At 35.9% G+C, this 72,089-nt stretch overlaps 3 protein-coding genes and 9 non-coding genes across 12 annotated transcripts; 7 read left to right on the forward strand and 5 right to left on the reverse strand.

The window, feature by feature from the left end:
• Nucleotides 1-2,932: 2,932 nt before the first annotated feature.
• On the reverse strand, nucleotides 2,933-3,004 carry Trnap-ugg (transfer RNA proline (anticodon UGG)). The gene has a single exon. It is a non-coding gene; the product is annotated as a tRNA-Pro (tRNA).
• A 110-nt stretch (nucleotides 3,005-3,114) lies between these two features.
• Trnap-agg (transfer RNA proline (anticodon AGG)) lies at nucleotides 3,115-3,186 on the forward strand. Its single transcript has one exon. It is a non-coding gene; the product is annotated as a tRNA-Pro (tRNA).
• Nucleotides 3,187-7,600: 4,414 nt separating this feature from the next.
• Trnap-agg (transfer RNA proline (anticodon AGG)) lies at nucleotides 7,601-7,672 on the forward strand. The gene has a single exon. It is a non-coding gene; the product is annotated as a tRNA-Pro (tRNA).
• A 15,342-nt stretch (nucleotides 7,673-23,014) lies between these two features.
• Nucleotides 23,015-23,086, reverse strand: Trnap-ugg (transfer RNA proline (anticodon UGG)). The gene has a single exon. It is a non-coding gene; the product is annotated as a tRNA-Pro (tRNA).
• Nucleotides 23,087-23,196: 110 nt separating this feature from the next.
• Nucleotides 23,197-23,268, forward strand: Trnap-agg (transfer RNA proline (anticodon AGG)). Its single transcript has one exon. It is a non-coding gene; the product is annotated as a tRNA-Pro (tRNA).
• Nucleotides 23,269-33,892: 10,624 nt separating this feature from the next.
• Nucleotides 33,893-33,964, reverse strand: Trnap-ugg (transfer RNA proline (anticodon UGG)). The gene has a single exon. It is a non-coding gene; the product is annotated as a tRNA-Pro (tRNA).
• A 110-nt stretch (nucleotides 33,965-34,074) lies between these two features.
• On the forward strand, nucleotides 34,075-34,146 carry Trnap-agg (transfer RNA proline (anticodon AGG)). Its single transcript has one exon. It is a non-coding gene; the product is annotated as a tRNA-Pro (tRNA).
• A 10,988-nt stretch (nucleotides 34,147-45,134) lies between these two features.
• Trnap-ugg (transfer RNA proline (anticodon UGG)) lies at nucleotides 45,135-45,206 on the reverse strand. Its single transcript has one exon. It is a non-coding gene; the product is annotated as a tRNA-Pro (tRNA).
• Nucleotides 45,207-45,316: 110 nt separating this feature from the next.
• Nucleotides 45,317-45,388, forward strand: Trnap-agg (transfer RNA proline (anticodon AGG)). The gene has a single exon. It is a non-coding gene; the product is annotated as a tRNA-Pro (tRNA).
• A 9,620-nt stretch (nucleotides 45,389-55,008) lies between these two features.
• On the forward strand, nucleotides 55,009-56,932 carry LOC128545998 (uncharacterized). The gene is made up of 3 exons (XM_053527823.1): nucleotides 55,009-55,802; nucleotides 56,063-56,182; nucleotides 56,801-56,932. Exons 1-3 carry the CDS (start codon nucleotides 55,611-55,613, stop codon nucleotides 56,930-56,932), a joined length of 444 nt encoding a protein of 147 aa, XP_053383798.1. The 5' UTR covers nucleotides 55,009-55,610.
• LOC123548773 (uncharacterized) lies at nucleotides 56,140-58,267 on the forward strand. Its single transcript, XM_045336308.2, has 2 exons — nucleotides 56,140-56,424; nucleotides 56,801-58,267. The coding sequence occupies exon 2, from the start codon at nucleotides 57,016-57,018 to the stop codon at nucleotides 57,550-57,552; it is 537 nt and encodes a 178-aa protein (XP_045192243.2). The 5' UTR covers nucleotides 56,140-56,424; nucleotides 56,801-57,015; the 3' UTR covers nucleotides 57,553-58,267.
• A 754-nt stretch (nucleotides 58,268-59,021) lies between these two features.
• On the reverse strand, nucleotides 59,022-60,859 carry LOC123548772 (putative nuclease HARBI1). Its single transcript, XM_053527824.1, has 2 exons — nucleotides 59,319-60,859; nucleotides 59,022-59,226 (listed from the first exon to the last, which is right to left on the reverse strand). The coding sequence occupies exons 1-2, from the start codon at nucleotides 59,852-59,854 to the stop codon at nucleotides 59,022-59,024; spliced, it is 741 nt and encodes a 246-aa protein (XP_053383799.1). The 5' UTR covers nucleotides 59,855-60,859.
• Between the last annotated feature and the right edge of the window lie 11,230 nt (nucleotides 60,860-72,089).

Below are 72,089 nucleotides of genomic sequence, written 5' to 3' on the forward strand. Positions count from 1 at the left end.
AATTTTTGGAATCACTGTCGTGGTATATCAAACACGGCTGTCGTATTTTACACGGATGTGTCAAAACAGTTAAATAATTGAAGACAAACATCATTCATTTGACCAAAAAGGAGCTGACAACTACAAATACACTGAGGGATGTAATCTAATAAATATTTATGTGAGTTAGCGGATGTTTGTGTTTGTGTATTAATATTCATCTCCGTGGTGCAGAAACTTGTCGAACTATATCATGTTTCACATTTTTTCCTATAGATATGTCGTATAGTGAAAGCAATTAGTTATTTTCCCACCATGTTATTTTCATTCTGGAAGAAAATTATAAAAAAGAGAAATGTGGCAATACTAGGAAAATCACGCTTTTGAGGAGTAAAAAAGACTGCAAGTTGACGTTAATAAAGATTTGTATACGTACTGTTGTAGCTTGACCTATTTCTAACCATATGGCCAAATAAAAATGTATTCTGTTTACAGTTTGCATAATTCTTATCAGTAGGTGTCCATGCATTGATATTTATTTCATGTTAACATTTTAACCTTCAAAAATAATCCTACAAGACCTACCTATTGTCAAAATCAGACTTATTGCTGACTATTATTTATTATAGATTCTTTAGTTTTAGATGGATTGAGTGATAGCATTTTTCTAGATGGAAACAATGGAGAAATTGTCTTTTAGAAATATTTCGATACAAGGTACTGCGTTGTATTTTTCTTACAGACGCATATAGTAAGTCTGTTGGTCTTTTTTACTGCGTGTCGCCAGGTTCAGCATGTTCTTAGAAGTAGAAAATAAACATGAGAAATGTGGCTCTACTTTGTACAATCGAACATCACGCTTTTGATGACATATTCGTGTAAAGAAAATGTTCAATTAAGATTTTAATTAAAAGTGTATTCTGTTTAATTTTTCACGAATTGGTGTCCGTGCACTGCTATTTATTTCATGTTTACATTTTGAATTTCTTTACAAGACCTTCCTGTTGTCACTTTATCGATGACTGTTTTACACTCGTTTTACACTCGATACACTTGATACAATAGATTCCTGGCAACATTTATGCTTCCGGTATAACGGCAACCGGGCATTGTTCTCGGATTTCTGAATAATTGACATTATACTATCACTTTTGATTAATCAAAAACTGCCTTTAAGTAAATGCTCTAAAATGTTCGAAAAAGGACAATTGGAGTTTGAATTTTATTTAAGTATATCATATACTGTAGTTTATTTTTAGTGTTAGATGGAATAAGTGATAGCTTTTTTTCTAGTTGGAAACAATAGAGAAATTGTCTTTTAGAAATATTTTAATACTATGTACAATTTCAAACAAACTTAATACGTCATTTGGATTTATATTGTCTTTGAAACGAAATGGTTGTCTTATCAAATGCTGAAATATTTAGAATTGGAAATTTTGTCGTTGCCATGGGGATTTAGAGAAGACATAAAACAGAATCAAACTGAGAAATACGTTGTCTTTTCTTATGGATTAATCTTTTCAGACGCATATAGTAAGCCTACTGGTCTTTTTATTGCGAGTCGCTCCTAACAGCCCGGCCAGACGATTCGCAATAAATTGTACACAAGAAGCATTTGATATATACAGGGATGCAATTTAAAGACGGTGTATTTAAGCAAGTCAAAGTACTGCATATGTCACATCTGTTTTTCTACATTATACCGTATTTCATTAGTTTTTCTATTTTCTTTAAATATGCTACGCTTTTACGTCTAATGTCCAAGATCTCAACATCTTTGTAATAAATCCTCGTCTTTTGATTCCGCTGAGAAAATATCTGTTTCCACATGTGATTCATCATTGAATAAGAAATACGTACATACACAGGACGATACAATACTTCGATGCCATTGATGCACTAAATTGATTAAAACATTCCGTTGTGCAAAGAACTCCGAAAGGTTGTCCTCATTTCTTTCAAAATAATTAGGACTCCATCTTTCGCTATCTTGAAGGTCAAGCTAGATCGTTTTTACCATTAGACATATTTTATCTAATTTTATTCAAAGTTTGGCATTATTCCCATTGTGTAAAGTTTGACAAATGGTATTTTCGTTGTGAAAACATGTGCACTGGAGATGTAGCCGGTCACATTTCATGACGTGCCCTCACATCTAGAAATCCCATTTGATAGTGATCTCACACGACAGTCTACATACAAATGTACGTTAAAATATGGTTCACCATTTGCAAAATAGTGGTATTCTTAAATGAACACTACCCTATCTTCTATGACTCTGAAAGACTAACGAATGCACGCGATCATGACCTGGACCAGATTACAGTATAGTAGTTAGTATGCCGAAATGTCGAGTAAAAATGTCTAACTGTCTAGTAACGTATCTTAAAATATCGTTAATTGAAAGTTTGGGATAATCTTTCCAAACTGCTAGCTGATAAATAACACTGCTGGTGTTTGCTCTGTTTGCTTTAGAAAATTTGTAGATGTATTCAAAAAGTAGTCCTAAAGTTACTAATTAGTATGTGATTTATTTGTTTTATTGTTACAGTTATAAATAAGGTCGTATGTGCGATATCTGGTCCTTTGGTATCATTGAGTACATTCAATGTTTATGGATAATACAGTTCCACTTAGGCCGGTGCCAGGAGGGCATGAGGGGTGTTGCATATTTCACAAGTTTTCACAAACTGATCCAATAAAACCGAGTCTGATATTATTTTACTTGGTTGCGTTCTATACTTCCCAGGGATCTTTTGACAATTTTCAATAATTCGGTGGCTTCTTAAAGTGTTCAACTCCCTACATCTTTTTATGCGTCAGTTCTTTATATTAAATGCATATAATATGACACCGCAAAGTTAGCGGATATTTCCTTTCATTTGATAACACTTAAATTAATTACTTTAAAAGAACTAAATTATAAATCATTAGTGTTTTCAAAATGACTGGGCTCGTCCGGGATTTGAACCCGGGACCTCTCGCACCCAAAGCGAGAATCATACCCCTGGACCAACGAGCCGCTGTCTGAAATAATTTAAAGGCTAGATTTTTATCTGTTTAAACGTTTATTTTCGGTATTGTTAAGTTTCTTGTTCTTGTTCGCATTATTTTCTTATCTAACGTAATAAAGGCTCGTTGGTCTAGGGGTATGATTCTCGCTTAGGGTGCGAGAGGTCCCGGGTTCAAATCCCGGACGAGCCCTACTTTTACAATAAATATGAATTCGTCATTGTTGACCTTCTGTCGTCTTTTCTTGCGTCAGGTTAGGGAGAAAAATCAACATGCCCTGTAATAAAGTATCTTATATCAAAGTATGAAGTTGAAATTGAAAGCGAGTTTGTGAAGTCTTGACAAAATCAATAGAATTAGCGCAGATCCACGGATTGTGGGGGCTGTGAATTCGATCATCGGGGACGGCGTATGTTTTCCGCGACGATGTAATAAAATACAGTGTCTGAAATCATTCGTCCTCGCCCTCTGATTCATACATGTGGGGAAATGGTAGTTACATGCGGAGAATAGGTTTTTACTGGTACAGAATTTAGGAACACTTGTTATGTTAACTGGCCGCCGTCACATAACAGAAATACTGTTGAAAAATGAAATAACAAGATTGCCATGATGGCCCTATATCGCTCACCTGAGGCTTTAGTTGCCCCGTGGTGCAGTCAATTTTGACCCCAGGGTCATGATTTGGACTAACTTGGTAGTTGATCACTAGACAATACTGAACACCAAATATCTAAGGTCTGGGCCTTATTGTTCTGGACAAGAACATTTTAAAGATATTTTCCTATATAAGTCAATGTAAAACATAAGGGACCCTATGGACATGGCATATATTGACCTTAGGATCATGATTTGAACAATCTTGGTAGAGAACAACTAGAGCATGCCACATACTTAATATCTAAGTATCTCTAAGCCTTATGGTTTAAAACAATGATTTTAAAGGTCTTTCCCTAGACAAGTCTATATTAACCATATGCCCCCAGGGAGGGGCCAGTTTTAACCACAGGAATATAATGTGAACAATCTTGGTAAAGGACTACTGCAAGATGCTACATACTAAAAGTCAAAGCCCTAGGCCATGTGATTTTTGTACAAGAAGATTTTCCCTATATAAGTCTATATTAAACACTTTACCCCAGGACGTTGGCATATTTGACCCTAGGGGGATAATTTGAAGAGTCTTTGTAGAAGATCACAAGATGATACAACACACAAAATATCAAAGCTCTGGGCCCTCTGGTTTTGTATAAGCATATTTTCATAGTTTTTGCCTAGTATATAAGTCTATATGAACCATGTGACCCATTGGGCGGGGCAATACTTGACACTAGTGATATAATTTAAACTATCTTGGTAGAGGCCCACTCGTTGATGCTACAAACCAAATATCAAAGCCCTATGCCCTAAAGTTTTAGACAAAAAGATTTTCAAAGTTTTTCTTCCATATGAGACACCCCTAGGGCGGGGCCATATTTGAACCTAGGGAGATAATTTTAACAATCAGTCTGTAATCTTCTTGCACATTGTACGTAATCAATTAAATAAAAGCCTTACTGACTTGAATGTGTGTTTCCATTATAAACAAAGGGCATTTTTATATGATTCAATGGAATTAAACCAATTTATTATGCAATTGTTAATGTACACTGCTGTTCTTTCAGCAAATGTTGAGATACATTTTGTAATTATGTAATACGTACAATAAATATCTTCGGCCTAAAATCCTTATATTTTGTGACAGATGTTTGTGTCTCTTACTGGAACATAAGCAATATTATTTCAGATCGGCATTAATTTAAATAAAATGAAAACTTTTGCGTGCACAGAATAAAGAGTTGCTCGAATGTTAACAAAACACTATTATCTTTATATTTCTTTCTATTAACTCCACTCCATCCTATACAATATCCGAAATAATACCACATATAATAACTTCTGTACATATTTGCAACTACATTCAAGAAATGTGCAATGCCCATCACATCACTTTGCCTCATCTTACACGAAGAACTTTTCCCAGAGGTTCCCAGAAGACCAGAAAATCCCAACACTAGGATACTTTTTTACAATCGCCACACGAGACCTAATAACAATTTTGTTTTATGGTCGATGAATTAGTTTGTTTTCAGTTCTTTGACAACAAAAAGCTCTAGTAAGTAATCTGACTGACTGGCTTTAATCGCGTATCTTTAATATGATTTTCACGCGCATATGTACGCGGTTTGCGATTATAAAACTGCAACAGATTAAAATACTTCACAGTACCTCTTATGAGTGACAGATCCATGTAATGACAAATGTTTTGTTTCCAGAGGCCTTTGGATTATGAGCCTCTTGAAAGGAACAACTACTTACAATGTAATATCAATCAAGTTAGAGTTTGTCCACAGATTTAGTGCAACATTTAATGTTCTACTGCAATTTGTTGGCAAAGCGGAATGTATATTGACAAGATTATTACATTAAAATCTCAACAACGTTATTAATCTAGTCAATAAAGAGCATTGCAAATATTCTTGAAATCAATAATTCACGCGTTCATTTCTTTCTAACAATGAACCTTACCAGGAAGTCAGTTGACTTGTATCAAAACAGAATTGCAAATACGACAAATATTTACAAACGTTGATTCGCTTAACAAAGGCTTCTTCTGTATAAATTAATAATTCCTTTGTCTGTATTTACAAGGTATATGAATAGTTTCTATTTCAATAACTTGGAAATATTGAACTTAATGTGAAATAACAATGTTTCCTAAATCGCTCTACTGAACAGTCCTATTGCTTTCACTGTGTTAAGTTACATGAGTAATTTGATTTATTCACCAGATTTTATTGTTGCGAGATCTGTTTTAATATCAAAATCAGTTTAAATGTCATGTGTTTAAATGTCGTGGTCACATTTGAGAGAAAATGAATAAGTATAAACTAAACACAATTATTACCGCCGTGCGTGAAACAATTTTCTCAAAAAAAGTGTTGATTCAGCTTATAAAATAACCTTTGTATACAAACTGTTGATTGTGCATGTGCATCAGTGGCAAGAATAACTAAGGCCTTCTTAACATCAGCATTACTACTTTGGAATGATCTTCCATTCAGTACACGTGGCACATAATTTCTATTTCATATCAAAAGATGTTCAGCAGTTTATAAGACCCACATTAGAAATGAGTGCAGCAATCTTTATTCGGATGTAAATGATAATGATCTTGTTGCCCGTCTTGGGAATGTCGTGCTGAGTCTGAAATGTTTAGCATATTTTTTTGTCCTGCAAATTATTGCAACCTACAAAGGGGAATACTACATGTATTGCAAAATAGACCGTTACATTTTCCGTAACGTTGTAAAGATTGCTACCATTATCTATGTATTTTACATGGGGATACATGTATACCTGATTATCATACCTTAAATAATTCTGTAGGTCGAGAGACGTTATATGCTTACCACAGATATTCCATGTCGGGATTAGTGATTCCCATATAGGGTAAGTGGTCATCAAATCTGGATGTTTTATTTGCATTGATAATGTCTAAATTCAGAAAATACTAATGTAAAGGTCAGTCTGCAAGATAAAATCACTACAGGGTATACGGGGAAATCCGATCACCAACAAATCTTGTCACAAAGCAAACTTTCTTGTATTCAGAATATTTTTATTTTGCTAATATATATTAAGGGACAGATAAATCTTGCGAATGTAATAGAAGTTTATTCCAAAAGAGCAATTTAATCGAGAAATCAACAGTGCATTTTCTAATTTCCCCTTCTTTGTATTTCTTTTCTTGATTTTAATTGCATTTTCCCATGCGCTCAAATAACCTAACTTCTTTAATATTCTCTTGCCAGATTGCGTGTTTAATGATCCGGCAACCTTATCCTACAAAAATACAATTGTAAGAAACGATATCAATTTCAGACGGGAATAGAAATTGTCAACATTGACTTTATTTCTTAGATTTAAGATTATCTTCGAAAGGTCTCTGTCCTGAAAAATGTTTTGGTTGTGGATAAACTACTCATTTTAACAGTTGATCAGTTAATATCACCTTAGCAACAAAAACATTATATATAGTAGCTTAGAATTTAAAATTTTAAATGGCTTCATAAGTATTGGTTTACATAAAATAAGGCATTTGTTAGCATTATGATTGGTGTGAACAGTTTATAATCGTTCCAAAATTAAAACTCACAAGCTTTGTTTAACAGCACACCTCGTTTGTTCTTCTCACTGTCGCCTTAAGGTTGTGTGATTTTTTTCCCGCGTACATTGTTCATGCAAAATGTTTCTGAGCGTTCAGGCGCCAGTTCCTCTCTGAGAAAATGTTCTGTCAAGAGCTCGCAAAAAATGGCCCTTGATGTTGTTTGAGAAAAGAATTTTAAACTCTAACACCAAATCGCATAAAAATCATTGTAGAATAAATATGCTTCTCTGCGATTTGAAGCGATGACCTCTCGCACCCAAAACTAGAATCATACCCCTTGGACCAACGAGCCGCTTTGTATATAATCATAAAGGCTATATGCTTATCTATTTAAAGTTTTATTTTCTGGTCTTTCAAATTTCTTATTCCTGTTGGAATTATTTCTAATATAAAAACGGCTCGTTGGTCTAGGGGTATGATTCTCGCTTAGGGTGCGAGAGGTCCAGGGTTCAAATCCCGGACGAGCCCTACTTTTTACAATATGTACGAATTCATCATTGTTGGCCTTCTGTCGGTTTTTTTTTTGCGTCAGGTTTGGGAAAGAAAATCTACAGGCCCTTTAAGAAATTTTATTATATAAAAGGGTTAAGGTGAAATTGACGGTGATTTTATGAAGTTATAATTTAGGTACTGAAAAACTTGCATTAAGAGACAACAAGAGGAAAGTAGACTCTAAGTACAACATAATTTGTTCTTTAGCAACACAAAAATGAACTGAAGAAGTGGTATCTTAATGTACACAGTCTCTCAATTGGCGTGACCTCTCTAGCAAGCTGGATATAAGTATATGTATATCTGTACTGTTTGAAGTGATACTTTTGTCATTAAGAACTAAATACAAATGTTGCATAGAATGAAATGGGGAATTTTCGCCCCTCCGCTTGAATAGTACATTCATACATAAATATTTACATTCGTCCTATTCTTTTCCATTTAAAATTATGACGTCTATTTTGCTAGTGCGATTCATTTTACCGATGTTATTCTGCCGTTCATTTCGCAGAAACTCCGAAAATAATAATTCATTTCTTAAACATGACAAGAGTTATCAGCAGGCCATGAAACTCGCGGCAAAAGATGGAAAATTTAATAAAGCATGTATAGATTTTACACCATTTGAACTTTTTTGGGGGGCTAGAAATTTTCTTTGAGCAAGAAGTATTTTGCCTTTTATGAAATAGAAAAAGTGGAAACTCCACAGGTCGCTCAACACGTCTAAAACGAAAATGTTGCAGGCTAGGTTTAATTCCCCTCTAGTCCCGGGTTGAGCAGACCTCAAATTTACACATGCTACAAGTACAAAAAAAAAAGCAATTTAGAGACACCCGCAGATGTGTTCATGCGGCGGTGCTCATGGAACCTTCAATGATACACATGCATGTAATTCCATGAAAAGCTGCGTATGGTCCCCAGTTAAAATAATGGGTTTGCCGTAAATGAGAAAACAAAGGACAGGGATGAATAAACTAAAATGTAGAAATGGGCTCTGCGGTTATGGAGACTGCATATCACAGGAACTGCCAAAGGGCAAAATTAAAAAGCAGGCACCATATCCAAGAGGTGATTTTACAATACTCAAAGCTATGAAAGCTGGAGTTTTGGAACTCTCAGGACGAAATGTTCAAGCTGAGAAACAAAACAGTACCAATAACACGACAAGATAAAGTTCGAATATGTTCGGTACTGCGACACGTGTTTCAGCTGATAAAAATCACTTTTGCTTACAGTGTTAATAACGCATCGATTGCAAGAATAACCGAAGTTCTTAACATCAGCACCACGACGTTGGAATGATCTTCCGTTCAGTATACGTGTTACATACGTTCTATTTCATATTAAAAGATTTTCAACTGTTTATACATGTAAGTCTCGCATTAGAAATAACAGCAGCGATCTTTATTCGGATTTGTATGATTATCATCTTGTTGCCCGTCTTGTGTATGTCGTGCGGAGATTGAAATATTAAGCATATTTTTAGCTGCAAAAGAGTTCAGTCTCAGAGGGAAACACTATCTAAAAATAGACAGTAACATTACTTTTTCCGTAATATTGATACTTTTTTTACCATCATCTACGTATTTCACATGGGGATATACCTGATTATCACACTTTAACGATTTCCAATATTTCGTAGGTCGTGAGACGTCATATGCTTACCAAAAATTTTCGATCTCGGGGATAAGTGGTTCCCTTAAAGGGTAAGTGGTCATTCGGTCTGGACAGTTTAGTTGCATTGAAAATGTCTAAATTCAGAAAAATACTAACTTAAAGGCCAGTCTGCAAGCTAACTACAGGATATATGGAGAAATCCGATCACCAACAAACCTTGTCAAAAAGCTTTCTTTTACGCAGACTTTATTTTCCTAATATGTATTGAGACAGATAAAACTTGCGAATTTAATAGAAGTTTATTCCAAAAGAGCAATTTAATCCAGTAATCAACATAGGGCATTTTCTAATTTCCCCTTCACTGTTTTCTTTGCTTGGTTTTAATTACGTTTTTCCCATGAGGTCAAATGATCTAACTTCTTTACATAGTTCTCTTGTCAGCTTGCGTGCAGTTCTGTTTAATGAATCGGCTCCCTTATCCTACAAAAATACATTTCCAAGAAACGATATCAATTATAGGCGGAAATAAAAATTGTCAACATTAATTTGATGTCTTAGATTTAAGATTGTATTCGAAAAGTCTCTGTCTTGAAAGTTGTCTTGGTTGTGGATAAACTAATCATTTCAACACTTGATTAGAGTCAACACGTTCTCAGTGAATATCACGTAAACAAGAAGAACATAATGTATAGCTAGCTTAGAATTTAACATATTAAATGGCTTCATAAATATTGGTATACATAAAATAATGCATGTGTTAGCATTATGATTGGTGTGAACAGTTTATAATCGTTCCAATATCAAAACTCACAAGCTTTGTTTAACAGCACACCTCGTTATTTCCTCTCCGCGAAAATGTCCTGTCTAAAGCTCGCCAAAAGATGGCCTTTCACGCTGTTTGTTTTTGCGCGGGTCTACGAAATAAAAATAAATTGATATGCGAGAGCTATGGTGACTCGTTTCTGTCATTCTATCGTGTTAGCGCCCCCGACGTTACCGTCCAATACATTTTTCGTATTTTATCATGCATCATGGTCTTTTATTGATATATCATCATTACGCGTTAGACGCGATGTTTCTGCGTTTGAAATATGGATTTTTACTCAGTAAATTAAACATAGGTTGCCCTGTACAATGCAGGATGTGTATTTTGAGTAAGCAATGTTAAATTACCTAATATTATTTAGCCATATCGTCATGAATAAAGCATGATATTTCGTGTTTAAACAACTGCAGACTCCCGATGGATAGGTTGCTGATTAAGCCCGTTAGGTCGGCAGATATTTTAACAGGAAATAAACACTATTAAAGCCTTTTCTAGCATAAAACTTGGAAAAGCTAAATTAGATTAATATCACATGGGTATCGATAAACGTTCATTTCTTTTTTCCTCAATTATGCGTAATGTATAATTTGATGTATCGCCATTAAACGCCCTTATCCAAAAAGAGCGTTAACGGAACGTCCTTGTTAACAAACTTTTATTTTCCTGTTAATGCTAGTAAAGCACGTTTGATGTCCAAAAATTAAAAGTTTTGAAACCTCTGTACGCTCGAAGTAACTGTTGCGATTTTGTGCAAGAGTTAATGTTCTTGTGCTACCCGTTTTCCATCTTCATAATCAATATCTGAACATTTAACCTTACCTAAACCAAAAGTTAAGCATGAGCTATTGTGATAGGGTTGTGTCCGTCGTCTGGCTTGAACTTTTTACACTGAAACGATTTCCTCACACTAACCACATGGTGGATCATCACAAAAGTTGATCTTTAGCATCCTTGTGAGGTCCACTCACAAGATTTGGTTCCACTTGACTGATTTAAGGGGCACCAGAGCTAACAATAGAAAAACCTTTAAACGACTTCTCATGCACCACTCGATGAAACATCACCAGTCGTGAGATAAAACCCAATTTTTATGGGGGTGTGGTTTACAAACTTCGTAAGAATATGGGTCATGTTAATTTTCCAACTGTATTTGGTAAAATTATATAACGTTTTATTAAGACGTTACCCAACTGTTATGATACACACCGCATGTTTAGTGTTCAACACGTTTACAGTTGGCCTCAACGCTGCCCTCTTTAATTGTGTCTGACGGAAGAGAGAGAGAGGGGTGGGGGTGTTGGGGTCTGTGAGAAACAGTTTTTAAATCCCACCTGGACTGAACTGGTTTGATTTCTGTCTTCTGGCCTGTTTTGTTGGGCCCTTAAGGGTGTTTTTCTTAATGCACTGTCTTCTGCAAAGGCATTGAGTACATACGTCTTGGGTTTGCTTTTTATATAATTATACACGAGTATTTTTGTGTTTTACATGCCATGCATGCCTTTTTGTTTTCATTGCGTGTGTTAGAGATTCACCTGGCGGGGATTACTATTTATACTGTCCCGTGACATTGGAACATGGTGGGGGTAAGAGTGAGGTTAGGTGCGCACCATAAACCGGTTTAAGCTCTCCCAGTGCTATCTTTGCCTCTGCCCGTTCCAAGGCGATGCCCAACTGTGTTCCTTTATTTATTTGTTTTGTCCTCGTGGGTTTGCTTTGTGTGTGTGAGTGTTTGTTAGAAAAGTGCACTTCTTCGTGCTGTGGTTTTCGTTTTGGGGAGGCTGCGTTTTGGAGCGCGGCATTCCCTGTTTGATATGTATCCTTGTTTATTTGTCATTATTGTGATGACCCCTCAAAAATGGTTCAGCTTGTCCGACTTTAGGGAACGCCGCAGTTCAAAATAGAAAAAAACGTTAAACAAACGATCTTTTTACAAGAACCGTTTGATGGATCATTACCAAATTTGATCAATAGCATCCTTGTTAGGTCTTAAAGTAGTTCCGCAAGACTGAAATACTGTGTTCCAGAGATACAAATGGCAAAATCTTTGTTAAACGACTTCTTCTCATGAACCACTTGACGGAGTATCATCAATCTTGGTCTGTAGCATCCTGATAAGGTTCTCTCCTATATTTATTTAAATTATCCCGCTTGACTAATTTTAGGGTCACCAGAGCTAAAAATAGAGAAAAAAACTTTTAAACTTCTTTATGCACCGTTTGATGAAGCATCACCAAGCTTAGTCTGAAGCATCCGTATAAGGTATTTTTAATTTGTTCAAATGATTTTGTTTGACTGATTATACGGGACACCAATGGCTAAAATCCTCTTTTGATCTTGCTGATAGATCTTCACCAAACTTGGCCTATAGCATCTTTTTCTCTCAAGTTACTTCAAATGGTTCCGCTTGACTGATTTTAGGGGCTGCAAGAGCTAGAAATAGACAAAAAACGTTTAGAATTATAAAAGTTGTTACCATTCATGATTCGGTGTGTCATACATAACATGTGAGGTGAAATAGTTTCAGGTGAGCTATTTAGGGTCAATATGGCCCTCTTGTTTCAAATGGGATTAAACATTCATGTATTACTTCCGTATTTTTTGGAATCACTGTCGCGGTATATCGAACACAGCTGCCGTATTTTACGTATGTGTCAAAACTGTTAAATAAGGGAAGACAAAAATCATTCTCTTGGCCAAAATGGAGCGGACGACTGCCAATACACAGAAGGATGTAATCAAATAGATATCCATCTGAGTTAGCTGATGTTTGTGTTTACAATTATTAATAATAATATCAACGGTGCAGAAACTTGTCGAACTATATCATGTGTCACATTTGTTTTCTACAGATTATGTCGTATACTGAAAGCAATTCAGTTATTTTCCCAACATTTTATATTATTTTCATTCAAGAAGGAGAACACAAACATGCGAAGTGTGACTATTTTTTGTTAAATGGGAATTCATGCTTTTGATTTTCGCGTACAGTAAAAGTTCCGCAGTTAAGGTTTTAATAAAAACAATCATAGTTACTGTTGTAGATTGACCTCTATTAATGGCAAAAATAAAGGTGTTTTCTGTTTATTTTTTTCACAAGTCATATCAATAGGTGTCCATGTATTGCTGTTTATTTCACATTAACATTTTGAATCCTTTTACATCTAGACCAGCCTATTGTCAAAATCAGCCTTATTACTGACTGTTTCACACTTAATACACGTGATATTATAGATTCTCGGAAACATTTCTGCTACCGGTATGTTTTGTTCTCGGTTTTCTGGATAAACGATGTTACTCTATCGACTTCGATTAATCACAAACTGCAAGACTATCTTAATGCTCTAAGAGTTTTTAAAATTGGATCGTTGGAGTTTGAATCTTATCCAAGTATATGATATACTATAGTTAATTTAGTTTGATAGCTTTTTTTCTAGCTGGAAACAATAGAGAGAAATTGTCTCTTAAAACTTTTGATACAAGGTACAATTTTAAACAAACTAAATCACCCATTTGGTTTTATATTGTCTTTGTAACGAAATGGTTGCCTTATCAAATGCTGAAATGTTTAGAACTGAAAATTCGGTCATTGCCATGAGGATTTAGAGAAGTCATAAAACAGAAACAACCGGAGAACTCCGTTGTCTTTTTCTTTGGGAAGAATCATTTCAGACACATATAGTAAGAATGCTGGTATTGTTCTTGCGTGTAGGTCAGACGATTTGATATATACAGGGATGGGATGCAATGTAATGACCGTGTACATAAGTAAGCGCGTTCTTTGGGAGATTCTGATTCCTAGGAGTAATATATGATTAATATCAAGGCGAAAAAACATGTCGAACTACATGACTCATTTGTATTTCTATATATTAAGCCGTATTTCATCAGTAATTATGATACGCTTTTACGGCTTATGTCACCGATCTCCACATTTTTGAAATATTTCTCGTCTTATGATACCGCTGAGAGAAATTTCTGTATCCATAGATGATTCATAATTCAGTTATAAATACGCATAATAAACGAACGCGACGATACAATATTTCGATGCCATGGATGCACTAAATATCCAATTAAAATATGTGTTAACATTCCTTGGTGCAAGGAACACTGTCAGTTTGTCCATATTGCTTTTAAAACAATTAGGACGCCACCTTTTGCTATCTTAAAGGTCAAGTTCGGTGAAAATCAAAAGGGTCGCTGTTACATGTAAACCAACTGTGAGTAATGAAGCTCAGAAAAAATTATTGTTACCAATTAAGTTCTTCAATCAAATAAATTGTTTTAAAATAGCTAAGTTGCGGGAGTAAATGAGTGTTTCACCACCCACCAAAATATGTCTTAAGGTGTTAAGGCCAGAGAACATGCTGGTTAATTCAGAGAAAGAATCAGCCTGTGGCACAGGTTGGGTCTGACCAAAGCTTTTTAGATACTTCAATGTACAAATGTAAGGGTTAGCAAGGGTCTGTGCATCCCTGCACATAAAGTCAGTTGTCATAAATTAAGTTTTGTTCATTAAAACTAATTGTGAGTAACGACAAATTTTATCTAAAATCTTATTCAATTTATGGCATTAATCTCTGTGTGTAAAATTTTACGAAAATAACTTTAAAAAATTAAAACTCTAACACTTAATCGCATATAAATCATTTTAGAATGTATAGGCTTCTCTGGGATTTGAACCCATGACCTCTCGCACCCAAAGCAAGAATCATATCCCTAGACCAACGAGCCGCTTTGTATAGATAATCATAAAGGCTATATGTTTATCTATTTAAAGTTTTATTTTCCGGTCTTACAAATTTCTTGTTTCTGTTGGAATTATGTCCTTATTTAATATAAAAACGGCTCGTTGGTCTAGGGATATGATTCTCCCTTAGGGTGCGAGATGTCCCGGGTTCGAATCCTACTTTTTACAGTAAGTACGAATTCGTTATTGTTGACCTTCTGTCAGTCTTTTCTTTGCGTCAGGTTTGGGAAAGAAAATCTACAGGCCCTTTAAGAAAGTTTCTTATATCAAAGGGTTAAGGTGAAATTGACGGTGATTTTGTGAGGCATGATGCCTCACGACCTGGTTTCATGCAATTGTTTTGCATTGTTTTTACGGCCTATCAGTAGTCCATTATGTTTTGATGTTAAAATTTTCAGGCTATCTTTCAGCTACTTTTTAATCACAGTTCATTGTTCGGTAACATTTCAAGGCATTGACTGATAACCAGTCGCATTGTTAAATTGTTGTTTACTAAATTACATTTCAAAATGTTAGAACTCTACTTCTGTCATGCGGTTGTGTCAGTTAGTGAAACTGTAATTCTAGCTTTCACAGGGATTCTTTATAAAAGTACGCAATGTCAGCCTGAGGTATTCAACGGTTCAATCAACAATCACCTGCTGTATTAAATTAAATCTATGTTTTCATGTAATGTCCATTGTTGACTGTGTAAAGCTTGATAAAAGTTTATGTCAGTTGAAATTTTGACCGTTGTCAACCATCTTGGATTTTTGTACGTATGCACCGGGTGACTAAATCTCGTACAAGCGGACCGAAATCGCTTTATATTCTGCAGAAATAGTTAACTTTTTATTGTCAAGTATTTGATATTAATACTTGGCATGTAGTATTGATTCGTAGCGTTCTATATTGTTTTATTATTTATTTTTGTCCGACTTTGGTTGTTTACACGTGGTTAGAGGTTAAGCTCCACCTTATTTACATATAAGGGAATGTTCGTATCCCGAATGACGTCATGGTCGGGCGAAGTGAGTTCGTAGCCTCAACTCGGTTACGGATCTGTCCGGGTATTTCCGACTTTGGCCTTATTTAGATTTGGTAATCATCCTCATTTGCATACCAAAATATTAATTCTTGGAACGCTAGAATCCTCACTTTGCCTCCGTCTCTCGTATAGCCAGGCTGTTTGTCAGTTTGTTCATAGACATTTTTTTATTTACGCTTCTAAAACTTAAACGAATTATTCATACTTTGAAACTGCAAGGTACTTATTATCATTAAATTAAACAGTTATATTTATTAGCAGTATTTGGCTGTTTTTCTCATAGAAATCTTTGTAATTTTAGAGTTTGATTCTCGATCCGCCTGCTACACGACTTTTGCCATATATTTTATTACTGATTATTTTATTCAGTTTTAATTAATACTTATTGTTAAGGCTCCTCAGAAAATAAAAAAAAATGTTTGAAGCCGAAGGAACATTGTCAGTAGTTTATTTATCTTAGAAATAATTTCGAACTCGGGCGCTACCAGCCTTTTAACTTGGATGCTACCACCCTTGTCTTGGGCGCTACCAGCCTATAGGGTCGCGACCAGACCCTAGTTTATTCAACTTATTGATAACCCCAAATAAATAAAACGAGTAAACCCATATAGTATTAAATTGGAGGACTTAGTTCCCGGACAGTAGGCCCTTGCCCTTGGTCTGTTTAATTTAACATTTTTACCCTAACCAAAAGTAAAGTACAGTACCGGGGCCGGGGCACTACACTATAATTTATGTACAGAAAAACTTGCATTAAGAGACAACCAGAGAAAACTAGTCTCTTAGTACAACATAATTTGTTCTTAGCAACACAAAAATGAAGTGAAAAAGTGGTTTCTTAATGTACACAGTCTCTCAATTGGCGTGATCTCTCTAGCAAGTTGGATATAATTATAAGTATATCCGTACTGTTTGAAGCGATACTTTTGTTATTAAGAACTATATATAAATGTTGCATAGATTAAACGGGGAATTTTCGCTCCTCCGCTTGAATAGTACATTCATACATAAATATTTACATTTGTCCTATTATTTTCCATTTAAAATTATGACATTTATTTTGCTAGTGTGATTCATGGGTTTGCCGATGTTATTATGTCGATCATTTAGCATGAACTCCGAAAATAATATTTCTTAAATATAACAAAAGTTGTCATCAGGCCACGAAGCTCGCGACAAAAGATGGAAACTTTATTATAAGCGTAATTTTACATAGGGATCGGCCATTTGAACTTCTTGTTGGGCCTCGGAATTTTCTTAGAGCTAGATCTTTTTTTCGGCGACGCCGTCTAAATTCGTTTTCGCTACCTATGCCACGTGACTTCAGTTTGCAAATCAAACTACTTGATAACGCATTATAGATAATTTATCAGAATGGAAGATTTATGCAACACTCTGCCCGATTGGACGAGAGTGTCAATTTCTTTCACTCTGTTGATTGTGCTACGCTGAGTGAAATGTAGACAAAGCGTCTATCCTAAACGACGCTGTTCACAGTTTTAAAGCTAACTTTGGCTCAGTATATTTAGCAAGAATATTGATATATCTCAAAATGATAAGTAAGTTTAATAAATATGATAAAAACTGTTCAAATACTAACATATATCAAATTAAAGAAAGAGCTGAATACGGTCTGCGTATCACATGAATATGGGTGTGATAAGAGTCTTTAATGTAGAGAAGTGCTTTTTAAAAGATTTTCCTTGTTACAATTGTCGTCTGTATATGAAAAGTTTTCTTGCTTTTGTGACTTATTCAGATTGCATATTAAAATGAGTACTTGTTTGCTTTGATATATTTGTTATAAATTATTTAACTGATTTATTATATATGAATATTTTTCTTTAGTATGGTATGCAAATATTGAACTCAGTTGAAATCTGTTTCATTATATATATGCTATATAATGACTGAATCTCATTACACTAAAATGAAGGTACGCTGCATACAGTTTATCTATGTGATATGACTACCGTCAAACCTTGCTTATAAAACAGAAATATTGAAATAATTACAATTGTATGTATTGCTTGACCTTCACTTTCTATAGGTGTGACGTCATTGTCCAAAGACTCATGAATAGCGAATATGCATTTGTTAAAGCGGGATCAGTTGGCCTATTTTAGAAATAAATAAAAATAATAATAAATTAAAAAATTTTCTCATGTATTCTAATCAAACTTGATTTGTAGCATCTTTATTAGGCCCACAGCCAACTTTGTTCAGCTGGGACATTTGACCCCTTTTAGGGGCTGCTAGAGCTAAAACTAGAAATGCCTTTATACAGTGTCTCATGAACAGCTTGGCGGATCTTTGTCATACTTGGTCTGGAGCATCATTATAAGGTCCTCTTCCAAATTTATTTACACAGGGACTTGGGTCCTATTTGGGACCCCTAAAGCTAAAAGTAGATATGCCTTTCTTCGCATTAACCACTAAAATGTAATGGATTTTTATCAAACTCGATGTGTAACAATATCGTAAGGTCTCCTGCTATTTTGTTACAAATGGGGATAGGGACCAATTTAGCTACAAATATAAACACGTTTAATGACCTCTTCCCATGAACCGCTTCATGAATCTTCATCAAACTACTGCTGTAATTATTCGTCTAAGGATATACGAAACAAAATTGCAACCCTACGAAACTTTTGTGGAAAAATTAAAAGAGAACCATTTAAATTGTTAAAGTGCGGTGTTTAGTTTTGCAATTAGAAAAATGTTAGATGAAAGATGAATGTTAGATGAAAAATTCATAAACTTCTTTCCTTATTACAATTCGCCGACCATCATTTTTAAAGATATTTCTTGTTTGCCTTAAAAAAATCATGAAATAAAACTGTGTTACAGTAGAAACTGCATAGGTCGCTCAACACGGGTTAATTGAGCCTGTTCATGGACGGTAGTGGAAATGCATGCTATCGTCTACGCCCTCTAGCCCCAGGGTTAGCAGAACTCAACATTTCCACATGCTACAAATACAAAAACCAATTAGAGACACACAGATGTGTTCATACGGTGGTGCACATGAAAACTTCAATGATACACTTGCATGTAATTTCGTGAAAAGCGGCGTACTATGTCCCCAGTTAAAATAATGGGTTTGCTCTAAACGAGAAAACAATGGGCAGAACTGCACAAACTGGAATTTAGAAATGGGATCTGAGGTTATGGAGCCTGCATGTCACAGGAACTGCCAAAAGACAAAATTAAAAAGCAGGCACCATATCCAAGGGGTTATTATACAATACCCAAAACTATGAAAGCGGGGGTATTGGAACCACTCAGGCCGAAAAGTTCGGATATGCACGTGTTTTAACTAATAAAAATCACTTTACTTACAAACAGTGTTGATTACGGATCGGTTGCAAGAATAACCAAAGTTCTTATTAACATCGGCATCAAGACCCGCATTAGAAAAAAAAGCAGCAATCTTTATTCCGATTTGTATGGTTATCATCTTGATGCCCGTCTTGTGTATGTCATGCTGAGACTGAAATGTTAAGCATATTTTAGCTGCAAAAGATTGCAGCCTGCAGAGGGGAATACTGATTTTAAAATAGACAGTAACATTACTTTTTTCCGTAACGTTGATACTTTTTCTACCAACGTCTACGCACTTTTTTTTACCTGATTATCACACCTTTAACAATAACCAACATTTCTGTAGGTCGAGAGATGTCATATGCTTACCAAAAATATTCCATCTCGGGATTAGTGATTCCCATATAGGGTAAGTGGTAATCCAATCTGGACGTTTTATTTGCATTGATATTGTCTAAATTCAGAAAAATACTAACTTAAAGGTCAGTCTGCAAGATAAAATCACTACAGGGTATACGGAGAAATCCGATCACCAACAAACCTTGTCACAAAGCTAACTTTCTGGTACGCAGATTTTATTTTGCTAATATGTATTAAGAGACAGATAATAAACTTGCGAATTTAATAGAACTTTATTCCAAAAGAGAAATTTAATCGGGTAATCAACATAGTGCATTTTCTAATTTCCCCCTTCGTTGTCTTTTTTTGCTTGATTTTAATTGCATTTTCCCCATGAGGTCAAATGATCTAACTTCTTGTAAGATTGCGTGCAGTTCTGTTTAATGAACTGGTACCTTTATCCTACAAAAATACATTTCTAATAAACGAAATCAATTTCAGACGGGAATAGAAATTGTCAACATTGGTTTGATTTTTTAGATTCAAGATTGTCTTCGAAAGGTCTGAAAGATGTCTAGGTTGTGGATAAACTACTCATTTCAACAATTGATTAGAGTCAACATGTTCTCAGTGAATATCACGTAAGGAACAAGAACATAATGTATAGTAGCTTAGAATTTAATATTTTAAATGGCTTCATAAGTATTGGTATACGTAAAATAAGGCATTTGTTAGCATTATGATTGGTGGTGGGAACAGTTTATAATCGTTCCAATATTAAAACTCACAAGCTTTGTTTAAAAGCACAACTTGTTTGTTCCTTTCGCGTAAATGCATTATTGTGAGGTTCTCTCAAAAGTTTGTAAAATGGTTCCACTTGACCGTTAGGGAACGCCACAGCTCAAAATAGAAAAACCATTAAATTATCTCTCAATAAGAACCGTCTGATAGATCATCACCAAACTTGGTCCTTAGCAACCTTGTTAGGTCTTAACATATTTCCACAAGACTGATTTAACGGGTCCCAGGGATAACAAACTCCACTCATGAACCACTTGACGGAGTATCATCAACCTTGGTCTGTCGTATCCTGATAAGGTTCTCTCCTACATTTATTTGAATTATCCAGTTTGACTTATTTTAGGGTCACCAGACATAAAATAGAGAAGAATGTTTAAACTTATTCATGTACTGTTTGATGAATCATCACCAAACTTAGTCTGAAGCATCCGTATAAGTGTTCAGATGACTTTCTTGACTGATTTTAGGGGACACCAGATGCTAAAATAGAAAAATAAATATGTAAACGACTTCTCCTCCTGATCTTGCTGATGAATCTTCACCAGACTTGGTCTATAGCATCTTTCTCTCTCAAATTATTTCAAATGGCTCCGCTTGACTGATTTTAGGGGCTGCCAGAGCTAGAAATAGAAACACCTTTTAGATTTAAAGCATTTGTTACCATTAATGACTCAGTATGTCATACATAATATCTGAGGTGAAATAGTCAGTTTCAGGTGAGCGATTTAGGGCTACTTTTTCCCTCTTGTTTCAAATAGCATTCAAGATGCATGTATTATTTCTGTATTGTTTGGAATCATAGTCGCGGCATATCGAACACGGCTGCCGTATTTTACACGGATGTGTCAAAACTGTTCAAGGGAAGACAAACAATTATTCTCTTGGCCAAAAATGAGCTGACAACTGCCAATACAGTGAAGGATGTAATCAAATAGGTATCAATCTGAGTTAGTGTATGTTTGTGTTTACAAGTATTAATAATCATATCCACAATGCAGAAACTTGTCGAACTGTATCATGTGTCACATTTGTTTTCTATATATTATGTCGTATATTGATAGCAATTCAATTATTTTCCCGCCATGTTACAATATTTACGTCCAAGAAGGAGAGCACAAACATGAGTAATGTGGCTATTTTTTGTTAAATGGAAACTCACACTTTTGATTACATTTTCGCGTAGAGTAAAAGTTAACCAATTAAGATTTAAATAAAAGTTTCATTGTTACTGTTGTAGCTTGACCTCTTTAATCATGTGGCCAAATAAAAGTGTATTCTATTCATTTTGTCACAAAACAGCGATGAATATCCAATAGGGAAAGTCATGCTCCAAAATAAAAACGACCTCCCCAAACGTTAACCCAGCACGACCAACACAAACCCACAGAAAGCAAACACAAGGACAAAACGAACAAATAAAGGAACACGGTGGGGCACGGTCAGTGGCAAAACCATCACTTGGGAGCTTAAACTGGTTTATGGTGCATCTAATCTCACTCTTACCCCCACCATGTTAAAAAGTCAAAGGACAGTGTAAATAAAAGTTATCCCCGCCAGCAGAAACCCTAACATACGCAATGGCAACGGAAGGTATTTAGATTTATATTGCCTTTAAAACAAAATGGTTGCCTTATCAAATGCTGAAATGTTTATAATCGAAAATTCTTTCGTTGCCATGGGGATTTAAGAAGTCCTAAAGCAGAACTACGTTGTCTTTTTTCTTTAAGAATAATCATTTCAGACGCAAATAGTAAGCCTACTGCACTTTTTATTGCGTGTCGCTCCTAATGAGTAATATATTATCTAATATCATGGCACAGAAACATGTCGAAGTATTGCATATGTCACATTTATTTTTCTAGATTAGGCCGTATTTATCAGTTATTCTATTTTCTTTAATTATGCTACGCTTTTATGGCTTATGTCAAAGATATCAACAACTTTGTAATATATCATCGTATTTTGGTTCCGCTGAGAAAATTTCTGTATCCATATGTGATTCATCATTCAATAAGAAATACGTAAAATACACATGGTGATACAATATTTCGATGCCATTGATACATTTAATGTCCGATTAAAACATTCCATGGTGCAAAGAACTCTGTACGGTTGTCCTAATTGCTTTCAAAATAATTAGGACACCACCTTTTGCTATCTTGAAGGACAAGATCGTTGTTACCATTATATTTGTCTTATGGTTACAGTTATAAATAAGGGTTATTACATATAAGAAATCATCTGTCGTCTGTGTGACTTCTGGTCCTTTGGTATCATTGAGTACATTCAATGTTTATGAGAACTGCAGTTCCACTTAGGCCGGTGCCAGGAGAGAATGAGGGGTGTTGCACATTTTATAATCTCTCATGAACTGATCCAATAAAACCGAGTCTATTATTAATTTGCTTGGTTGCGTTCTATACTTCCAAATAATCTTTTTACAGTTTTCATTAAGGCGGCTTCCTAAAGTGTTCAGCTCCCTCCATATTTTTTTATGCGCCAGTTTGTTGTGTAAAATGCATATAATATAACGCCACAAAGTGAGCAGATATTACTTTTCATTTGTTAACACTTGAATGCATTAGTTTAAAAGAATTGAATCATATACAAAACATTAGTGTTTTAAAAATGACTGGGCTCGTCCGGGATTTGAACCCGGGACCTCTCGCACCCAAAGCGAGAATCATACCCCTAGACCAACGAGCCGCTATATTTAATATTATAAAGGCTGTATGCTTATCTGTTTATACTTTTATTTGCGGTCTTATTAAATTTCTTGTTCCTGTTCAAACTATTTCCTTACTAAAAGTAATAACGGCTCGTTGGTCTAGGGTTATGATTCTCGCTTAGGGTGCGAGAGGTCCCGGGTTCAAATCCCGGACGAGCCCTACTTTTAACAATAAATACAAATTCGTCATTTTTCACCTTCTGTCGTCTTTTCTTGTGTCAGGTTAGGGAGAGAAAGTCTACAGGCCCTGTAAGAAAGTATATTATGTTGAAATTGAAGTCTTGAAAAGATGAACTTTTAATCGGTTAAACGAGGATTAAAGACATGCGAAATAACAGTAAAAGGCAAAAAGCGAACAAAGTTAGAGTTTAGGTACATAAAACTTGCATTAAGCGACCATCTGAAGGAACTGGTCTCTTAATACAACATAATTTGTTCTCAAGCAAAATAAAAATGAACTAAAAAGTGGCCTCTAAAATTAGGGGGTCTCTAAATTGGCGTAGGTCCACTAGTGTATGTACCGCTTTCACTAAAAGAAAATAATTTTCCTAAGAAGTATTTTAAAGTTTAACGTCATAGATATTGTTACGAGCATTTTGCTTTTTTTAACCTTTTGCTTGAGGTATTTTTTTCAGAAATTGTGTCTGAAATCATTCATCGAGTTTCCCGAGTCCTCTACGATTTAAAAAAATCCGTAGAACGCTCCTATGAGTTAAAGATGTCCATACGGACGCCGTACGAGTTTGCCAAATTTGACTGAAAACCTACTCATAGTTCTTGTGACCAGGGTATAAGGCTCATTTACTTTACAATAAAGGATTTACAAAAAATAAAATGTTAACTAGTTTAAAGTGTAACTGATGATTATACTTACCGTATAATGTAACAATGCCATATTTATATAAAAGCTATTTAAAACTAAATAACACCGTGTTTCAGAGTCAGAAGCCATTGTATATAAAGGTATCCTGGACGGGTAAATCCCTTACAGTACCGGTAACAACAGGCGCAGTACATAAATCACAAAAACATGTCTCGTGTAAAATATATTTATATATTTGTTGAAAAGGGACTGTTTCGAAGGTATTTTTTTCATTCAGGGATATCAAATTTCCGCATTCGAACTGAAAGGTATCAAGAGGTAAACTTTATATGCAAAGCAGTATCTCATAATATTATGCTTTTGGATTGGGTGCAGGCTTACGTTTTTCAACATAAAAAATAATTCCATCAACAAGTAATACTCCCAAATGTTTTCGATACTCCAGTACCCTACATCTGTTTAAATAAAATCTGGAAAGTAGATCCCTCGGAAGCACCGAGAACAAGGCAAACAGTGAAAATTGCAGACTCGGTTTGATTGAGTCTGTTCATGAGCAGTAATGTAAAATGCAACACTGCCCACGCCCTCTAGCACCGGCTTAAGCAGTATTCAATCTTCAAATCTAAATGAGTTGAAATCAATGATCCAAACCAAATCAAAAGTCATTACAGCATTGCAAATGCTCATTTAACAACTCGTATGGTCAAACTTGTTAAAATTAAAGTGACAGAATATAAGTTGTAATGTTCTGTAATGCCAGCTAATGACTCGCCGAATGATGGTAAAAGGTTTCTAGTAGTGTAGTTAGTAGTCGAGAGCTGCAAAAAACATTACGGTGACCAAATAACTTTATTAACTACGTTGTCTGTTGATGACGCTCCACAGATATATGTAGGGTCAGCATGATAAGTAGGGGCGAGGCGTTAGTCGAGTCCCCATGGTTATCAAACTGACCCAACATATTTCTGTGGAGGGTGACACTAAAAACCTTGATCATGGATTTGTTTTACCCACTCAGTAAATGAACTGTTCCATCGACAACTTTTACAAATATTGGGGTCGTCATGTGACCGCCATTTTAAGGGTAAAAATGCTATTATAATCTTGTGGGAGATAAAAGAAAGAAGCTTCTTGTTTGTTTGGATGTACTTCCAAGCTCATGAGTATATTCTAAGAAACAGCAAGAGTTTCTGCATATGCGCGTGACCGAACGTACTTTAGTTGCTACTTCAGTAAAGGTTAGAAGGCATTAAATGCCGAAGCTACTATTTTCTATGTAAAATGATAAGTTATAACATGTTTTAATCAGCATTTCTAGCCTTTCACTTCTTACGAGAGTACCCTTGTCTTTGGAGTTCTGTCTTTAGCCAATCAAGAAATACCAAAAATATGGGGTTGACCATAATGCAATAAAACCATTGCACGTGATGAAAACGCTAATACTGCGTAGGAAGAATTAGCTAAAATAGGGAGATAGCAAATCTACGGATCGCGGGGTTGTGAGTTCGATCCCCGGGCGCGACGTATACTAGTACTCTCTCCAACGATTTGATAAAAGACATTGTGTCAGAATTCATTCGTCCTCCATCTCTGATTCATACCTTAGGGGAAGTTAGCAGATACTTGCGGAGAACAAGTTTGTACTGGTACAGAATGCAGGGACACTGGTTAGGTTAACTGTACGCCGTTACATAACTGAAACACTGTTGAAAAACGGCGTTAAACCCAAAACAAACACAAAAAAAAAAACACAACAGTACAGCGTATTGTCGGGGTGAAGAAGTAGTCGTACAAATACTACGGCGCCCTAACACATTCTACGCTTGACAAACATGTCACGGTACCTTCCAGACGCACTGCTCCTCAGTCGGGTGTGTTCCAGGTTTCGTTTAACATCAATTAAGAAATAAATCAAATAAAACATTGAAAAGAAATCTGCAACCCAAATTTTTCTTAACTTTCTCCGCCATTTTGAACTGAAGGAACAACGTCTCAGCCATAAGTTGAACTATAGGTATAAAGTACGTCATATCCGTTCAGCGTCTCTGCCACAATAGTTGATCTATAGTTACAATAATAGGTGATCAAACTAGGTCACAGTGATCACGCAGCGGGTCGGTCAGATTATCCCACCGTTATATCTACAAGCCAGTTTAGACTACAATACCAAGGGTAGAGTTCACAACTGGTCAACTCAAAACAGTTTATCTGCAATAAGAGTATCTTATTAGTTGCTCTTTAAACTTGTAATGAGTATTTTTGTTTAGTTTGTGTTGGGCTTAACGTCGCACCGACACAATATGGCGACTTTCTAGCTTTGATGGTGGAGGGAGACCCTAGGTGCCACTCCGTGCATTATTTCATCACGGGCGGGTACCTGGGTAAAACCACGGACCTTTTATTCCGTAAGTCAGCTGGATGGCTTCCTCACATGAAGAATTCAACGCCCTGAGTGAGGCTCGAAACCACATAGGTTAGGGGCAAGTGATTCGAAGCCAGAGACTTTAACCACTCGGCCACGGAGGCCCATGTAATGAGTAAGTTCTACATTTCTAAAAGATAACATGTTCTCGCAGAACATGGAACATACATGCAAAATGTGAAAGTAACTGTTTGGTCAGCCTTTTCCGAAGCAATGCATTTCCTTGATTCTCATTAAACATTCTAAGTATCTTAATTAATTTTGAAAAAAGATTTGGTGGTAAATACTTACGCGTTTAATGATTGTTTCTTCACAAGGACAACATAGAATAGAATATTTTTCAATAACGAGGTTGCGAACTCATGTACGTACATAAACACTATGATTCAGTATAGTCACAGTGCTTTTTTCTTTAATTCGAACTTTTTTGTCTGTATTCTCTGATAAGTTACCAATGTTGTAAATACCCTGTGAATATAGCGTCGCGATTTCCAAGCTCTTGACATATAGGAACATTTGAGATGCGTTTACTTGTATAACAGACGTCGTCAGAAACAAATTACTGAAGCAACTGCTATATACTAGACACATTAGGGAGATAATATATATAGTAGACACTGACATTAACTTCTGTTCACTGTACACTTAACAAATGTCCTAACATTAAACTTCTCATTTTTAGAGTAAAATATTTTTTGTCAGTTTTTCTAACTAAATCTAATCCATATTTTAATTTGATTTTTCACATAATTGAAGCAAAAATAAGTGATCCCATATATGGAAAACTTGTATTGTGTAAGAAAAAAATTCAAAAAGCACGGGTGTGTTCAGTTCTTACTGTTCCGTCAGCGATTTATGTTTTTGTGTGTGTGTGTGTGTGTGTAACGGTTGCACCGATGCAATTATAGAAACAAGGAAGAATATCCAACAGGGAAAGCCACGTTCTAAAATCGCAGCCTCCCCAAACGCAAACCCAGCACGCGGACGCGCACACGATCAACACACACGCACACACACACACAGAAAGCAAACACACAAAGACAAGACAAACAAATATAGGAACATAGTGAGGCACCGCCTTGGAACGGTCAGTGGCAAAACCACCACTGGGGAGCTTAAACCGGTTTATGGTGCACCTAACCTCACTCTTACCCCCACCATGGGTCGTATGGCGACTTTCCAGCTTTTGATGGTAGAGGAAGACCTCAGATGCCCCTTCGTGGATTATTTCACCACCGGTGGGCACCACGATTAAACCACCGATCTTCCGTAAGCGAGCTTGATGGCTTCCTCATATGAAGAATTCAATGGAGGTAGCCCTTGGTGAAATAATGCACGTCACGGATAAATAAAAAACAAAGAAAAATATCAAGCAGGGAACGCCACGCACCAAAAACTTTTGCGTGCCCAGAATATAGAGTTGCTTGAATGTTAACAAAACACTATTAAATTTGTCTTTTCTTTCCGTCTCCACTCCGTCCAATTTCCGAAATAATACTGCATATAATAGCTTCTGTACATATTTTTAACTACATTCACGAAATGAGCAATACCCATCACATCAATTTTCCTCGTCTACGCGAAATACTTTTCCCACATGATCCCAGAACACATTAGGATACTTTCATACGGTTGCCACACGGCACTTAAGACCGATTTTGCTTTATAGTCGATGAACTAGTTTGTTTTCAGTTCTTCGACACTAACAAGCTCTAGTAAGTAATTTGACTGTCAGTACGCTTTCATCGCGTATCTTTAATATGATTTTCGTGTGTAGAAGTACGCGGTTTGCGAATATAAAACTGACACAGACTAAAATTCTTCTGAGTGACGGATCTTATAATTATAAATGTTTTATCTCGAATGAGCATCTTTAAAGGAACAACTACTTACAATGTAACATCAATTAAATTAAATTTTATCTACAGATTTAGTGCAAGGGACAATGTTCTACGCAAGTTGTTGGCAGAGCGGAATGTATATTGACAAGATTATTACATTAAAATCTAGACAACGTTATTAATCAAGTACATTAAGAGCATTGCAAATATTCTTGAAATCAATATTCCACGCATTCATTTCTTTCTAACAACGAAACTTACCAGGAAGTCGGTTAACTAGTATCAAAACAGAGTTGCAAATATGACAAATATTTACCAATTTTGATTCGCTTAAATTCTATTGATAGTAATTTTTGGCAAAGTTTATTGACACGAAAGGTTTCTCCTGAATAAATTAATTATTCCTTTGTTTGTTTTTACAAGGTTTATGAACAGTTTCTTTTCAATAACTTATACCAAATTGGAAATATTGAACTGAACGTGGAAAAACGATTTGTTTCCAAATCGCTCAACTGTACAGACTTATTGCTTTCATTTTGTTACGTTACCGATAAAATAAGGCATTTGTTAGCATTATGATTGGAGTGAACAAGTTTTGTATAACAGCACACCTCGTTTGTTCCACTCGCGAAAATGTTCTGTCTAGAGTTCGCGAAAAGATGGCCATTGGCGCTGTTTGTTTTTGCGTGGATCTACGAAATAAAATTAAATTGATATGCGATGGATATGGTGACTCGCTTCTGTCGTAATGGCGCCTCCGATGATACCGTCCAACATATTTTCCGTACTTGATCATTCATCATGGTCTTTTACCGATAAAAGTATCCGCATGAATACCAACATCATTACGCATTTGACGCGACGTTTCTGTGTTTCTTTTCTTACGGAGAAAATTAAACATAGATTGTCCTGTACAATACGGAATGTGTATTTGGAGTTTAGCCCTATCGTCATGGCTAAAGCCTGATATTGAGTGTTAAACCAACTGCAGACTCCCGACAGATTGGTTGCTGATAGAGCCCGTTAGGTCTGCAGATAGTTTAACAGGACAGAAACACTTTTAACGCCTTTTCTAGCATACAACGTGGTAAAAGCTAAATTAGATTAATATCACATGTGTATCGATAAACGTTCATTTCCATTTTTTAATTATGCGTAATTTATACTTTTACGTTTCGCCATGCTCCGCACATATACAAAATGGTGCGTTAACAGAACTTCCCTGTTTACAAACCTTTACTTTCCTGTTAATGCTAGTATAGCACGTTTGATATAAAAATGTTATAGAACCTCTGTACGGGTGGAGTAACTGTCGCGATTTTGTGCTAGAAAAATTGTTATTGTGCTTTCCATTTTCCATTTACCTGATCAATATCTAAACGTTTCAGCTTACCTGTAACCAAAGGTTGAGTGTGAGCTATTGTGATGGGACATGTCCGTCGTCTGGCGTTAGATTTACGCCTTTAAATGACTTCCCCTTACGAACCACTTGGTGCATCATCACCAAAAATAAGTACAGCATCCTTGTAAGGTCCTCTCTCAAGTTTGTTCTGCTTGACAGCTTCTCATAGACCCCTTAGTGGAACATCACCAAACTTGGTCTGTAGCATCTTTGTAGTTTTCTCTCAAACTATTTTAATTGCTCCGCCTGTCCGAGCTAAGAACATTCATGATCAGTGTGCCATCCATAATATCTGAAATGAAATAATCAGTTTCAGGTGAGCAACTTAGGGCCATTATGATACTTGTTTTAAATAGCAGTCAAGATTCATGTATACCTTTTTTTTTAATCACTGACGTGTTATACCGACAGATGTGTCAAAACTGATAAATAATTGAAAACAAAAATCATTTTCTTGGCCAAAACTAGGTGACAACTGTCAATACACTGAAGGATGTAATCTAATCGATATCTATCTGAGTTAGTGGATGTTTGTGTTTACAAGTTTATATATTCATCTCCATGGTGCAGAAACTTGTCGAACTATATCATGTGTCACATTTGTTCGACGCCGCCCTGAAGGCGGTGTCGAGTATATGGGATACACCTATATTTCGGACCCTGTAAAGATGGTAATGAATAGTTTCGGAGTGATAAACTGAACACAGTGAATAGTTTGTAAAAGGATCAACGATATTGCACAATACATTTTAGTGAATAAACAAAAAAATGGCAAAAAGAAAACATAAAAAATGTATGTAATGCAACTTATTATGTGATTTAAAACAATGCTATCTGTCTTTCCTCTCCTTATTTGTAGAGCAGAACATATTTTTTTATTTACAATTTCGCCAAAAATGTTGATCCGATTTATTGATAAGGGAGGTTACTCTGTAAGTCAAGTTTTCTATTTCTATTCTTAGCATGACCTACTTACCTATCTCATTTTCTATAAATAGAACATACCGCAGATATACCATACTGCAACGCGTGAATCGCCTGGACAAGGGAGCGTTCGTGTATTTAACAATAATCTTGCAGTAAACTTCGAAGAGAATATTAAAAAAAAAAATTATGGAAAATTACAATTTGCCTGTACAAACATTCCTTGGAAAAAAAACGTATTTACAAAGTAAATAAAGGAATCAATAAGCATAGATATGTTGAAATGAACGAAGGAAGTGCCACTGTTAACTTATTTTCAACCGTTTGTCTTATTTTCTTTGTTGATAGGTACAGTGATGTAATTTCAGAATGCGCACACTTTTGCAAATTCCTATTTCTATTTGTTTTTTTTGTTTGTTTTTTTTTTGTTGTTTTTTCTTTCTTTTTTTTTTTTGCTTATGTGTCATATAGATCTACTCATTGTTTACAGATATACACTGTCAACTAAGGTGTGCAATAGGCTAAAGAGCATTTGGCTGAATTTGTCAGTGACAAGTTAATACTTCTTTAAATGTGGTTAGATCGAAATATCAAAAGCCATGAGACCATAACTTATCAAAGCATCAGTGACTTTAAAATAGAATTCCTTGTTGAATTTATATGTTCATTGATTTTATATGACTAGTCAGTTGCTCTGGTTCTATTATTTCTTGTTACTTGCTTCTTTTTTTCTTTTTTGTTTTTAATTTAATAGATAGTTTTTGTATTTGTCCATTCCTGACAAAAAAAATTCATTGAAATATTTTCGACACTTTGGCAGTGGGTTATTATGCTTGCTAAATTTCTTGTAATATTAGATTTGAATCTAGACTCTGACATACTCCTAGTAACCTTACAGTTCAACGAGGACTTCAAGTTTATCGTTCGTCCGAAAAAAAATGAATTCTATGATATTCAAAAGTATATTAGAAAGATTCATGCTTGTGAATAGGGGCAATATAGAGATTATTTATGTTTTTATGTTATATCATTCTTTTCTTGGACAAAATTTTTGGTTGTTTTTGGCAACGGAAACAGTAAATTGCTGTGTATAATCTGCATTCTGAAATCTATAAAGTAGGTGACTAAGGTCCATAAAACTTCATCAGTAAATAGAAAATACTCATTACATTACAAGATAATAAAAATACTGGTTTCTGTGAACCACAACTTTGAAATAATTTCAACATTTCCTCATTTCCCAACAAACTGCATTTCTGTGAAACTTCATACACACGCTCCTGCATATAAGAACTTTTCACAGGAGGTGACCTTAGTTAGTGAAATAATTACTTTAATTTTGTATGTAAAGGGACCACTTACTCGCAATGTTAATGTCATTGCAGGTAGAGGATTTGTATTGCATGGTAAAACTTTTCTATCATGTTTATTCTTCATGTTTTAAACAGTTTATAACATATATTGTTTTATGTGCTAATGTTGATAACTTGTAGCCAGTCAAACTAATAAAGTAATGATTAGGTGATTTCTCATATTGCAATAAATGTACTTCAGACACAACACTTGGCGGCGTCTTTGATGCTTGCATCAATGAATTTCCTTGTTTTCTATAGATTATGTCGTATATTGAAAGCAATTCAGTTATTTTCTCAGCATGTTCCTAACAGGAGCATAACATGAGAAATGTGGCTATTCTTTGTATAATGGAACATCACGATTTTGATGACATGTTCATGTAGAGAAATTGTTCAATTCAGATTTTAATTAAAAGTGTATTCTGTTTATTTTTTCACAAGCCGTTATGTATGAATTGGTGTCTCTGCATTGCTATTTATTTCATGTTCACATTTTGAATCCTTTACACCAAGACCTAACTGTTGTCAAAATTAACTCTACGGCTGACTGTTTTACACTTAATACACGTGATACAATAGATTCCCGGCAACATTGATGCTACCGGTATAACGGCAACCGGACAATATTCTTAGTCTTCTGAATAACTGACGTTATACTGTCACTTTGATTTATCAAAAACTGCAGAACTACCTATGCAAAGTAAATGCTTTGAGAATTTTCGAAAAAGGACCATTGGAGTTTGAATTTTATTTATTAAGTAGATGATTTATTATAGTTTTCTAGGTTTTAAATGGAATGAGTAATAATTTTTTTTTAGCTGGAAACATTAGAGAAATTGTCATTTAGAAATTTATGTAGTTTAATACAAGGTACACGTTTAAACAAACTAAATCTTTCATTTGGATTTATATTGCCTTTGACATGAAATGGTTTCCTTATCAAATGCTGAAATGTTTAGAATTGGAAATTTTATCGTTGCCATGTGGATTATAGACTCTGAAGCAAAATCAAATTGAGAACTACGTTGTCTTTTTCTTTAAAAAAAATCTTTTCAGTGTCGCTCCCAACAGCCAGGCCTGACGATTCGCAATAATTTGTACATCAGAAGCATTTCATATATACAGTGATGCAATTTAATGACGGAGTATTTAATTAAATGTTAGCGCGTTATCTGAAAGATTCCGATTCCCAGCAGTAATATATGATCTAATATCATGCCTCAGGAACATGTCGAAGTATTGCATATGTGACATCTGTTTTTCTAGATTATGCCGTATTTCATTAGTAATTCTATTTTCTTTAATTACGATACGCTTTTACGGCTTATGTCCAAGATCTCAACATCTTTGTAATAAATCATCGTATTTTGATTCCGCTGAGAAAATGCCTGTACCCCTATGTGATTCATCATTCAATAAGAAGTACATAAAATACACGTGACGATACAATAGTTCGATGCCACTGATGCACTTAATGTCCTACTAAAACATTCCGTGGTGCAAGGAACTCTGTAAGGTTGTCTTTACTGCTTTCAAAAACGCCGCCTTTTGCTATACTGAAGGTCAAGATCGTTGTTATCATTAGACATATTTTATCTAATCTTATTCAAGGTTAATGGCATTATTCCGAATGTGTAAAGTTTGACAAATGGAATTTTCGTTGTGAAATTATGTGCACTGGAGCTGTAACCGGTCACATTTCATGAGTGTCCTAACATGTAGAAAATTCATTTGATAGTGATCTCACACGACAGCCCAAATACGTCTAAGTATGTATCACCATTTACAAAATAGTGGTACATGTGTTCTTAAGTGCGGACATTTCCCTATCCTTTATGACTCTGGTGGCTTCAGATTAAAGCGTTCAACTCCCTACATTATTTTATGCTCCAGTTTGTTGTGTTAAATGCATATAATATGACGCGACAAAGTAAGCAGATATTTTTTTTTACATTTGTTTACACTTGAATTAATTAGTTTAAAAGAATTGAATCATATACATGTTTTCAAAATGACTGGGCTCGTCCGGGATTTGAACCCGGGACCTCTCGCACCCAAAGCGAGAATCATACCCCTAGACCAACGAGCCGCTATATGAAAAACTATAAAGGTTATATGCTTATCTGTTTAAACTTTTATTTGTGGTATTATTAAATTTCTTGTTCCTGTCCGCATTATTTCCTTATCTAACGTAATAACGGCTCGTTGGTCTAGGGGTATGATTCTCGCTTAGGGTGCGAGAGGTCCCGGGTTCAAATCCCGGACGAGCCCTACTTTTTTACAGTAAATACAAATTCGTCATTTTTGACCGTCTGTCGTCTTTTCTTGAGTCGGGTTAGGGAGAGAAAATCTACAGGCCCTGTAAGAAAGTATGGTATGTTAATATTGAAAGCGATTTTGTGAAGTCTTGACAAAATGAAATTTTTAATCGGTTAAAGGAGGATTAAAGATTTGCGGAATAATTGTAAAGTGCAAAAAGCAAACAAAGTTAGAATTTAGGTACAGAAGAACTTGCATTAAGCAACCATCCTAGGGAATTGGTCTCTAAGTACAACATAATTTGTTCTTGAGCAAATCAAAAAAGAACTAAAAAGTGGCGTCTAAAATTACGGGTTCTCTAAATTGGCGTGGCATTATTAGTGTATGTACCGCTTTCATAAAAAGATAATTATTGTTCATAAAAAGTATTTTAAACGTCATAGATATTGTTACTAGCATTTTGCTTTTTTCACCTTTTGTTTGAGATACTTTTTTCAGAAATTGTGTCTGAAATCATTCACCGAGTTTCCGAGTCCTCTACGAGTTCAAAAACTCCGTACCACGCTCGCACGAGTCAATGATGTCCGTACGGACGCCGTACGAGTTTGCCAAAATTTGACTGAAAACCTACTCGTTAGGAGTTCGTAGCGTTCTTGTGACCGGGGTATAAGGCTCATTTACTTTACAATAAAGGATTTAACAAGAAAAATAAGATGAATGCTAGTTTAAAGTGTAACTAATGATTATACTTACCGTATACTTACCTGTGAAGTTTCCACTTTTCTCTATTTTATGTAATATAAAAGCAATTTAAAACTCACATAACACCGTGTTTCAGAGTCAAAAGCCATTGTATATAAAGATATCCTCGACGGGTAAATCCCTTACAGTACTGGTAACAACAGGCGCAGTACGTAAATCACAAAAAAGAGGTCTCGTTTAAAACATATTTATATATTTGTTGAAAAGGGACTATTTCGAATTTTTTTTTCATTCAGGGATTTCAAATTTCCGCATTTAAACTGAAAGCTATCAAGAGGTAAACTTTATATACAAAGCAGTATCTCATAATATCATGCTTTTGCATTGGGTGCTGGCTTACGTTTTTCAACATAAAAAATAATTCCATCAACAAGTAATACTCTCAAATGTTTTCGAGACTCAAGTACCCTGCATCTGTTTAAATATCAAATCGAAAGTCATTACAGCATTGCAAATGCTCATTTAAAAACTCGTATTGTCAAACCTGTTAAAATTAAAGTGACAGAATATAAGTTGTAATGTTCTGTAATGCCAGCTAATGACTCGCCGAATGATGGTAAAAGGTTTCTAGTAGTGTAGTTAGTAGTCGAGAGCTGCAAAAAACATTACGGTGACCAAATAACTTTATTAACTACGTTGTCTGTTGATGACGCTCCACAGATATATGTAGGGTCAGCATGATAAGTAGGGGGCGAGGCGTTAGTCGAGTCCCCATGGTTATCAAACTGACCCAACATATTGTGGTGGGTGACACTAAAAACCTTGATCATTGATTTGTTTTACCCACTCAGTAATTGAACTGTTCCATCGACAACTTTTATAAATATTGGGGTCGTCATGTGACCGCCATTTTAAGGGTAAAAATGCTATAATAATCTTGTGGGAGATAAAAGAAAGAAGCTTCTTGTTTGTTTGGATGTACTTCCAAGCTCATGAGTATATTCTATAGTAAGAAACAGCAAGAGTTTCTGCATATGCGCGTGACCGAACGTACTTTAGTTGCTACTTCAGTAAAGGTTAGAAGGCATTAAAAGCCGAAGCTACTATTTTCTATGTAAAATGATAAATTATAACATGTTTTAATCAGCATTTCTAGCCTTTCACTTCTTACGAGAGTACCCTTGTCTTGAAGTTCTGTCTTTAGCCAATCAAGAAATACCAAAAATATGGGGTTGACCATAATGCAATAAAACCATTGCACGTGATGAAAACGCTAATACTGCGGAAGAATTAGCTAAAATAGGGAGATAGCAAATCTACGGATCGCGGGGTTGTGAGTTCGATCCCCGGGCGCGACGTATACTAGTACTCTCTCCAACGATTTGATAAAAGACATTGTGTCAGAATTCATTCGTCCTCCATCTCTGATTCATACCTTAGGGGAAGTTAGCAGATACTTGCGGAGTACAAGTTTGTACTGGTACAGAATGCAGGGACACTGGTTAGGTTAACTGTCCGCCGTTACATAACTGAAACACTGTTGAAAAACGGCGTTAAACCCAAAACAAACACAAACATACACAAAAAAAAAAACACAACAGTACAGCGTATTGCCGGGGTGAAGAAGTAGTCGTACAAATACTACGGCGCCCTAACACATTCTACGTTTGACAAACATGTCACGGTACCTTCCAGACGCACTCCTCCTCAGTCGGTGTGTTCCAGGTTTCGTTTAACATCAATTAAGAAATAAATCAAATAAAACATTGAAAAGAAATCTGCAACCCAAATTTTTCTTACCTTTCTCCGCCATTTTGAACTGAAGGAACAGCGTCTCAGCCACAAGTTGAACTATAGTTATAAAGTACGTCATATCCGTTCAGCGTCTCTGCCACAATAGTTGATCTATATTACAATAATAGGTGATCAAACTAGGTCACAGTGATCACGCAGCGGGTCGGTCAGATTATTCCACTGTTATATCTACAAGCCAGTTAAGACTACAATACCAAGGGTAGAGTTCACAACTGGTCAACTCAAAACAGTTTATCTGCAATAAGAGTATCTTATTAGTTGCTCTTTAAACTTGTAATGAGTATTTTTGTTTAGTTTGTGTTGGGCTTAACGTCGCACCGACACAATATGGCGACTTTCTAGCTTTGATGGTGGAGGGAGACCATAGGTGCAACTCCGTGCATTATTTCATCACGGGCGGGTACCTGGGTAAAACCACGGACTTTTTATTCCGTAAGTCAGCTGGATGGCTTCCTCACATGAAGAATTCAACGCCCTGAGTGAGGCTCGAAACCACATCGGTTAGGGGCAAGTGATTCGAAGCCAGAGACTTTAACCACTCGGCCACGGAGGCCCATGTAATGAGTAAGTTCTACATTTCTAAAAGATAACATGTTCTCGCAGAACATGGAACGTACATGCAAAATGTGAAAGTAACTGTTTGGTCAGCCTTTTCCGAAGCAATGCATTTCCTTAATTCTCATTAAACATTCTAAGTATCTTAATTAATTTTGAAAAAGATTTGGTGGTAAATACTTATGCGTTTAATGATTGTTTCTTCACAAGGACAACATATAATAGAATATTTTTCAATAACGAGGTTGCGAACTCATGTACGTACATAAACACTATGATTCAGTAAAATCACAATGCTTTTTTCTTTAATTCGAACTTTTTTGTCTGTATTCTCTGATAAGTTACCAATGCTGTAAATACCCTGTGAATATAGTGTTGCGATTTCCAAGCTCTTGACAAATAGGAACATTTGAGATGCGTTTACTTGTATAACAGACGTCGTCAGAAACAAATTACTGAAACAACTGTTATATACTAGACACATTAGGGAGATAATATATAAAGTAGACACTGACATTTACTTCTGTTCACTGTACATTTAACAAATGTCCTAACATTAAACTTCTCATTTTTAGAGTAAAATATTTTTTTTGTCAGTTTTTCTAACTAAATCTAATCCATATTTTAATTTGATTTTTCACATAATTGAAGCAAAAATAAGTGATCCCATATATGGAAAACTTGTATTGTGTAAGAAAAAAATTCAAAAAGCATGGGTGTGTTCAGTTCTTACTGTTCCGTCAGCGATTTATGTTTTTTGTGTGTATGTAACGGTTGCACCGATGCAATTATAGAAACAAGGAAGAATATTCAACAGGAAAAGCCACGTTCTAAAAACGCAGCCTCCCCAAACTCAAACCCAGCACGCGGACGCGCACATGATCAACATACCTGCACACACACAAAGAAAGCAAACACACAAGGACAAGACAAACAAATATAGGAACACAGTGAGGCATCGCCTTGGAACGGTAAGTGGCAAAACCACCACTGGGGAGCTTAAACCGGTTTATGGTGCACCTAACCTCACTTTTACCACCACCATGGGTCGTATGGCGACTTTCCAGCTTTTGATGGTAGAGGAAGACCTCAGATGCCCCTCCGTGCATTATTTCACCACCGGCGGGCACCACGGTTAAACCACCGATCTTCCGTAAGCCAGCTGGATGGCTTCCTCATATGAAGAATTCAATGGAGGAAGCCCTTGGTGAAATAATGCACGTCACGGATAAATAAAAACTTTTACGTGCCCAGAATATAGAGTTGCTTGAATGTTAACAAAACACTATTAAATTTGTCTCTTCTTTCCGTCTCCACTCCGTCCAATTGCCGAAATAATACCGCATATAATAGCTTCTGTATATATTTGTAACTACATTCACGAAATGTGCAATACCCATCACATTAATTTGCCTCGTCTACGCGAAATACTTTTCCCACATGATCCCAGAACACACTAGGATACTTTCTTACGATCGCCACACGGCACTTAAGACCGATTTTGCTTTATGGTCGATGAACTAGTTTGTTTTCAGTTCTTCGACACTAAAAAGCTCTAGTAAGTAATTTGACTGTCAGTACGCTTTCATCGCGTATCTTTGATATGATTTACGCGTGTAGAAGTACGCGGTTTGCGAATATAAAACTGACACAGACTAAAATTCTTCAGAGTGACGGATCCATATAATTACAAATGTTTTGTTTCTAATGAGCAACTTTAAAGGAACAACTACTTATAATGTAACGTCAATTAAATTAAATCTTATCTACAGATTTAAAGTGCAACAGACAATGTTCTACGCAATTTGTTGGCAAAGCGGAATGTATATTGACAAGATTATTACATTAAAATCTAGACAAGGTTATTAATCAAGTCTGTTACGAGCATTGCAAATATTCTTGAAATCAATAATCCACGCATTCATTTCTTTCTAACAACGAAACTTACCAGGAAGTCTGTTGACTTGTATCAAAACAGAGTTGCAAATATGATAAATATTTACAAACTTTGATTCGCTTAAATTCTATTGATAGTAATTCTTGGCAAAGTTTATTGACACAAAAGGTTTCTCCTGAATTAATTAATTACTCCTTTTTCTGTATTTACAAGGTTTATGAACAGTTTCTATTTCAAAAACTTATACCAAATTGGAAATATTGAACTGAATGTGGAAAAACGATTTGTTCCTAAATCGCTCAACTGTACAGACTTATTGCTTTCATTTTGTTACGTTATAGGAGCAATTTTATTTAATCACTAGCTTTTCTTGTTGCGAGATCTGTTTTAATATCAAAAGAAGTTTAAATGTCGTGTTTGATCACATTTGAACAAAGACAAATATCAAACAGGGAATGCCACGTACCAAAATCGCAGCCTTCCCAAAACGAAACCTACAGCACGCAGACGTGCACACCACAAAAACACACACACATACACATATACGTGCGCACACACAAAGTCAACACAAGAGAACAAAACGAACAAACAAAGGAACACATTGAGTCAAAATAAATAAGTATAAACTAAACACAATTATTACCGCCGCACGTAAAACAATTTTCTCTCCAAGTGTTGATTCAGCCTTAGCTTACAATCATTGTTGATTACGCATTAGTGGCAAGAATAACCGAAGTCCTTCTTAACATCAGCATTAAATTTGGAATGATCTTTCATTCAGTATACGTGGCATATACGATTTTCAGCTGTTTATAAGACCCATATTAGAAATGAGTGCAGCAATCTTTATTCTTAAATGATAATGATCTTGCTGCCCGTCTTGGGAATGTCGTGCCGAGTTTAAAATGTTTAGCATATTTTTTCCTGCAAATTATTGCACCCTGCAGATGAGAATACTACATGCATTGCAAAATAGACAGTTAATCACTTTTTCCTTAACGTTGATAAGTTTGCTATTATAATCTACGTATTTCACATGGGGAAATACCTGATTATCATACCTTAAACAATTCCAAGCATTTCTGTAGGTCGAGAGATGTCATATGCTTACCAAAGGTATTCCATGTCGGGATTAGTGATTCGTGTATAAGGTAAGTGGTCATCAAATCTGGACGTTTTAGTTGCATAGGTAATGTCTAAATTCAGAAAAATACTAACGTAAAGGTAAGTCAGCAAGATAAAATCACTACATGGTATACGGAGAAATCCGATCACCAACAAACCTTGTCACAAAGCTAACTTTCTGGTACGCAGATTTTATTTAGCTAATATTATATTAAGAGACAGATAAACTTGCAAATTTAATAGAGAGCAATTTAATCGAGTAATCAACATAGTGCATTTTCTTATTTCCCCTTCATTGTCTTTCTTTGCTTTTCTTTGCATTTTCCCATGAGGTCAAATTATCAAACTTCTTTCAATAGTTCTCTTGTCAGATTGCGTGCAGCTCTGTTTAATGAACCGACACCCTTGTCCAACAAAAATACGATTCCAAGAAACGATAACAATTTCAGACGGGAATAGAAATTGTCAACAATGATTCGATTTCTTAGATTTAAGATTGTCTTCGAAAGGTCTCTGTCCTGAAAGATGTCTTGGTTGTGGATAAACTACTCATTTTAACACTTGATTAGAGTCAACACGTTCTCAGTGAATATCATGTAAACAACAAGAACATAATATATGGTAGCTTAGAATTTAACATTTTAAATGGCTTCATAAATAGCTCAGTAGGGAGAGCGTTGGTCTAAGGATCGCGGGGTCGCGAGTTCGAAATCATTCGTCCTCCACCTCTGATAATTCATGTGGGAAAGTTGGCAGTTACTTGCGGAGAACAGGTTTGTATTGGTACAGAATCCAGGAACACTGGTTAGGTTAACTGCCCGCCGTTACATGACTGAAATACTGTTGAAAAACGGCGTTAAACCCAAAACAAATCATAAATATTGGTTTACATAACATAAGGCATTTGTTAGCATTATGATTGATGTGAACAAGTTTTGTATAACAGCACACCTCGTTTGTTCCACTCGCGAAAATGTTCTGTCTAGATCTCACAAAAGATGGCCATTGGCGCTGTTTGTTTTTGCGCGGATCTACGAAATAAAATTAAATTGATATGCGATGGATATGGTGACTCGTTTCTGCCGTTTTGGCGCCCCCGATGTTACCGTCCAACATATTTTCCGTATTTGATCATGCATCATGGTCTTTTACCGATACAAGAATCCGCATGAATACCAACATCATTACGCATTTGACGCGACGTTTCTGTGTTTCTTTTTAACGGAGAAAATTAAACATAGATTGTCCTGTACAATAAGGAATGTGTATTTGGAGTCAGCAATGTTAAATTACTTAATATTATTTAGCCCTATCGTCATGGATAAAGCCTGATATTTAGTGTTAAAACAGCTGCAGACTCCCGATGGATTGGTTGCTGATAGAGCCCGTTAGGGCTGCAGATAGTTTTACATGAAATAAACACTTTTAACGCCTTTTCTAAGCTAAATTAGAATAATATCACATGTGTATCGATAAACGTTTATTTCCATTCTTTAATTATGCGTAATTTATACTTTTACGTTTCGCCATGCACCGCATATATACAAAATTGTGCGTTAACAGAACGTCATTGTTTACAAACCTTTACTTTCCTGTTAATGCTAGTATAGCACGGGTGGAGTAACTTTCACAATTTTGTGCTAGAATAATTATTATTGTGCCTTCCATTCTCCATTTACCTGATCAATATCTAAACGTTTCAGCTTACCTGTAACCAAAGGTTGAGTGTGAGCTATTGTGATGGGACTTTATCCGTCGTCTGGTGTTAGATTTACGCCTTTAAATGACTTCCTCTTACGAACCACTTGGTGCATCATCACCAAAGATAATTATAGCATTCTTGTAAGGTCATCTCTCAAGTTTGTTCAAATTGTTCTACTTGACTTATCTAACGGACTGAAATAGAAACACTAAACAGCTTCTTCTCATAGACCTCTAAGTGGAACATCACCAAACTTGGTCTGTAGCATCTTTGTAAAGTTTTCTCACAAAATATTTCAACGGCTCCGCCTGCCAGAGATAAGAACAGAAAAAAGCTTTAAGACTTAACAGAGCTGCTACCATTCATGATCAGTGTGCCATCCATGATATTTGAAATGAAACAATCAGTTTTAGGTGAGCGACTTAGGGCCATTATGATACTTGTTTTAAATAGCAGTCAAGATTCATGTATAAGTTTTGTACTCTTTTTTTTTAAATCACTGACGTGTTATACCGACAAATGTGTCAAAACTTAAATAATTGAAAACAAAAATCATTTTCTTGGCCAAAAAAATAGCTGACAACTGTCAATACACTGAAGGATGTAATCCAATCGATATCTATCTGAGTTAGTGGATGTTTGTGTTTACAAGAATTAATATTCATCTCCATGGTGCAGAAACTTGTCGAACTATATCATGTGTCACATTTCTTTTCTATAGATTATGTCGTATATTGAAAGCAATTCAGTTATTTTCTCAGCATGTTCCTAGAATGAACATAACATGAGAAATATGGCTATTCTTTGTATAATAGAACATCACGATTTTAATGACATGTTCGTGTAGAGAAATTGTTCAATTCAGATTTTAATTAAAAGTGTAATCTGTTTATTTTTTCACAAGCCGTTATGTATGAATTGGTGTCTCTGCATCGCTATTTATTTCATGTTCACATTTTGAATCCCTTTACACCAAGACCTACCTGCTGTCAAAATTAACTCTACGGCTGACTGTTTTACACTTAATACACGTGACACAATGGATTCCCGGCAACATTGATGCTACCGGTATAACGGCAACCGGGCAATATTCTTGGTATTCTGAATAACTGACGTTATACTGTCACTTTTGATTTATCAAAAACTGCAAAACTACCTTAAGTAAACGCTTTGAGAATTTTCGAAAAAGGACCATTGGAGTTTGAATTTTATTTATTAAGTAGATGATTTACTATAGTTTTCTAGATTTTAAATGGAATGATTTATAGCTTTTTTTCTAGCTGGAAACATTAGAGAAATTGTCATTTAGAAATATTTTAATACAAGGTACACGTTTAAACAAACTAAATCCTTCATTTGGATTTATATTGCCTTTGAAACGAAATGGTTTCCTTATCAAATGCTTAAATGTTTAGAATTGGAAATTTTATCGTTGCCATGGGGATTTAAGACGTCCAGAAGCAAAATCAAATTGAGAACTAGGTTGTCTTTTTCTTTAGGAAAAATCTTTTCAGACGCAAATAGTAAGCCTACTGGTCTTTTTATTGCGTGTCTCTCCCAACAGCCTGGCCAGACGATTCGCAATAAATAGTACATCAGAAGCATTTCATATATACAGTGATGCAATTTAATGACGGAGTATTTAATTAAATGTTAGCGCGTTATCTGAAAGATTCCGATTCCCTGGAGTAATATATGATCTATTATCATGCCTCAGGAATATGTCGAAGTTTTGTGACATCTGTGTTTCTAGATTATGCCATATTTCATTAGTAATTCTATTTTCTTTAATTATGATACGCTTTTACGGCTTATGTCCAATACCTCAACATCTTTTTAATAAATCATCGTATTTTGATTCCGCTGAGAAAATGTCTGTATCCATATGTGATTCATCATTTAATAAGAAGTACCTAAGATACACGTGACGATACAATAGTTCGATGCCATTGATGCACTTAATGTCCGACTTAAACATTCCGTGGTGCAAGGAACTCTGTAAGGTTGTCCTTACTGCTTTCAAAATAATTAGGACGCCGCCTTTTGCTACATTGAAGGTCAAGATCTTTTTTATCATTAGACATATTATATCTAAACTTATTCAAGGTTAATGGCATTATTCCTAATATGTAAATTAAGTTTGACAAATGGAATTTTCGCTGTGAAATTATCTGCACTGGAGATGTAAAGGCCCATCTAGACGGTACTCCTTGCTGTATAAACTTTAAACTATACATCAAAGTTTACCGTGTATATGGGGTCTACTACACTGTTTTATAAACCTGTCTGGGAGTATACAGCAAGTTTTTAGGATAGAGCATGTTCTATTTTTGTAAACCTTGGCTGTGCCGATTTTGTTTATTTTACCAATTTCATCGAATTAAAGCGAATTAAAGTGTTGTTGTATGACATTCCAGAAGTACTGAGAGTATGAAAGTGTACAATTTATGAATTTATTTGTGATTATATACAAAAATGTCGGCTAGTTGGAGCATCGCAGACACAGAAAAAATAATTGAATATTATCATTGGGAAGAAGAATTATGGAATATAAGAAATCCTGATTATTCCAAGAAAGACTGCAGAGAAAAAGCACTTTTGACAAGAGGTGTGACTAATACCAACAGTTCAAGAAATGAAGGTCTGTCCATGCGTATAAAGTTTTTAAATAATGTCGGATCTTCAGCATCAAGTTCATGTAACAGTGCAGTATATGCACCAAATGTATCCCTCCTGGCTATCCATGACCTCATCCATTGTCTTCCTATTTGCTTAACAGTAACACAAATTATTACTAAACAAACACAAAACAAAAACAAAAGTCTTCTTTAAGCATTTACATTGTGCAGAAGGAATGTTGGAAGGATAATGAGTTGCATAAACCATGATTTGCCGTGTAGATGTACAAGGTGTACTCTTTAAAAAAATGTACACCTCAGGTTTATACAGCAAGGAGTACCGTCTAGATGGGCCTTAACCGGTCACATTTCATGACGTGTCCTCACATCTAGAAAACCCATTTGATAGTGATCTCACACGACAGCCCACGTACGTGTAAGTATGAATCACCATTTATAAGATAGTTGTATTCTAAATAATGATGCCACAAAGTGAGCAGATATTTCTTTACATTTGTTAACACTTGAATAAATTAGTTTAAAAGAACTGAATCATATACAAATCATTAGTGTTTTCAAAATGACTGGGCTCGTCCGGGATTTGAACCCGGGACCTCTCGCACCCAAAGCGAGAATCATACCCCTAGACCAACGAGCCGCTATATGAAATACTGTAAAGGCTAAATGGTTATCTGTTTAAACTTTTATTTGCGGTCTTATTAAATTTCTTGTTCCTGTTCGCATTATTTCCTCATCTAATGTAATATCGGCTCGTTGGTCTAGGGGTATGATTCTCGCTTAGGGTGCGAGAGGTCCCGGGTTCAAATCCCGGACGAGCCCAACTTTTTACAATAAATACAAATTCGTCATTATTGACCTTCTGTCGTCTTTTCTTGCGTCAGGTTAGGGAGAAGAAATACATAGGCCCTGTAAGAAAGTATGTTTTGTTGTAATTGAAAGCGATTTTGTGAAGTACTGACAAGATGAATTTTTAATCGGTTAAACGAGGATTAAAGACTCGCGAAATAATTGTAATACACAAAAAACAAACGAAATTAGAATTTAGGTACAGAAAAACTTGCATTAAGAGACCACCTGAGGGAACTGGTCTCATAATGCAACATAATTCGTTCTTGAGCAACACAAAAATGAACTAAAATTAAAGTGGCCTCTAGATTTATAGGGTCTCTGAATTGACATGGTCTCTCTAGCAAGTTCAAGTTGGACAGTAGTATATCTGTACTGATTGAAGTATTGTACGGTTTAAAGAGATACTTTTGCAATTAAGAAATGTTTTTTGTTTTTTTTTAATTTATATTGCATGGCTGAAACGGGGAATTGTCGTTCGCACTTGAATAGTATATTCATACTTAAATGAATGAGTTGTCAGCAGACAACGAAGCTCGCGGCAAAAGATGGAAAGTGTAACAGAACGTATATAGTTATTTCATAGGGGTCGACCATTTAAATCTATTGTTGGGTCTGTGCATTTTCTTTTACCCTGATGTTTTTTCTGTACGAAAGCATTAATATTTTCTTTTAAGAACTTTGAGACCAGAATTTTTGACAGAGTAAACAAAAGACTTCATCTTATTTTTTAAGTATTCTGTGTTCCACATTTGTTATTCAGAAGCTTATAAGCACTATTAATACTAATGGAGTGTTCCTGCTTAATTACATGAAACAGTTTAATGGAAATCTTGTCTTTATACTTTTCTTGATGAAAGTTTAATAAAAGGAGTTATACTCAAAGATTCCTGTTAGTATTGCATTCTGTCATATGAAATACACAAAACAGGTAAAATATCATCTATTAATGTGAAAATATATAAATTTTAACTGATACTTAAAAATTAAAAAAGCTACGAAGAGCGTAGCCAGGCACAAAGTGGTGTTCAGAAACAAAGCAGGTGATTTGAGGCATGCTTCTCGGATAAAATGTGAATTGTGGAACATCTCCGTGTATTTTGACATATAAACTAAGGTATAATCTTCCTATTGAAATTATTGACATAATTCATCATGCTTGTAAAACTCAAGTGTGGTCATTATGTCATCGGATCTAAAGTACCCTTCATCTATTCAAATATCAAGAAAACAGTTATTACAGCAATGCAACTGATCATTTTACAAATCGTATGGTGAAAATCGTTTTGGAAATTTAAATTAACGTGACAGAATATGGAGTTATAATGTTCTGTAACGCCATCGATTGACACGCCTGAATGAAGGTAGTGGTCCGAGAGCTCACGGACTTTTATTGCAACAATTGAGGCCAAAAGAAGTTTATACATTTTTGGAAACAATATTTCATATCCTCCATGAAAACCCATTTCTTAAGTGTCAAAGCCGTGCCTATCTATATTTTGTTCACTTATGTTTGTGACAGGGGAGGTAAAACTCACTTGTAAAAATATAGGGGGTAGGGTAAAGTTTACGACTAGCAGCTTTTCCACTGTTTAATTACAGTAACTATCTTATTGTCAGTATATGTATATATGTCAACCAATGTCAGCAAAAAAAAAATCATCAAAAATGAATGAAGGGCAAACTTGATATTTAAGGTCAAAGTTCAAATTTATTTACAAATCACAAAAATTGGCATATTTGAAATTTATTTTTATTCTTAAAAATTAGTTTGTTACCATAAGTCACTCAGTTTTATTTATGTAATGTGTGTATATCAGCCAAAGTCAGAAATGCAAACCTTATTGCAAAACGTCAAAGTCAACCCTGATAATTGAAGGTCAAAGTTCATTTTCATGCAAAAATGTGAAAAATGTTATATTTACTTTTTTAATCTGTTCAATATGTATTCACATTATTAGTCACTGAAGTTAATTTGTTTTAATGTCTGTATGCCAGGCAAAGTCAGCAGTACAGATGTAACCCCAAAACTGCCAGGGGTAAAGCTTATATCAAAGGTCAAAAGTCAAATTTGTGTGAAAAATTGCATGAATAGCTTCCTGTTTGAAATATAAATGCTATTTCTTATCATTATTAGTAATTGCTCGTGGTTTATATTAATGTATATATGGCTCACAATGTCAGTAATAAAGATATCGTCTGAAATCAGACAAGTTCAAATGTGATATTAAGGGTCAAATGTCATTTTCATGTAAAAGAATGAAAAAATGGCTCTTTAACTTTTCTTCTTGTTGATAATATTTCGTCGATATTAGTCAACGATATCAGTTCATTTTAATGTTTAAATGTTAGGCGATGTCTAGTATGCACATATAATTTCAGAACATTCAAGGTCAACCATAATATCAAAGGTCAAAGGTCTAAAAAGTGTGTAAAATGTTGCAATAATATCACCTGTTTGTAATAATTTTTATTGTTTAAAAGTATTTGTTTTGTCATTTTAGTAACTGATCGTTGTAAATTTTACTGTATATATGTCAGATGATATTATGGAAGAGAAAATAAGTCAAGGTCAAACCTGGTATTGGAGGTCAGGGGTCACTTTTGTATGAGTTTATTTTTATTATAAATTTACCATACTTACTCATTACTTTGTTCAAAAATAGCTTGTTGTTATAATTCACTGTTAGCAATTTACTTTAATGTATACATGTAAAGCAAGGTCAGCAATGTAGGTCTTATTCTTATCAGTCAAAGGCAAACCTATTATCAAAGGTCAAAGGTCAAATTTGTGTAAGAATTCGCAACGTAACTAGAACTTTGCAATGATTGTTCTTTATTGTGTAGGTTATTTTTGTCACTACTAGTAAACTGATCAGTATTCATTTTAAACTATATACAACTGACAATATTACTGCTGAAATAATAATGAAAAATAAGTCAAGGTCAAACCTGACATTAAAGGTCAAAGGTCATTTTCATGTAAAAAAAATTCAAAATACAGTATTTTTAATTTCTTCTTCGTTACAAATTATCTTGTCATTTTGTTCATTGAAAATAATTTTGTCTTATGTTTATTTGTAAATCAATGTCAGCAATGCAGATCTAATTTCAAAAACAGTGATTGGTAAAGCTTATATCAAAGGTAAAAGGTGAAATTTGCGTGAAAGATCGCAAAAAAAGGCATTTTTGCAATAATTTTCATTGTTTAAAGGTATTTTGTAATTATTAATATCTTATGGTTATTCCTTGAAGTTTCATACATGTATATATATATGGGTCAATGTCAACAATGAAGATATCATAAGGCATGAGTCTAGATCAGCCCTTATGTTAAAGTTTAAAATGCATTTCCGGATAATAGATACAAAAGATAGCACTGTTATTTTATTTCTTTGTTTAAACATAACTTGTTATAACTTGATGTTAATTCATTTTAATGTTAGGCTTTACTTACTTACTTCCTTACTGCCTTCCATCTTCTTATGGCCGTTTTATATCTTATGATAAGATGCGGCAATGAACTGCACCGTATTCTGCAGGTCGCTGGCATCTCTCCACGGCTTGGTCTCAAATGGGATGTCTGTTGGCCAAACTTTCTGGCGTGTTTTTTTCCAGATAGGAACAGCTCTGCAGAATGTGAAACGGTGTTTGTTCCTCTGAGCCGCACTGACATTTAGCTTTCTCTGCAACTCCCAGCTTCTTCATATGTTTTCTCAGGCCACGGTCTTCAGTGCGCAGACGGAAGACAGTAAATTGGCTGTTAAGCTTGTGTAGACAGTCCTGATTTGGCAGGTAACCTCCATTTATGTTCTTCCAGTCTGACGCAGAGCTGTTCTTATACAGAGTCTGAGCTTTTCTGTATGAAGTTGGAGGTTGGGGCTGTATTTGCCTGGTTGCTGTCTTTGTAAGTTTGTTCGCAGCTTCATTTCTAGCTATGCCAACATGTGCAGGAATCCATCTAAATGCTACATTGTTGCTCTCAGGCAGGAAAATGATGTTTTTCAACAGCTGTCTGATTAAGTTGTCTGATGGACCTGCTGAGAGAGCCTGAAGAGCTGACTTGGGGTCTGTTAGGAATATATTGTCCCTTTTCTCCTCGCTCATACACTTCGAGTGTCGCCGATGTGAGGGCTTGCATCCGGATCTGTTGTTGGAGCATCTCTTGCCGACTGGATGAGAGAGTATGAAGGAGGAGCTGTCTGAAAATTTGATGTAGGCACCACTCCCAGCTTTCTGAACTGCCTTTTCCGCTGGTCCATCGGTGTATGCTTGGATCCAAGAGTGTGTTGTATAGCGGTTATTGATCATTTCTAGCGTAAGAGATTGTTGGTAAGCATGATGTTGCTTTCCCTTTTCTTCTACTCCTGGCACCTCCGATCTGATCTTGGGAGCACATTGTCTGGTAATCCATTCATTGGGCTCGAGCGGCTCTGCCTTTTTGCAGTTATTTGATGATGTGGTTAAGACTCTGTCTTCTCAGTCTGTTCTTGCTTCTGCTCTCGAGTTTTGAGTGGAGTAGGTGGGATAGTTGTCTCTTTGCCTTCTCTGCGTGCACAAAAGCTTTGTACTCTCGTCTTGTCTCTTATGGCTCAGGGTTGGCTGTCTTTTCCATTTATTTTATTGGAATTGTTTTCATTGCCCCGGGATTATCCTCAGACCTGAAATTTAACCTTGTCCAGTTTATCTTTACTGGTTTTGGAAGCAGGTACCAATGAGGTTGATGCGTACTCTGCTATGACCTTGACAAATTTTTCAATATTATTTCAAGAATGATATCATCTGTTATATGCACTTTAAAATGAATAATAATTAGTTAATAGTTTTGAAATACCCTAAAAATATAATGAAAACTCATTGCAAAAATACTGTTTTTTGGCTAATTTTCACGCAAATTTGACCTTTGACCTTTGACCTTTGATAATAGGTTTGGCTTTGCCTTATTTGGATAAGACCTACATTCCTGACCTTGCTTGACATGTATACATTGAAAACAATTGCTAACAGAAAATTCTAACAAGCGCCTTTATTTTTGAACAAAGTAATGAGTAAGTATCTACAATTTGATCTTTTACATAAAAATGAACCCTGACCTTTAATACCAGGTTCGACCTTGACTTATTTTCTCTTCCATGACATCGTCTAACATATATACAGTAAAATGAACAACGATCAGTTACTAAATAACAAAACAAATACTTTTAAACAATAAAAAATATTACAAACAGGTGATATTATTACAACATTTTATTCACTTTTTTTACCTTTGACCTTTGAAATTATGGTTGACCTTGAATGTTTTGAAATAATATGTGCATACCAGACATTGCCTACTTTTTATACATTAAAATGAACTGATATTGTTGATTAATATCGACAAAATATCATTAACAAGAAGAAAAGTTAAAGAGCTATTTTGTTTCATTCTTTTACTTGAAAATGACCTTTGACCCTTAATATCACATTTGAAATTGTCTGATTTCAGACGATATCTTTATTACTGATATTGTGGGACATATATATATTAAAATAAATCACGAGCAATTACAAATAATGATTAGAAATAGCTGTTATATTTCAAACAGGAAACTATTCATTCAATTTTTCACACAAATTTGACCTTTGACCTTTGATATATGCTTTACCCTTGGCAGTTATGGGGTTACCTTTGCACTGCTGACTTTGCCTGACATACAGACATTAAAACGAATTAACTTCAGTGACTAACAATGTGAATACATATTAGAAACGTTAGAAAAAGCAAATGTAACATTTTTCACATTTTTGCATGAAAATGAACTTTGACCTTCAGTTATCAGGGTTGACCTTGACGTTTTGCAATAAGATTTACATTTCTGACTTTGACTGATACATGCACATTACATATATAAAGCTGAGTGACTTATGATAACCAACTTTTTTTTAAGAATAAAAATAAATTTCAAATATGCCAATTTTTGTGATTTGTACATAAATTTGAACTTTGACCTTAAATATCAAGTTTTTCCTTCATTCCTTTTTGATGAATTACTTTTTGCTGACATTGGTTGACGTATATACATTTACTGACAACATATAGCTACTGTAATTAAACAGTGAAAAAACTGGTAGTCGTAAACTTTACCCTACCCCCTAATCTTTTACAAGTGAGTTTTACCATCCCTATCACAAACATAAGTGAACAAAATATAGATAGGCACGGCTTTGACACTTAAGAAATGGGTTTTCATGGATGATATGAAATATTGTTTCCAAAAATGTATAAACTTCTTTTGGCCTCAATTGTTGCAATAAAAGTCCGTGAGCTCTCGGACCATAGGAGGTTTCTAGTAGTACAGTTAGTAGTTGAGAGCTGGTGACCAAATAAAACTTTATCAACGACGTGGTCTGTTGATGGCGCTCCACAGATATATATGTAGGGTCGGCATGATAAGTAATGGGCGAGGTGTTAGTCGAGACCTCATTGTTATCAAACTGACCGTACATATTTCTGCGGAGGGTGACACTAAAAACCTCAGTCACTGAGTTGTTTTACCTACACAGTAACTGAAATGTTCCATGGACAACTTATAACACTCTAAACACATATCTACGGGGTCATGATATGTCCACCATTTTAAGACTGGAAACGCTATAATCTTGTGGGAGATATACTTCGAAGCTCATAAGTATATTTTAAAGTAAGAAACAGGAAGTGTTTTTGCATTAGCGTGACCGAACGTACTTTAGTTGCTACTACAGTAAAGCGTAGTCCGTCCGCTTAGCTCAATAGGGAGAGCGCAGATCTACGTATCACGGGGTCATGAGTTCGATCCCCGGGCGCGGCGTATGTTCTCCGTGACGATTTAATAAAGGACATTTTGTCTGAAGTCATTCGTCCTCCACCTCTGATTCACAAATGTGGGGAAATTGGCAGTTACTTGCGGAGAATAGATTTTTACTGATACAGAATACAGGAACACTGTCGCCGATACATAACTGGAATACTGTTGAAAAACGGCGTTAAACCCAACCAAACAAAAAGCAGTACTGCTTTTCTTTCCGGGGATGAAGTAGTTATACAAATATTACGGCGTCCAAAGGAACTTCCCTAACATATTCTTTAACTTTAAAATACGTTGCTACATTACCTTTCAGATATACTCCACGGTCCGTGTGTTCCAATTATCTTTTAACAGCAATCAAGAAAGACAATTAAGAAAACATTGAAAATGCTGTAACTCTACAACCTTGTCAAAATTTTCTTACCTTTCTGAACCAAAGGAACAGCGTCTCATATGTCATATCAGGTCACTGGAGGCAGTTCGATGCCACAATAGTTAAACTATATTTACAATAATACGTGTTCAAACTAAGTCACAGTGATCACGCAGCGGTTCAGTCAGATTTTCAATGGTTCAACTACATGTACGTGCAAAAACGTTATGCTTCAGTATAACAATTTTCTTCTTTAATTCGAACTGTTTTGTCTATTCACTGATACGTTATTCATGTATTAATACCCTGTGGACATAGTGCTGAGATTTCCCAGAGATGTTTTTACTTGTGAGACTTATTGTTGGAAATGTCTTCAGAAAAACAAATTACTTAAGCAACTGATATATACCAGACACATTAGGGAGATAATACATCAAGTAAACACAGACATTTAATTTTGTTCACAGTATACTTTACAAATGTTGTAATATTGCACTTCTCATTTGATTGAAGCAAGTGACCCCATAATGGAAAACGTGTATTGTGTAAGAGCAAAAAAGAAAACAAATATTTAAAAAATGCGTGTTTCAGTTAGTTTATATTAAGAAGAAAAATAAAGTTTTGAATCCTCTTGTGCTCAAGCCGTGGATCCTTTCGTCAAGTGACATGTCAGTTTGGTACGTTCGTTTTAACTGTCACACAATTACAAATACGAAAGGGTGTTTTGTAACAATCAGCAAATATAAATTCTGAGTGTGTAATACAACTACAACTTTGGCTTATGTTTGTTCTGGGTAGCACACGGGATTTAAAGTTCATCAATTAAAGCAGGACTGACGGCAGGGTTAGGGACTGAGTTGAGAATTTCAGTGCTACTACATGTATGTACCTGTAACACTACATCCAGCATAAGACGCAGATGTTGAAGTAGAAGCTGTTGGAGTGTTGGTAGTGTTGGAGGAAGTAGTGACAGTGGTTGCTAGAACTGCTGTGATGGACATACATGGTACCACTGGACATGTTGCGACTGTAGATTTATTCTGAGACTCGGAAGAAGATGTACAGCATTCTGCATTAGTGCTAGATACGAATACTGACGCTGTGTTATTATTCGTATCGACTGAACAATGGGAATTGTCGTCAGATGATTTATAGATTTTGCTAGGCTCCATTTTCAGGGTTCCAAAGACCATTAGTGGATGACAAGGGAAAATACCACTTTCCTTTAACACTTTCACGCCAATATCAATAGTAGTCGATTTTTCCCATGCTGACTTGAAAACACTGGCGAGTGTACCCTTTATTACGCATTCTCCGATATAAGTCATCTGGAAATTCCTAACGGACTGGCGCGAAGAATCTTTCAGAAAACTAAACAATTGAAATGTATAAATGAAACAATGGCTGATGCATTTGCAAGTAAACAGTACAGTACAATACTATTCTGACGATAAAACTTAGATGCTTCAAGCGTTGAATGCGTCGAGTGTCTGTCAACAAAAAGGACAACATGACGTTTGATTTAATGTTGATCTAATACCTCCACAATACGGCATTGTCACAGAAGTATGGCAACCATAAGAAAGAAATGGTCACGTCAAATAATTGTGGTTTGTAGGCAAAATCTGTCAAGCCTTTCCTGATTTACTGTCCGGAAACCATGAGTTTGGCAAATTATAAGTTCGAAAGGGGCTATAACTACGTCAAAAGATGGTGGTTTGTAGGCAAAGTTGGACTTGACCTGTATTTTATGATGTTACATTTGTCTACCAAAACTTTTTAAATCTGTCAAGCTTTTCATGAGTTATTGTCTGGAAACGATGAAAAACCAACAGACGGATCGACCGACCGATATACCCTCCTCTGCCCCCTCCCCCCAATTCGATAGTAGGTATAAGCTAAAGCAATGAGACCTTCCAAATTAAAAACATCTGAGTGAATTTTTTATCAGGAGAACAAGTATTCTGTTTGATACTGTATACTTGATGTAATATATTCCATTAAAACATTATTCGTTCATAAAAATACTCAAGTTTGTAAAAAAGATTACACGGGCATACTCGAATGCATATTTTTCCCTTAACCGATTTTTCATCGCTTACTAACATTAGTACATTGAAAACGGCATTTTTGGGGGAAATGCCGTATTCAAGGGCATATAACTCTTTTTTCAATACTGGTGACATATGACTTTTATTGCATATCGTTTTTTCTTAGATGATTATCCTTCAATATACAAAGTTAGAAGAAATTCTATTATTGGAAAAAATTTCGCCCATCTCATATACAGGGAATTCTAGCGTACTCCTTTAGTATAACAATTGCTATTTGCATAGTTTGAAACCTTAAATAAAAATTGCAAATGCTTGAAATCCCAATGAAGATCACTTAAGCTGGGCTCCCACTGCCGATCAGATCAACTCGATCAAGCCCGATCAAGCGATCGGGTACTTGTCTGGGTAGGTCGGCATGATTGATCGGGAGTGGTCGGGGAGGTCTACCTTGGTCGGCATCGCTCGGGCTTTCTACCCGAATTTTTTTGACATGTCAAAAAAATTCGTGTAGCGATCGTGTAGCCAAGCGGTCGAGAAGAGCTCGGGAAGCGATCGTGTATTGATCGAGTTGAAGATCGAGTTAATCGAGAAACAATCTTGTAGCGATCTTGTTTGGTCGGATTGACATCTTTTACCCGATCTGTAACCGATCTTCTCGACTTCTACTCGAGTAATATACGATCGCATCCCGATTAAGTAGATCTCTGTTCGATCTCTTGTCCAGATTATCAAGACTGCTACCCGACTACTCCACGACCACACACGACCGCACACGATCAAACCCCGATCACTGTTCGACCATACACGAGCTCACGTGACTAAAGCAAGAAAAGCGTGCTGACCAGTGTCTCATAAGTTGTTTGGACGCTGAAGATATAACATCTTTAGCAAACCAATATCTGTTAAAACATCTTCAGCCAAGCCATTTCTACTACAAACTAAAGATGCCGAGAAAAGGCAAAAGGCCGATAGGCAGTACAATTGCGAGTAAATGTGCAGTTGCTGCGCCTCAGCCTGAAATCGTGGAACCCACCCAGGAAGAGAGTAATGAGTCGCCTATACCCCCTACTGACTCTTCTGCCGAGCAAACCAGAAAAGAGCAAGTAGAAGAACGTCCGACTTCTCCTGAGATAGAGGTACTAAGCTTTTGATTTTGCTTTCCCTTCGAATACGAACAAACAACTGTCATTAGACTTATATTTTGTGTGTCAAGTGTTTATAAGGATATAATGCATAATTTGTTTATTTTATCATAACACACTGCTATGTTTGTCATGTATTTTTACAATTAGTACTCTACATGTATATGTTTTTTTCGGCAATATTTTAGGCGCAAAATAACAAACATAATTGGAAGTTTCCTTGTTATTCATAAGTATACTTTTAATGTTTACAGACTGATATCAGGCCCCGGAAGACACTACATCGTACACTCACGCAAGATGAAGAAGATGACCTTGTAGCGTGGGTTAAGAGAGAACTCGTTCCTCTTCGACAAATCATCCGCAGGATTCAAGTATAAGGAGAAGAAGAACAGTACATGGGCCGCGAAAGAGGCAGAGTTGGGCCTCAAACCTGGAGACCTGTCGTCAATCTGGTACACGAATATGAGAACACAGTATTCGAAACTAATTAAGCTTACCAACAAATCTGGATCTGGTGCTGGAGAGCGCACCAGCAAGGCAACAGTGGATTTTGGACAACTTTGAATTCCTGCGCCCTTATCTGGTACAGCTGCGAACTCAGAGGGGATCCAAAGTAAGTACATGTAGTAATAAAAATCCTGTATAAATCATGTGTATACACTTAAAAGAAATATACGTAATCAAGCATTAAATTATTTCTAAATTTTAATGGTATAAAAGGGAGTTCAGTTTTTTTGCCTAAGTTTGACTCGGATTTAACGACAGCTAAGGCCATATCTCTATTATACAAGGCCATATGTGGACCTATGTTTTAAGTCTTGTGCAAGAGAAATACCATACAACATTTCTGAAAAGTTCATTTCAGAGCCGGGATTCAAACTCAAGCCAACACATGACACAGGATTCGCAGTCCAAGGCGTTAACCTCTCTGCCATCGGGGCACCTTCTTAAAAGTCTGTATTTATTCTGTGTACTTTCTATATTTGCAGTTTGCGGAGAAGAGAAAGGAACTTGTCTTGGAGGAGACAGAGGATGATGACGCCGCCTCCGATTCGTCAGCACCCTCTACATCAGCAGTATCTGGTTGCCGTCCCAAGCAGCGCGTGTACTGTCCTCATTGACGTCCGAGTTGGAGTCCGTGCGTGGTGCCATCACAGTTGCGCAAGATCCAGCAGCACACACTGGCCAGTTTTTGGTGTATTTGATGCGCCAAATGGACCAGCAGAGAATGAATGTGTTTGTCACACGTGCAACAAGGCTGGCTCTGGACCTTGCGGAGGAAAGCCAAGAGGAGAAGAGACGACTAGCCACCCAAGAGGCAGCAGGGCATGTAGGTCAACAGATAGCAGATCCAGTTTTTGCCATGCCTGTCCCTCCCGCTCCTACATCATCTATATACAGAAGACAGGCTCCCATATCAGCGGCGTTCGGCTCAGCATGGCAGCAGAATCAGTTTCAGCAACAGGATCACATGCAGCAGGATTTTCAGCTAGCTACCAATATAGCTGCATCTGCACCACCAGCCCATCTTACACCACTGCTGAAAAGTTTTACTCACCTGCAACCACCAAATGTGCAGGCAATCTTGCAACAGCCTACATGTGCTTACAGGTCCATTACACCCGCCATAGAAACCCCAACCACGACTGCATCTATCATCCGCCAGGCTATGGATATGGTCTCGACACCAAATAGTTCCCCCATCCTAACCCAGGAGATGCATGACGCACCCAAGGACTGAACAAAGTAACTGGAAAATGGTTGAACCAGCCAAGTGATTTGATGATGTGATTTTACTCAAGTTTATGTGCATTGTGAATTTAGTTTTTCGACGTTTTGGTTTTTACTTTGAATAAAGGTTAAATAGCCTCATTCTTGATAAATATTACTGTTGACTGTTGAGTCTTCTTAAGTAAATCAATGTAAACTGTTCGTAAAATTTGTTTGGATAGCAATTTATCTTACTTAGAAACTTAATTAGCTTACTTTTGGCATAAGGCAAAATAACCCTGTTATTATGTAGGTTTCTGTCAGTATTAAAGTTGAACTTAAATGTGTATTGTTATAACAAAACAAGGCTGGTCATGCTGGTAGCAATTACTTAAGAATACATGTATTCTAAAATTTAATATTTTTCTTCAGCCCCTAAACAATTAATCAATCAATTAAAAGTGAGCGTTGTGTTCTGGTAGTTAAAACGTTCGACCTTATGAAGAGATGTCTGCTACCGCAACTTGTCCTATACGTGTAGGTTATAGTTCATATAATGGAAAAATAACCAAATTTAATACAAGCGAGCGAAGCGAAGCGCCGTATTAAGTTTGTTTATTTTTCCATTATATGAACTATGACCGACTTATAGTTAACCCCGCCCACTATCATTCCTGTGCCTTCAATTAAAGTCATGTGATCGGGGGAAAATCACGCCATCCGTATACAGCGCGCCAATTGGTTGAACGGTAACTTGGATAAGTCGTTATCGATTCAAAATGACGTAACTACCGCTTGATAAAGCAGAAGTGACGTCATTTTGAATCGACACTTCTGTCGTTCCAGACAGTAGGCTGGGCTTGCTATTTGGCGCGCGCCATGTCTGCTGACCTAGTTATAATACGAACTTATTTGTGCAGAAGTGTTCTTATATGGAACATATTCGAGCAGAAATTTGAAAAATCTCTGGACGGTGATTGGCTCAGAAACTAGGGTGAACTATAAATGAAAGTTGTAAATTACTGGTATGTGGCTATTTCTTGTTGCCGACTTAGGTCATGTTCTAAGTTAACTCACCACCGTGATATGATTGAAATACTTCGAAAAAGGGCATAAAATCAAGAAACAAACAATCAACTCTATTGTATATACATGTATACTTGAAGCTTATTTCCTCCATTAACAAACATATCATGGAAACTATCATATCCAAATAGAAGATGACTTACTATAATATACTTAAACATATCGGAAATCACTTTAATAACTACATAACTTGTGCATACTCGCATCATATAGGTTATACACTTCATCAAAATATCTTTCCAAAGTAACTAACACACTAAATCATATTCTGTTGCCACTCAACTGAACCAGCTCGGGAGTTGAAGTAGTGTTTAATGTAGTTCCTCTGACTGACCCCAGCGGATGTCACCACATTTCTTCCATGGGTCCGATCACCATCAGCCAACTGTCTTCCTTGGCGCCATTCACCAGGTACTATTGGTTATGCTCGTCCTCTTGGTCGACGGCCAGTCTTGCAATGGCAGGGTACCGTATGCTGATAAGGTTATGCAGTGTGACACATGCAAGAATAATCAAGTCAACGGTTTCGGGCATCTGGTTCAAGCAGCCAAGTAGGCACTGAAACCGCATAGCGAGAAGACCGAAGGCGTTTTCTACCACTCGTCTAGCCCTGGACAACCTAAAATGAAAGGATGGTGATGGTTTATAAGAACAAATTTCTGATTAAATGCATAGCTATTTTGCCAATAGTAATTCAAAAGATTGTCTAACCTGTAATTGAATATGCGCTCCTCGTTGGTCAAGTTGCGTCTGGAGTATGGCTTCATCATCCAAGTTCTCAACGGGAAGGCGTCATCTCCAATGAGGAAGTATGGGGTGTTCATGTCATCGCCAGGCAGTGGATCAGGGTCAGGCAAACCAAGGTTGTTTTCTTCTAGCATGGTTCTGAGTTCAGTGTTATTGAATAGCTGGGCATCGGATGCACTGCCATTAGCACCAACGCTTACCCAGATGAATTTGTAGTTTGCGTCTACGAGTGCGAGTAGTATTATGGAAAAGAAGCCTTTATAGTTATAGAACAGAGATCCAGAGTTCTTCGGGTTCTTTATCCTCACGTGCTTACCATCAAGAGCCCCGCAGACATGAGGAAAATTCCACTTGGTTCGGAAGTCATCTGCAATCTGCTGCCATTGTTCAGCAGTGACGACGTCTGGCAAAACCTCTTCAGAGTACTCCTGTATTATAGCATCCAAAACTTCAGGGACGAATTTACTTATTGTGTTACTTCCCACTCGGAATGAGTACATCAAGTCTGAATACGAGGCTCCAGTTGCGAGATGACGAAGAGTGACCGCCAACTTCAATCAGGCTCCAGGGCTTCCCTGAAATAGAGATTGAACAATGATAAGTAATAACTAGCCTGCTATTATACAACGTATTAAAATTTCTTAAATATTAGTGACAATTGCACAGAGCTGTTGATGTCAATTGGTTGGAAAAGTAACTAGATGACTAATTATTTCAGAAATACGTGAAAATGATGGGGATCAAACCCATGATTTACCTGAAGTTGGTGTTCTTTTTCTGAATTCTGGGTGATATGCGATCAACAAGCTCCCCAAACATATCAGCGTCTACCCTTAGGAAATTTTTGTATCCTTTTGGGTCTTCCCTGTTTAGCTCCTGTAGCAGTTGCTCATAATGCCCATACAGGGGTCGTCGTGCAAGCCACTGCTTCATCCATATTTTCCTGCGCATTTGTCGCCTACGTCTATGCCTACGACCCTCAGCCTCTTCCTCTTGTTCCAACTCTAGCACTGCAATGGCCCTGTCTCTCTGGAGCTCTAACCATCTGGCCCACATCTGCAACTGCTCAATCTCCATAAATATGTATACTATGCTGGACACAACATATACCATGAAGTTTCAGGATGAAGTGATAATGATCAACACTGTTTGAAGTTTTTATTCTAAAAGTTTTGGTACACGACTGTTCACGACCTTCTACGACTCGAGTACGACTATGACGATCGGGTCGGGGAAAGATCTGACACCGATCGAGCAGAGATCCAGTAGGTCGAGTTGAGATCGTGTAGGGATCGTGTAAAGGTCGGGATGATCGAGCGGAAATCGGAAAGGTGGTCGGGTTGACGTCGTGAAGGAGTCGTGAATAATCGTGTGGAAATCGTGTGTGATCGACAAGAGGTCGAGAAGAAGTCGTGTATTCGCCTTTAGTCGAGCATGGTCGGGCCTGATCGGGGAATTTGGGTGATCGGGATGATCGAGTTGATCTGATCGGCAGTGGGAACCCACCTTTAAGAATAAATTGAGCCGTGCCATGGGAAAACCAACATAGTGGGTTTGCGACCAGCATGGATCCAAACCACCCTGCGCATCCGCGCAGTCTGGTCAGGATCCATGCTGTTCGCTAATGGTTTCTCTAATTACAATATTCTTTGAAAGCGAACAGCATGGATTTTCTCATGGCGCGGCTCAATTAATCAGTTACAACTCAACAAAGTGCAAATATATGTACAAGCTAAAAACAAATTTCTTAAAGCGTTTTCGTTGTTCTCGTGTTTAATAAAGATTTTCTTATGTCTGGATTTTCTGATAGATTGCAGTATGATTATATCTTTGGATATATTTTGACATTTCCCTGCATTTGACAAATGGGAATGTAGAAAATTATTTAATTTGTACAAAGTCGCATTTTGGAACTTCTCTAGAAAATAAATTACTTTTTCTATTTCCATTGCCGGTATTTACGTCACAACCGTTTTAAATGAAAAAAGGATAAGTCACTATATGTAACTGGTAACATACCAGACACATTAGGGAAAAGATACGTCAACCTCACACTGACATTTATTTTGGGAAATATGCTGTTTGAAATGTCTGAATAGTTTCGTTATGTATATATTATTACCGCTGTAGCTAAAGGCTTCGTAACCTTATCACATGAAATAAGCAGGTGGTCGATTACAGAAATATAATAAAGTAAACGTTTGTGTATAAATCAATAAATCATGTTGCCTGAGCATACATTGTATTTGCACGTTACATGCAGATCTTATTTTACTCTAATTTTTGTCATTATAATTACGGTTCTAAAACATAAAGGAAGAATGTGTCCATTGGATGTTATATAGCTGGAAATCAAGTGTTACGGGACATATGTTGGATGAAAAATGCTGACTTCAGACTATAGGATAAATGATACGCGATTTAAATAATAGGGACTGCTGACGTTAACACATCAAATCTATCAACTCAAATTTAAGTGACTAACTGTAGTGCAATGAATATTGCAACAGCTTTTTTTCCCTTCAAAGTAATGTATAGTAACCTAAAAGCTCATTTTGGTAGCTGCTTTTAACTACCATTTCAAGGTCTTACATCACTGTATTTCGATATCTAGAGCATTTTAGATGCAAGACAGTCAGTGATCGGTATTGTTTTGGGCTAGTACCTCAGCGTCGGGGTCACATTGACATTATGACTAATAAGGTTTTTTGTCAATTATTGGAGAATGCTTCACCCTATAGCCTTCAACTTCATAGAATAACTTCTTGTAGTCAAAAGTTGATATATTGTTCTTTAAGTCATAAGATTAAGGTTATAGAAGATAAAGTTACATATCAAGTATTATCTAAGAGAACATTTTTGTGGAGGTGAGGAGCGTATATGCTCTACAAACAGCTCTTGTTTTTTTATAAATAAAGGTCGGAAATTGTGATACCAAAGAATTTTAGAAGTTTGCAAATTACGTCTCCATAAACTTCAGGTTGTGATATACCTCATCACAGAGGTGTCTTTGATTTCTTTTAAATTGAATACCTTATTTCATACATCACTCGGCGTGTAGGTAAAGATATCTGCTTATCTATGCACGCACTCAGCAACTGAGGCATGTACACATTTTACACAAACGAATGCAATAATGATTACAAAGAAGTAATAAATAGACACAAACAGTGTCCTAAAATATATATTGTCAAAACACCTAATGACATCTTCACTGATCCTTCTTTATAGAATAAAGTTCCTTAAAGCTGGATCCACATAAACACTTTGAATAAAAGGATTAACACTTGAACATGTTATATTTTTTACAGCGAAAAATTCAATATATGTTTATTTTTCAGAGGACATTAATATTGCGCCTGCATTTATATCTATCCTTTTGACAGTTTCTGTGATATGCAGGCTCTATAACTGCGAATCCTCTCTCGAAAATTCTGTTTCATTGTCTTTGCGTATAGGGCTCGTCAGTTATTTTAACTTGGCACCATACACTGCCTTTCATGGAATTGCACTCTTGTCTATCATTGTATAGGTTATATGTATAGGGTCACATGAACACGCCTGCGGATGTCTTTAAAATGTATTTTAGTTCTTATGACATGTGCACTTGCTGAGTTCTGCTTAATCCAGAGCTAGAAGGCACGGGCGGTAGTATACATTTCCACTTCTATCCATGAACAGACTCAATGAAACCGAACTTGCAACAGTTTCATTTTTGTCGTTTTGTTTTATTGCATGTAAATTATGCGTATAGTTTAGTACAGGTTTTTTAGTGTAAAGTCAAAACTTTGCCAAAAACTTTGAAGGAGTCGCCAGTGTGGGTTACCTGAGGCGACTTTAAATCACCTTAAATTTAAAAAAAAGCAAAGCATTAAAATTCATTTATGACAGCGTAGAACGCGATATATTCTAGAAGCATTCTGAAGTACCTTGTGCGTTCAATAATACACTGACGGCAGATCGGGTAATCAGAAACGGTAGTATGTTTGTTTTGCTTTATTCAAATTAATCGTATACAACGCCGTCAAAATCACTCTTGCCATATGATATATATTCATATGTAGTTTATATTTATTTTTGTACACGTGTAGTATACTTCTTTGTCACTTATGGGACACCATAACTTTTGGGAAATTACATTTCTGGCGTAGGTTGATTATAATTTTATATTGATTATATAGTCAAGAATTTTGTGACAGTGACTCCATTTGATAAAAAATTAAGGTAGGGGAAATTTGTTATCTGAATTATTTAAAAGTTGTGGAATCTACTTTGTTGTGCAAGTATTTTTTTCTGTTTTTTCGGTCTGATTATGCAGTTTTGCAGATAACTGCACCAAAAATGGGAATGTTTTAAAGTACCTTATTTCAATTTTGTTAATTTCAAATTTTCAAATCAAAATTACAACAATGAAATTATGTCTCTTTATTAATTTATTCTACATTTTCTCCTTTTGTTAGAACTTAAATAACCACCCACACACTTGTACTTCCAGTCTTTGCTTCTCACAAGACATGTCATGTACATGTATCTACTGGTTTATGTGTTTACGAATCAAGCCTACAATCAGATTATGCTAGGCAAAAATAATATTCATCGTTGAGAAAATCATCGGACTGACCCGTTGTTATGAATTGTACTTTGCCATCAAGTTCAAGACATCCATCAAGCTGAAAATGAAAATAGATTTCATTCAGTCGTTTCTACATGACGCAAAATGGAAAGAAATCTAGAAATATTCTAGAATAAATATGATATGTTTAAACGCTTATCAGCACTGACTGAAAGGTTTGTGTGAACGTTATCAAAGGCGGTTTTGTCCATATATTTGAAAATTGAAAAAAAAAAATATATCGATTCCTCAGATCTTAATTAAATCTCAAAGCATTCGCAGGTGTCTCAGACAGTTAAGGCCGTAAAATGTATTGAAAATATCTTATCCTGCTAGTCTCGGGGGACAATTGTGACATTTAGGAACATGTCGAAAACATGTTCCTAGAACTTTGTTTTGCTTCTCAGAAAAAGCGAGAAAATGAGATACCAGCTCGCTTATCTGAAAATATATCAAGAAATAAGAGGTCTGCACTGATTTAAACATTCTAAAACTTGATATATGGGCGACTTTAACTACTGAACAGAGAATATAACTTTACTTAAATTGAACATTAACTCAATATTACTGGGAAATCGTGAACAACATTGAGAGACAATTGATATAAACTGGCAACACACTCATAGGTTTCTGGAGATGCTTTCTTATTTATAAGCCATTCGTCAAAAAGTCAGTATATTGAAGGGAGTATTAGCCACAAATAATATCGTAATGTATTTCGGTACTGCAAACATCTGTCACACAAAAGTACTGATCTGAAACAGGGACACCTCAGGGTTTATTCGACCTGTCAACGGTCGATTGGCCGCTTTTGTTTCTTTAGTTATGTCATCATATGAGATATGTGCATTTCATTTCACGTGATATTATCCTTGGAAACTGTTTAAAACGTTATTCATACGCTATTGTAATAAGATAGTGCTTAAGAGAAAAGCTTCCGTTTTATTCTATTTCTCCTTTTATTTATAGAACACGGTATGCAAGAAATATAACCACTGGTTTTAGGTGTGAATGCACACGCCCGGCTCTCGGGTAACTGTCTGTTTTGGTTTACTCGGAAAAGCCTCTTTACCGCTTGAGCAGCCGAATATTTGAATCAACATCTTTACCAATGGAAGATTGTTTTTTAAAAAGCACGGTAAGATCGCTATCAATGTGTAAAATTGTTTTCCGCGAAGGGTTTAATTATAGCCATTATATACAGCTAAGAGTAAATTTCAAATTGAATAAAAAAAAATGGAAAGCACATTCCGTTTTGGTTTCTACCAGTCTGGATTGGGTTTGGGACCCTCGACCTTTGCGTCATGGAAGTTGATACCATACGTCACATATCAGGCAACGAAAAACTCATGGTTTCAGTAAGTTTTAGTATATCGGTTATTTGACAGTTAAATTATGTGAGGTAATTCAGATCATACGCAAAATGGTTGTACTGTCAAATTTGAAAAGTACAAATAACAGAACAAAAAAGGAAAATATTTCGTGATTTTGCTTCGCTTTTGCTGAACAACATTCAGTCAATAATCTAATGCCACATTGAAGAATAAAAAGAGCCTATAATGATATTTTCCGCAAAAAAATAGTACCAGTTCATCTGTTTTCCTTGTCGCATCGAGTAATGCTTTTATTACATTTACATAATATCCTAACACTTGGTACGGTCTTTTTACTTTAATATCTGAGAGTCCCGTATCAAGATGTACACTTGCAAACAATGAACTTAATACAAGCTTCGGGAATGCGGTCACGCTAAATGAGAACTGCCGTAAATGAGTCACTTGCCAAATCGAACCAGACCATTATTTCATAATAAGTTGTGTTGTTTAATGATTCATTGATAAATCTTCTTTAGGTACACATACCATTATCAATGTTACCATGCCGGTGAAAGCTACATTTATTGAAAATTTAAAAAAAATGTATTTTCACCTCTTTCTCACTATTTCTGTAAGGAAGTTTTGAAATTGCGTCCCAAGACTTTGCACGAAAATTGGGACGTGTAGATAAACATAGGATTCCTTAAAATCTTTTGTTGAAAATATCTTTTTGTTGTAAAATTATGGGTTGGATGTGCACATCATGTGGTGCGTCAGTTTGCTTAGATGTCCACTTAGCAATTAACTGGAAGAAATAACTGACACTGAGAATTTATTTATTAAATCAGTTTCATCAACATAAAAATACTATGCCGCAACGATTACAAACATGACCATAAATAGATTAAAATGGAACATAGGGAATTCAACATTTTTCTAACATGTTAAAATCTAAATATTTCTAGTTACCAATTACAAATTAGCTCAGAGGTAAAGCATACTGTCCATGTTAAACAGATCTTTTGCCGTGTGGGTTCGAAACTCAGCATCGACATTTAATTTTTATTTCATTTTTGCATAAAAAATTTAAATTCCTTCATGTGCTCTGTGACAACACGACAGAGAAATATCTAAAGCCGATATGGCAGATGAGAAAGGCTTAGCATCATATCAAATATGATATTAATTAAATACATGCACTTCAGCGAATAATGAACATAATATTTTGTTATATAAAGACATATATGCAAATACAAACAATCAAAGAGAGAATCGTACATATGGAAACAAAAATGAAAACGAATGGAAAAAACAAAAGAAAGTTTAATAAAATCCTCAATAGAACTCACAAAACGATTTGCTGATATACAATTGTTATCTGCATTGTACCCGACTAAGCTATGTTGCATGTTGTAGTATACTACAGTCCATATAATAAACAAACGTGTTTGTAAACATGGACAGATCCAAACGGAAGGAGAAGAAGCATTTTATAGAAATATTCCGATGGCAATATACAATACATATCCATACCCCTGATTAACCTATAAACCGGGCAAGTCTATTTTATAAGTACATCAACACGGCTGACCCATTTAAACGAGCTGTAACTGGATAGTTAAAATGAAACAAGTACTAATATTTACTTGTCAAGTAACGTGCAAGCATTTGAATTGTTATTTTATCAGTTATCTGACTCGTCCTCGCCTTTCGGCGGGAATCACATTATCATTAGGGATTAGTATTATGTTGATTTGTTTGTTTGTTTGTTTTGGGTTTAACACCGTTTTTCAACAGTATTTCAGTTATATAACGGCGGGCAGTTACTAGTAACCTAACCTGTGTCCCTGGATTCTGTACCAGTACAGTACAAACCTGTTCTTCGCAAGTTACTGCCAACTTCCCCATATGAATTAGAGGTGGAGGACGAATGATGTCAGACACAAAGTCTTTTATCAGATCTTCACGGAGAACATAACCCCCGCCCGGGGATCGGACTCGTGTTCCGCGCTTCGTAGACCTGCGTTCTCCCTATTGAGTTACTAGTAAGCGGGCGGGCTTAAATATTATGTTGAATAATAATCATTATAAAGTTTTCCCGTCAATAGTGAATTAATTGCATGTCCGATACACTTTAGTATTCATAAATATTGTTTACTTATCATGAGAGACGGAACACTTGATATTCTCTACAAGAAAGTACCTTGTAATCCCGTGTTTGAAGTGTAAAAGTAATTGGTTTCAGTTTCGTGGCGAACATCGAACTTGAATTTTCATTGTTTGTAATGCAGAACTTAAACTCATTTGAAAAAACAGGACGGTGTCCCAAAACACGATATGAAAGGAAAGCAATTTCAGTTTATAACATTTTTGTTCTAGTAGCTTTTGACACTATGTACAAGGTTAGGGCGGTTTTATGATCCTGCAAGTGCTATTCGATTTTCAATGTTTAAGGCGTTAGAACAGCAAGAGTCATTGCACCAGCACATGACTACTGGTATTTCAAAGATGCATTTTTTATTAATATGCTTGGTACTTCTTATAATCGACTTTACTAAAATATATATTAACTAAAGTACTTCATACTTGTGAGATATGCTATCTTAACATCGTTACTTTTCAATTTATATAATTCATGTACACCAGTCTCTGGTTTATTGAAAGAGTTTACCTGTCCTTGTTCTCTATGCATGTTCTCAATTGTTGAAATTAAAATGTCCTTAATATATTTTCCTACCAATATTTGCAATAGAACATTTGGTTTTAGACAGCAGAATAATTTTCTGTCTCTCTTAACACTTTTAATTCCCCATTTTCTCTTTCAGGCATGGTTTGAATGTCAAGTATTGTCAACTGAAAATTATTCAATCTTTTATTTGTTTAACCACTTCTGTGCCAAGGGCCGATTTTGGGCCGATGTTGTTTACTACGTTGAGTGCCAAGGGCCGATTTGGGCCGATCTAAACTGAACATTTACCCCGTTTATTTGATGTCAGTGTTATTATTTTCCAAGCAGATATACATACTATTGTCTCTATGGAAATGAAAACATAACAATCTTACTGGCATATTATGACGTCATTTTCGAGTTGACGTCACTTTAAAGACGTGAACGTATCAAAAGTTCCCGCCGAAATAATAAATACCTATCGTTGGTTTGGGTGTTGTACGACTGACCGAAGAAACGTGATAAAATGACTACAACGCACGTTTTGCGAGAAGAAATATTCAATTGAAATGTTTTTATTCAGTAAATCGAAATACATTGAACAAATTACTAAATATTATGTTGATAGTACTTGTTCAGCCTAGCAAACCATTTAAAAACTAAGATATTTCCTAATAAAAAGTCGAACAAAGTTCTATTGAATCAAACTGGAGGCATAAAATATTTTACTGAAAAAGTCCTTTTCACGCTCTGTGTAAGGAACTTCCAAGTGTCGTGCACTGCCTTTGAAATGTCTCAACAGTTTAACAAACTTGTAACCTATATCTTTCATAAAATCGTGATGAATATTTTACAGATATAAAAAACAATTGTGATCCTGAAATAAAGTAATACTTTGCAAGATTTTATTGTTAAGGTGCCTTCAGCTTGAGTAATGTTTACATTAATCTGAATCTAGAGAATGTTTACAGTTAGACCCCATTAAATTGTGTTTAGGGGTCTCATTGGCAGAGTGATAAAGGTCACTGACTTCGAATCACTTGACCTTCACCGTCGCTGGTTCGTTAGGGTGTTGAATTATTATATGTGAGGAAGCATCCGGCTGGCAAACGGAAGGTCAACGGTTCTAGAGAGTCGCCACATGACATACAATTATGTCGATCTGACTTTAAAAACCAAACAACATTTTATTTCATTTTTAATATAATATGATTATACTTCATATCTCGAAGGAGACTGATTCAATATTCAAATAATTTGGACTGTATAAATAAGTGTGCGACTGTTCGAGACATTCCCCGTACGGTACCGATGTGATAAAAATACACTAGACATCCAATGAAGTATGTAAATAATACTAAATATATATAAATGTGTGTGTTGTAATTAGTTTATAAAGATATTATAATCATTGCCGGTGTTGAAAAAAATGAAATCAAACAACGCATACAACGCGCACTCAAGTACAGACAAACAAATAAAAATATAGTTTTACCTATAATATTTGAAACGATGTCGATATGAAAACAAAGAACTTTTAATTAAACTATGGTGTGTTTAGATATTGAATACTATTAGGATAATTAGGATATTTTCAAACTTATGTTGTTGTTGTTTTTTTAAATGAACGACGGAACACAGTTTCTACATTCATCTTTATCGTACAATGTATTGTTTGTTTGTTTTTTGTTTGTTTTTTTTTTGTGATTCATTTCCCTTTCATGGTTCTTTTTGAAATATAGAAAAGTAACGTTCACATTTTTAGTTGCACACGTGTTTCCGTAGTAGAGGGAAAGCCGAGTTAAGAGTAAAAAGTAGATTTTTAGACTCACATTATAGTTACATTGTAACACCTCAGTACGTGAACTTTTATTTTTAAAATTAGAGAAGTCACTCATGATATGCGCAACGCAATTTGCCTTTTCTTGCATGCTGGACAGGATTTTCCCGTGTTTTTGTCGGTGTTGGAAAAAACCTTCTTGCATACCAGACAGGTTTGCCTGTGCTGGAAAAACTCGTCATACACTTCGGGGTAAGTTCACATCGAAGCTCTAGGGTAGAGTAGAGACTGACACTGTACTCGATAACCCACTTGAACGGTATAAGTTAGTACACCATCGTATCTTCCCTGCTGAAGACCTGAACTCCGCAAACTCCATGGCGAGGTAGGGTTTACTGGTTCCTTGCTTTTATCACAGCGCTCAGTGTGCAGGGAAAAAAGTCTTACATACTTCCACGGCCCAATTTTTGATTGGTCAGTTACTTTACTGGTGGGGTAAGTATCATTTACACAACAGCCTACCCTTCCCTAGAGCTCCGATGTGAACTTACCCTCGGGGTTTAAGATGACTCACATACTGTAATTTATGAATGAATGCGTAATTCATACGCTACTATGATGAAATAGTACTTAAAAGGAAATCATTTGTTATATTTAATTGAAGAATACGGTATGCAGGAAGAAGAATCTACCATTAGTTGGTGTGGATTGAAATTTATGACTCTCGGAGCCTTGATACCGCCTAAACAGTTACCCGAGAGCCATATATTTTCATTCGCATCTTCAAGCGGGCCGCATTACCGCAAAACAGTTACCCGAGAGTTGCATATTTCTATCCGCACTTTCAACCATTGAAAAAAATGATGAAAATGCTCGATTGTTTATTGAGAAATTGAAGGACACATTTTCGATAATAAATATGTCATCCGGTATATCGAATGTTACCGTAGAGGGATCGATCCCGATTTTCGTCGTTTCGCGCAGGATCGATTCCCTATCAATTTAAAGGTAGATTTTAGAATAAAAAACAACACTGCCCATATTTGTACTGATGTGCAAGACGCAAGTTATGTCACAAGGAAAAAGCGTATTCTTCCAAAGTCCGAAGTCAGACGCTCTGTGCACGTGCCGGAAGCACAGATTTTTTTAATTCGATAGTATATATCACATTCGGTATATCGCATGCTACTGTAGAGGGATCGATCCCGACTTCAAAGCAACGAAATCGGTAGGATCGATTCCCTATAAAATTGGCTAAAACTCTCTCGATTATCATTTATTGTAACATGACAGCGTTTAAGCTCTTCTTTTCAGGTTTATGTAAAGAAATCGTAATAAAATAATTAAAAGAAATAATGCCATATCTACTTTTAAAGACAAGTACAATGAAATGTATTTACTTTATATTATGCTCGCCGGGAAGCTATATATTCATATTCAGGAGCTCGGATCCTGGGCGAGACATATCACGGCTCCCTGTGGTGATCGGCTGAAGATCGGGGGAAACTGGTAAAGAAACACCGTATGTAACTAAAATGCTCGTGAAAAAATATCGGTAAATCCATAAAAACACCAACATATATTTATTAATTTAAAACCACATGTAACTAAATCGCTTCTGAAAAATTGCATAAATAGTTCAGTTTCAGTTCCATGTATGTTGAAAGTAACTACCGTTGTTGATATTTTTTATTTAGTTAAGAATGTCTAATATTATGTTGACAATGATTGTAATGGAGCTGTTGTTGCAAATTACAATAATTACATAGTCAGAGGCATAACTATAATTGTCTTCAATATGTTGTTTTTTTTGTTGGATTTAACGTCGCACCGACACATGATAGGTCATATGGCGACTTTCCAGCTTTAATGGTGGAGGAAGACCCCAGGTACCCCTCCGTGCATTATTTCATCACGAGCGGGCACCTGGGTAGAACCACCGACCTTCCGTAAGCCAGCTGGATGGCTTCCTCACATGAAGAATTCAACGCCCCGAGTGAGGCTCGAACCCACATCGATGAGGAGCAAGTGATTTGAAGTCAGCGACCTTAACCACTCGGCCACGGAGGCCCCTATTGTACGCCATTAAGGTTCATGTAAAGTGTTTGGACACCACCCCTCAGGTGAATTTTGATTTTGGAAATTTATTCTCCGAAGACCGTTTCTGTTTATTATAAATACACTGAATTGTTTAGAGGAAGTAGGGAATACATTACACAAAGGTAAGCTTCTTTGAGAATAAGTATTTTGTCTAAAATTGCAGGTACTTCGACCGTCACGGTTCTATTTTGTAGAAAATATCAAACTTTTTTTTCAAAAGTATTTTTTCTTTAAATACGTTTTGTTTGTGTCTGTAACA

The sequence above is a fragment of the Mercenaria mercenaria genome, chromosome 17 (assembly GCF_021730395.1).
Source record: "Mercenaria mercenaria strain notata chromosome 17, MADL_Memer_1, whole genome shotgun sequence".
In the NCBI taxonomy this organism is placed as follows: domain Eukaryota; kingdom Metazoa; phylum Mollusca; class Bivalvia; order Venerida; family Veneridae; genus Mercenaria; species Mercenaria mercenaria.

Coding starts and splice junctions, on each gene's coding strand:
- LOC128545998 (XM_053527823.1), top strand. CDS start 55,611: ATGCCGAGAAAAGGCAAAAGGCCGATAGGCAGTACAATTGCGAGTAAA. Junction 55,803..56,062: donor CGACTTCTCCTGAGATAGAG/GTACTAAGCTTT, acceptor TAATGTTTACAG/ACTGATATCAGGCCCCGGAA. Junction 56,183..56,800: donor AAATCATCCGCAGGATTCAA/GTATAAGGAGAA, acceptor CTATATTTGCAG/TTTGCGGAGAAGAGAAAGGA.
- LOC123548773 (XM_045336308.2), top strand. CDS start 57,016: ATGCGCCAAATGGACCAGCAGAGAATGAATGTGTTTGTCACACGTGCA.
- LOC123548772 (XM_053527824.1), bottom strand. CDS start 59,854: ATGTACTCATTCCGAGTGGGAAGTAACACAATAAGTAAATTCGTCCCT. Junction 59,227..59,318: donor GAGCGCATATTCAATTACAG/GTTAGACAATCT, acceptor CTTTCATTTTAG/GTTGTCCAGGGCTAGACGAG.